This window comes from Lepidochelys kempii, chromosome 14 (assembly GCF_965140285.1).
Source record: "Lepidochelys kempii isolate rLepKem1 chromosome 14, rLepKem1.hap1, whole genome shotgun sequence".
NCBI lineage: Eukaryota > Metazoa > Chordata > Testudines > Cheloniidae > Lepidochelys > Lepidochelys kempii.
The window spans coordinates 46885604-46954619 of record NC_136393.1 but is presented as its reverse complement, the minus strand read 5'-3'; the positions used below and the strand labels follow the sequence as shown (position 1 = coordinate 46954619).

The 69016-nt window shown below is 52.8% G+C and overlaps 2 protein-coding genes, 5 long non-coding RNA genes and 1 pseudogene across 10 annotated transcripts in view; 3 read left to right on the top strand and 5 right to left on the bottom strand.

Annotated features, from left to right (window-relative positions):
- The window catches only part of LOC140897916 (uncharacterized), an 11827-nt gene extending 11270 nt beyond the window's left edge, over positions 1 to 557 (top strand). For 2 of the 3 annotated variants that reach the window (XM_073311198.2, XM_073311201.2), the window contains exon 3: positions 106 to 557. In XM_073311198.2, the coding sequence (XP_073167299.1) occupies positions 106 to 545 (440 nt within the window). In that variant the 3' untranslated portion in view covers positions 546 to 557. The remainder of the gene's footprint in view (positions 1 to 105) is intronic. The other variant, XM_073311202.2, reaches the window with a different exon arrangement.
- Positions 558 to 4420: 3863 nt separating this feature from the next.
- LOC144929245 (uncharacterized) lies at positions 4421 to 7291 on the bottom strand. The gene is made up of 4 exons (XR_013634530.1): positions 7107 to 7291; positions 6294 to 6966; positions 5373 to 5561; positions 4421 to 5267 (listed from the first exon to the last, which is right to left on the bottom strand). It is a non-coding gene; the product is annotated as an uncharacterized LOC144929245 (long non-coding RNA).
- Positions 7292 to 13727: 6436 nt separating this feature from the next.
- On the bottom strand, positions 13728 to 14759 carry LOC144929248 (uncharacterized). The gene is made up of 3 exons (XR_013634533.1): positions 14705 to 14759; positions 14150 to 14247; positions 13728 to 13789 (listed from the first exon to the last, which is right to left on the bottom strand). It is a non-coding gene; the product is annotated as an uncharacterized LOC144929248 (long non-coding RNA).
- Positions 14760 to 15183: 424 nt separating this feature from the next.
- Positions 15184 to 22690, bottom strand: LOC140897945 (uncharacterized). Its single transcript, XR_012154892.2, has 3 exons — positions 22495 to 22690; positions 15919 to 16084; positions 15184 to 15213 (listed from the first exon to the last, which is right to left on the bottom strand). It is a non-coding gene; the product is annotated as an uncharacterized LOC140897945 (long non-coding RNA).
- A 10656-nt stretch (positions 22691 to 33346) lies between these two features.
- LOC144929246 (uncharacterized) lies at positions 33347 to 38365 on the top strand. Its single transcript, XR_013634531.1, has 2 exons — positions 33347 to 34031; positions 34721 to 38365. It is a non-coding gene; the product is annotated as an uncharacterized LOC144929246 (long non-coding RNA).
- LOC140897921 (C-type lectin domain family 2 member B-like) lies at positions 33745 to 51413 on the bottom strand (annotated as a pseudogene). The gene is made up of 7 exons (XR_013634587.1): positions 44448 to 51413; positions 43452 to 43597; positions 43253 to 43266; positions 42242 to 42343; positions 40930 to 41117; positions 40084 to 40187; positions 33745 to 36486 (listed from the first exon to the last, which is right to left on the bottom strand). The product of XR_013634587.1 is annotated as a C-type lectin domain family 2 member B-like (transcript).
- Positions 49059 to 58156, top strand: LOC140897912 (C-type lectin domain family 2 member D). The gene is made up of 5 exons (XM_073311189.2): positions 49059 to 49435; positions 50543 to 50653; positions 51780 to 51967; positions 52710 to 52813; positions 56362 to 58156. The coding sequence occupies exons 1-5, from the start codon at positions 49342 to 49344 to the stop codon at positions 56510 to 56512; spliced, it is 648 nt and encodes a 215-aa protein (XP_073167290.1). The 5' UTR covers positions 49059 to 49341; the 3' UTR covers positions 56513 to 58156.
- Positions 58157 to 62450: 4294 nt separating this feature from the next.
- LOC140897537 (uncharacterized) lies at positions 62451 to 66053 on the bottom strand. Its single transcript, XR_013634529.1, has 5 exons — positions 66011 to 66053; positions 65432 to 65622; positions 64626 to 65291; positions 63705 to 63893; positions 62451 to 63599 (listed from the first exon to the last, which is right to left on the bottom strand). It is a non-coding gene; the product is annotated as an uncharacterized LOC140897537 (long non-coding RNA).
- Between the last annotated feature and the right edge of the window lie 2963 nt (positions 66054 to 69016).

Below are 69016 nucleotides of genomic sequence, written 5' to 3'. Positions count from 1 at the left end.
ACTGTATCCCAGGAACGTCTTCATCTTCTGGGATCCTCATGGCAGCTGTGGGATGATTTAATTAAGTCCCTTAGTCATGGGGCCTTTCTCTCGCTTTTGTTTCAGAGCCAGCGTCCTGGAGTCGTCTCCTGGTGCTTGGAGTGATGGCAGTGGTGGGGGTGGTGGGGGTGGTGGGGGTGCTAGTCTCACTATACCTATGTGGGTTTTGGAAAGGTAGGGGGAAAGCGTTTGCCTACTCGCAACTCGTCTTCTGGAAGGTGCTGACTCATCCCTCCCCGCAGCCTGGAAGTCCGCAGGATTCACAGGAATCTGAGCTCCCCGCAGTGTGTGACAGGGACGGGGACCAGGCCCAGGGAACCAGAAACAGGAATCGAGACCCAGCCCTGGAGAATGGGGAAGGAGACCTGCTCATGGAGGACAGACGCTTCACCCTGGAACCCAGAGAAAGGGGTCCATTAGGTGGGGACACGGGTGTGGCCCAGGAAACTGGAGTAGCATTGCCAGTCCTCCAGGATGACCGGGAGTCTGCAGGAATTAAAGATTAATTTTTAATTAAAGATTTTGTCATGTGATAAAATATTCAGGAATCCGGCCAATTAAAATTGGCAACCATAAACCGGAGAGGGGGGAGGGACCCAGTAAAGGGAGACAGACTTGGGCTGGGGAACTAGAAGAGCTGATCCCTCTTACAATGCCCCTCAATGGTGGGGACTAGACTGGGCAAAACTTTTCATCTAAACCTATTTTAGATTCAGCAGTTTGCAAATTCCTATCCGGTCTGCTGAATTGTTCACGTCCAGACCCTCCCCCCAGTTCTTAAAAAGTCAAAGCATTTCGTTTAGATGCTTTCCAAACAAACCATTTTGATTTTTCAGTTTGAAACCATTTTTTGTTTAAAAACATCCTTTAGTTTTATTTTAAAAATTCAAAAAGTTACAACCCTTGAAATGTTCCTGGGTTTTTGTTTTCGTTTTTTAAAGCTTTTTGGTTCATCAAAAATTTGGAAAAAATTTAGTTTTGTTCAACCTGAAACCAGTTTTTTTCCATCTCTTTTTTGGAGTTGTCAGCAACCAAAAAATTCTGTTTGCCCAGCTGTAGGGGCGGGTGAGGATTTTAGCGGTTATATTGTGGGTCTCTGAGTCTCCTTGTTGCTCAAAGTTTTCTTACCGTAAAAAATTTATTTGAGATGAGGGCAGGATGGGCAAAAGCTTCCTAAAAGTGTGTGTGGGGGTCTGCTGGCACCCAAACTGTTGCCCAGCCCCTGTGCCACCCCTTCTCCTCGAGGTCCAGCCCCCTCAAACCGCCCCTTTCCGAGGCGCTCCCCCGTGCTGCCTTTCTCCCTGAGCTCCCACTTCACGCCCCCCCTTCCCCCAAAAACACTGCACCCCCGCCGCTCCCTTCTCTCCCCCCTCATCCAGTTGCTCACACTTATGGCCAGTAAAAAGTGGTGGGCCCTGGTCTCCCCTGTTCCGGCACCCCTGGCTGAGAGTGGGAGAGGATGAAGAACTCCTTTCAAATATAACTCCCCCCCACCTCACAAAAGCACAATTTCCCAGCAACAGCAAAACATGCACCTAACCAACCCGGGCCAGTCACGCTGTGTTGTGTGTGACATTCCCGTCCTGGGGCGGTTTATGTCTTTGAGAATGTGAACCCTGCAGGCCTGGGTGTTTCTCTACGTAATGTGACCTCAGTGCTCCTGAGGAGAGCCGTTGTTTGTAAATGTTTCAGTAGCAGACATATTTATCATTCATGGACAGACAGACATTTATTCATAATTAGAACTGGTCAAAAATAGTAGGGGGGGAGAGGGTCATGAAAATTGAAGAAGAAACCACTCTCCCCCCCCTCAATATTCTTCAAACTTATTTGCAAATGTTTTTAATGATCAAATTTTTGTTTAGTTTTGGTGGGAAAAATGCCACGTTCTCTCTCAAGTGGGCAGAGAAATCCAAAATGTTTTTTTTTAAACAGGAACTTTTTTTAAATGATCACTGTAATCCCAAGTGGCATTTTTAGTTAAAAGGTTGTATTGTGAGTGTAAAACCATTTTGAACCAGCTCTATTACTGTATAACAAGATGAGTTTATTTTTCATGCTGCATTGTTTGGGCCAAGTTCCAAGTGGTATTTCAGTTTTTGCCCAGCTCTTCTCTTCTTGTGTCTGCCCCTCTCATAAGCTGTGGCCTTAATCTTGGCCCTGGAAACATTTACGTGCATGTTTAACTTTAATGACTGCTGTGAATAATTCCATTTCAATGGGACAACTCTGAGGTCGGGTTTAGGCTACGGCCCTATATCAGTGTAACTATGTCATTTATTTAATTTTCTTTCTTTTATATGTGAAAGTTCTTGAGAGGTTAAAGCAGGTAAAATACATGAACAAATTCGGACAGTCCAAGTTTGTCAGTGCAAAGTGACAGCAGAGATGTGGTATCTGCTAGTTTTCCATAAGTCTCTCAGGGTTACCCAGGATAACTTTGGGGATCTCTGTCTTGCATCTGCAATGTTCCCTGAAAGTGTCCAAACAGCTCAGAGATACAGAACCATTCCCTGGATCGATTCTTATAGCTGTCTTCCGCGGAAAGCAGTCTGGCAAGTGTTCCTGTCAGCTCTTTGCTAAGTTATCTGCCAAAACGCTAGAGTTTTCAGGTGTGTAAGTAGCCCCTGGAATCATGGTGAAATTATCCTCTCCGCCACCACCAAAATTTGAAATGATGCCCCTGAGTGCACGGTACCCTACCGTGCTCCCCCAGAGGAGCTGCATTAACAGGCAACTCTGCAAGTTCTCTGCATGCCTCTGCAAGTGACCCCCATGCCTCTCCATTTCCTTGGCCACATGTATCCTGTCCCCATGCTGGCGGCTAATCCAGAAAAAGAGGGAAAGAGCTCACCACTGCGACCACCTGAGGGATGTGTTGGGGTGAGATCAGCTGGTCAAAGCAGGCAATAGGGACAGAATTGGAGACTTGAAGCTCCTCGAGTGACCTCTGACCTTTTCAGACCTGCCCTTCAATCAGACACAGCGATTGTAAAGTTGAATGTGATAGTAACTAGACCCATTTTAAACCCTTCACCACACAAGACAAAGCCCTTAGGATTCATCATTAATGATTTATTTCTCCTCCCCTGGATTCCTGCAGCCACCAGCCACCTTGGAGCTTTCCCTCGTCTCTCCCAGGCTGGGCTCACTTGATGGCAGGAGCTCAGCGGAGGGTCCAGCTTTGCTCTTTCGCTTCCATTCTTCACGGCTTTGGGTGGCTGCATTTGCAGCTGAGCAGCCTGATGGAAACACTGAGTCCTCTGTCTCGGCAGGCAGGCCCAGCCGCCAAAGCCAAAGACTCCCTGAGAACAGGGGCAGGTTCGCCTCAACTCTCAGGAGTGGAGGCTGGGCCCATAGGGTAGGGTTACCATATTTGAAATTTCAAAAAAGGGGACACTCTCGGGGGGGGGAGTGGTAGCCCTGCCCCCTATCTACTCTCTCCCACTTCCTGCCCCCTGACTGCCCCCCACAGAACTGCCAACCCATCCAACCCGCCCTGCTCCTAGTCCCCTGATCGCCCCCTCCTAGGACCCCGCCCTCTGTCTAAGCCTTCCTTCTCCCTGTCTCCAACTGCCCCCTCCTTAGACCCCCCCAACCTAACTACCCCCCTAGAACTTCCCCCCCTACCTGTCCCCTGACTGCCCCGCCCCCTATCCGCACCCCTGCCCCCTGACAGACCCCCGGGTCTCCCACACCTATCCAACCACTCCCTGTCCTCTGACTGCCCCCGCAGAATCCCCGACCCATCTAACCCCCCCTGCTCCCTGCCCCTGACTTTGCCCCCAAACCTCCGCCCCATCCAACCCCCCCTGCTCCCTGTCCCTTGTCTCCCCCAACCCCTCTCCATATGCCCACCCCCTGTCAGGCTCCCCCCAGAACCCCTGACCCATTCAACCCCTCCTGCTCCCTGTCCCCTGACTGCCCCTTGGGACCCCATGCCCCTTCTCCAGCCCCCTGGCCCCCTTACCCTGCTGCTCAGAGCAGTGTGTCTGGGGTGCGGAGCCAGACACAGTGCTGTGCTCCCCCGCAGAGCGCACAGCTCCCCCCCCACTCCCAGAGTGCTGCATTGGGAGGGAAATCCCGGACCTTTGGAGAGTTTTACAAATTCCTCCCGGAGGGCGATTTAAAACCCAAAAAGCCGGACATGTCCGGGAAAATCCGGACGCATGGTAACCCGACCACAGGGACTCCAGGATCTGCAGCTGCTGCCACCTCTATGGTGATTCCTCCGACTCATCACCAACCAGCTCTTCCCCATTCTGCCAGCCGGCCCCACGGTCTGACCGTGCAGGAGAACAGAAACCCTTTGGGACAGCAGGAGAGTCTCCTCAATGCCGCACGCTTTGCATGGCTTCCCGCGGTCACTGGGAAACACGACTGCCCTGCCCCCAGGAGTCTCTCAAGGAGCTGCCGGCGCAGTCACTGGGCACCCACTCCTAATGGTCTCGGGCAGTGGCATTGCAGAGGGAGCTGAGCAGACCGTCCCTTCCGTGACTTCCTGAATTGCTGCCAGGACGGATTCTCCTCTGCGCTAGGGAGAGTCCCAGAGGAAAAGCAGCTGTGGTGGGGGAGCGGGCAAGACAAGCTCTCCCCCTGAGCCCTTGACTAGCAGGCAAGCAGGACTCTGGGAGCCAGGGATCGGTGTGTCTTGCTGGGAGAGAAGAGCTGGAGAGCAGAAAAGGGCACTGGAGGAACTGTAGAAAAGTCAGTGTGATGGCCAGGTCATGGGCAACCAGACCTAGTGGTCAGAGGCAGAGTCCACACTCACAAGACAGGAGTTGAGAGTCAGCTGGGTCAGGACACGGGAAGAGCAGAAGCAAAAGACCAAATTGTGTTCAGCACCTCAAGTCAGATGAGTCACCCCGAGTCCGCATGCCAGGAAATCAAGCCTGGGGACCGGGAGCAGGAACAGCCAACACGGTCCAGAGGGGGCGGGTGGGAGCTCGGGTGTTCAGACAGCTTCTTGTTCCTGCTGCTGGTTTAAGGAGGTCCTGGGGGCCGATTAGCTGCTCTGGGACTCCGCCAACAGAGCCTCAAACTGGGTCTGGACTTCATCAGTCCTAGGTAAGCAGTTTTTCGTAGGCTTCCAGGTGGCGTGCTGGAGGGTGGCTGCTCCCAGGAACCCTGCAGACCCGGGTTAATGACCCATGGGTCATGACAGTGACTGATCTCTCCCCGCCCAAACCTCCTGCACGAAACAGTCTGCAGGGTCCCGGACGCATCCTCTGAGAATAAAAAAACCACAGTCATGAGGACAAATAGGCTATGGAACAGGAGCCCCCTCTTTGTTGCAACAGCCCCAAGTGCCCAGAAGAGTGGATGGTTCTTACCTCCAGGAGATGCCTGGGATCTTCCATCTAAGCCTCATTGGGACCCCTGTTTCTTGGTCTGACAGGATGAGACCGTCTGTCCCCCCTGCTCCCTGCGCTGGGCTGGCTGCAGCACGCATCTGTGTAAGAGGCTGGGCCAGAGAGATGTTACAGTCAGGGTCCAGGCAGCCCAGAAGGAGAACAGAGGGTCTGAAACCAGAAGACGAAGCAATCAAATCAGCGGATTCGACAGAGAAGTTTTGTACCCTACAGGGACATCAAAGAAGGTCTGTTAGGAAAGCTGAGATGTTAGTCTGGAAACTGCTAAGGCAAAGATTGTGACTTGTTAACGTTCAGTTTTAGTCACTACAAAATGTGTTTTGTTTTGTTTCTCTGTTTGAAATTTGTCTTTTTCTCTTGCTTAGTTTCACTTAAATCTCTTCTTTGTTACTGTGCTTCCCAAAGCACCTCAGTGTTGTGTGTTCGAGTGAAGTATGAGTCTCCAGCCTACCCAACAGGCTGAGCTGTGCCCTGTCTCTCTGAAGGTAGCGAATAATTTCTGAGCGGTGCTGGGCCCAGAGTCCAAGGGCAGTTCACAAGACATCTCCTATGAAGCCCAAAGGGACCAAAGGAGCAGGAGCGATTCAGGCCCCATTGACCCATGGGAACTTCTCACAGAAGAGGCCACACTGGGCTCCAGACACAGCCAGCAGGATCCCTCCCACAAGCTGGGCCATGTCCTTCCCCTCCCAGCCCCACAGCTTCCTCCCCACCCCAGCCTCAGGAACCCCTCCCACCTCCCTGCTCTCCGCACCCACTCTCCAATACCAGGCTGTTTCCAGAATGGAAGCAGGTGCGTACCAGAGTTCACTCACCGCTAGATGCTGGCCAGGCCTCGTGTCACCGCTTTCTCGCTGGGCTAGCAACCCCGCTGATACTCACGCTTGCAGTTTGTTGTCTGGGAACTCAGCCCTCCAACCAGGTGACTGGCCTTTAGTCTACTCCTTCCTGGAGTCGTAGACTAAACGACTTCCAAACAAAGTCCAAAAATGTCTTGAACAGAAACAAGGCCTTCCACCCTCGTGGGGAGTTCTTCCTCAGCCTGATTTTGGCTCGGCCTGCCCTTCTTGGGTTTCTATGGTCTTCTGTGTCCCCTTCCTTAGGGACGGTGAGAGAACCCAGTCCTACCCTGGACTCCAGGTTTTGGCCCAAGGCCGTCAACTGAACAGTTCCCTCTGCTTCTGTACTTTTGCTGCTGTTTCCCCTTGTTTCCTCTCAGGTGGGGCTCACTTGGTCATTAATTTGGCCTAGCCCCAGGCTAGGCAGCCATAGGCCAAGCCACCCTGTTAGATATCCTCCTCCTTCAAATCCGGTCCAGCCCGGCTGACAGGTTTGCTGAGGGGATGGTGAAACCCGATTGCTGATCAGAAGGAGGTCAGAGTCTTTTCTCTAGGAGCTGAAGGTCCGTTTGTCCTGCTGCGGGAAGTGGAACTGGAGAGCGGAGATGTTAGGTGAAAGAGACTGCATGATGGAGTTGGAGACTGAGGGACTGGAGCCTCCTCCCAGAAACGCTCCCAGGAGAACAGGTTTGAGGAGTTCTCTGGGGAGCCTCTTGCTAGGAAAAAAACAAGGGTGGCACATTGCTGGAGATGTCTCTGTCCCAGGGATGGGGGAAGCTCCCAGCCAGGCTATGCAGCAGGGATCCCATTTCTCCCCCAAGAAACCCATATGCCCAAAGAAGTCAATGGCTCTTACCTCCATGAGGGAGCAGGGTCTTCCCTCTCAGCCTCTTTGAGAACTACCACTGCTTGGTTTCCTCGGACAAGGGACCTGCCCCCACTGCTCCCTGAGGTGGTTCAGCTTCTGACTACACCCATCTGGGAGGCTGTCAGACGCTCCAGGGCCTAGAAGACATGGGCGGAGGAGGCTCCTCTTCATGTCAGACTCTGAGAGCCCATAGAGGGGCCAAAGGAAGAATAAAGGGCAGGAGATGAAGCTAGCCCTGAGCCTCTGTCCCATCCTCACCTCCTCAAATGTGGAGCTTCCTGAGCTTCAGTTGGGCAGACAGTCTGTAGCCCTGACCCAAAGGTCCTTCTGCGCCATATGGGGCAGGAAGATCTCTGCCTGGGAGCACGGGGAATGGGATGGGGGTGAGATTAAGGAAAGAGGGGAGGGGTATGGGTGTGAGGGAAAGATGAAGGAATTTGGGGGGCCAAGGGAAGGACTCGGCTCCACAGAGAGGGCAGAGAATTTCTGTGAGTGCCAGGGGCCTCCATTTCTGCTTCCACTAGCCCCGCATTTACAGTGAGACAGAGCAGTACCTGCAGCAGGGAGCAGGACTTGCTGAACAGGGAGGGGAACCTTTCAGAGCATCAGATGAGCCACAGCCCTTGCAGCGCCTCGGGCATCTGGTGCAAGTGCCGGATGATTTGAAGCTGGCCCATGACCTTGGCTGTGACATCCTCGTGCTGCAGGGGAACGAGAACCTGTCAGAGACTGAGACACTCCCCAGGAATCAGGGAGGATGAAGGGCACCTGGAACCAGCACCATCATTTCCACCCAGCAGCTGCTCATGTCTGAGTGGTGGATTCACCCTCCCGACCCCCAGGATGGAGGCTTGCTGTCCTTTCTAGTGACCTCCGGTGCCAACCCCCCTCCTTGTACGGTGAGCTCCTTCCACCTCCCCATCCGTGCCCCTGACAGCTGTTCCACCTCCAACCCACCTGGGGACACCGCTCAAGTTCGTAGAACCCTCTCCTCCACCCCTACCTCCATCCCCACCCAGGTAGGGCAGGGAGGGGGCTGTAGCAGGGTGGCGGGGGGCAGGAGGGATTCTGGCAGCAGTGAAGTGGGATGGGGAGAGGCTGAGACCTTTCCCCAAGTCACCCCAGTGACAAAAGCTGAAGCCACAGGATGGCAGCCCTGGTGAATGAGGCAGGTCAGCAGCCCCTGCTGACTGAATCCTCCCAATCTCTCGAGAGCGGGTCCAACCCTACCAGCAGCAACACCAGCTTCCCACGCCCATGTGCCTCAGCCCTTGCTGGTCAGTCGCCATCTCCAGTCAGTCCTTGGCCTCCCAGGCTGCCGGGAAAGGGAGCAACTCTCGATGGTGGCTCAGGTGACATGGACACTAGGCTATGGGGAAATGGGTGCAGCTCTGTGGGGCAGGAAAGGTTCCCAGAGGGCTCTTAGGGGACTCTCCTGTCCTTTCCAGGAGTGATAGCAGAGCACCACATCCTAAGAAGAGAAGTCCATGAAGTCCAGAAGTCCCCACTAGGCTCCTTGCCACCAGGCCAGCGAATGGCAATAAGATGGGAATGAGGCCCTGGCCTCCACCCCAAGCTCCTGAGTCGATTGCAGCTGCTTACCGTGACCCCCATCAGTTGCTGGGCTTCCCCCAGGAGGGAGTAGACGAGCACCAGCCCAGCCTGGCTGACACGTAGCACGGGGTCGTGGATAGCCAGCACTGCTGTCTGAAGGAAGGATCTTTTCTGACCGATGGAGAAGAATTTTCCAAAGACCTAAAACCAAGAGGACACGAGGCTCAAGCAGATTGGCCAGAGCCAGCCTCCAAGTCCTGGCCGTACAATGGCATCACCGTCTAGTGCCCCAAAGGGCGGGGAAGAGAGCTGCTGTGGCCAAGGCAGTTCATTCCCCAGGAGGCTTTCAGGGTCCCAGGGCTCAGGGAAGCCCCTTTATTAAAAGGTCGTAGATGCTGAGGGACCAAAGCCTCCAGTGGCTCTTCCGGGAGGGCAATTTCTGGCAGGGGCCAGGATGGGCTGGAAATGGATCTCTAATGTGTGTGAGCAGGCCCACTCTGCTGTGCAGGGCACCGAGATGACAGGGGACCCTGTGTTGCTTCCAGCAGAGAGATCTCCTGCACCTCAGCGGCTAGAGGAGTGTGTGTGTGTTGTGGGAGGCAAGGGGGTTGGAGCTGACAGACCAAAGGTCTCTTCACCCCAGCTTAGTGATTTCTCTCATTGCTGGGAATGGCCTCTGCATCTCCTTGGTTTCTTCAAGGGGAATCCAACCTGCAGCCTGACAAGGACAAGGAGACTCATGGCCCAGTCCCCATCCCAGACGCTCCTCGGAGACTTTTCTTCCGCTGCAGCAATTCAGCTTGTGGGAGGCGGGACAACCTCACACAGTCTCTCTCACGGGGCGTCTGTGGAGCAGCGTTCTGTCGATGCCCTTGTCGATCCAGGAGCCGCTCCAGGGCCTCCTCTGTGATGTTGTGGCAATCACCCATTTCACCTTTTACTCCAGGCTGGGGGCACTGTGTTACGGTGTGTTCGAAGGTTTGGATATTCTCACCACAGTTGTGAGACGGGGGCGGGGGGGTGTCTTTGATTTTCTACTTCTGCAGCAAGTAGCCGCAACTTGGGTCAGTGACAATGTGCTTCTTTGGAACAGTGGCTGAGGACCAGATACTCTGCCATTCCCTGGCTGGGTCTGGAGATATGAGGGGGGCGCATGTGGTCCATATTGGCTCTGGAGCTCACTATGTCCCCTACCCAGTTCCCAGGTTGGGGCATTCTGCTTCCTAACCGGCAATGGAATTGGGCAAAGCCCACCTCCTTTCTCTGCTTCTACAGGATGCAGGGAATTAAACAAAGGTCTGATCAAGCAATCGTGACTGACTGACTCAGGGCTCTCCTCTCAGACACTTGGGGATCAGCCAGGGGGACAAGGAGCAGAGAGACACCCAGAGCCAAAATCCTATATTAACTCACCCACCCGGGGATCCTCCTTATGCCACGTAGCAATGCAGCCATGTAAGACACTCAAATCACGGCAACTAGCGAGGTTCCAATGTGGGACCTTTAGCACCAGCCTGTCCCACTGGTTGCTGGATGAGGAGCTCTGAGCTGGAAATAAGGAGCGGGCTCTTCTCCTGTCTCCAGGAGGCATCCACTGCAGGGAACCCAGCCAGCCCCACTCCCCGGGCTGTGTCATGCCCTGGCACAGTGCCCTTACCTCCCCCACTCTGGCTGTATTTTTGTAGCCCAAGAGCCTGCTGTCCTGGTGCCAGTCATAGCACCAGAGATCTTCTGCGTCATGTATGGTCAGGCCTGGAAGAGAGAGAGAGAGAGACTTTTCTCCTTCTGGTTGCAGTTTCTGTGTCCTTCCAACCCCATTGGTGGCTCCACAGTGGAGTGGAGAAGAACAGAGGCAGAGAGAGACTTGTCCTCCAGCTGGGGTCAGTCTGAGAGAAATGGTCTGGGGTCCCATTATCCACCTGTGGTCACTCTTAGTCCCCTATTGGGTTCCGTGTCCCAGCTGGGTTTCTTACCCCTCTGTTGGAGCAGCAGCTGGTAGAGCCGGTAAGTCCCCTCCCTGGCCTGCCGGCTGATGTCCTTGTCTGGATCGCTGACAAATAGAGCCAGCTGGGCCACATGGTGCCCCATCCTAGGAAACTCGGCTGAGATCTAATGGAAGGGAGAGGAGAGGGGACCCCATCAGCATTTTCCTGTCAGCTCCCCTGGGCCAGAGGGCTCCTTCCCCTTAGCTCCTCTGCAGGAGATGCTGGGGGAGAGGAGCTTGAGATCGACCCTTCATTTGCTCTGCTGCCAAGGGAGCCTGGAGCTGCTTTGGGATGCCAAGCAGGGGTGGAGCATGGGCTCCTTAAAGGCCCAGGGACAACACTGAACCAGGACAAGAAGAACTTGACTCAAGCCTAGCTCAGTCCCTGCTCTGCCTCTGCCTCCCCATGAAGAACCCTCCTAAGCCACAGCCCCGGCCGCAGCAGATCCTGCAGCCCGCTGGAGCCAGCCCGTCTCCGCCTGGAGCCAGCAAGCTGGGATCGGAGGTCACTTACGTCAAACTCAGGGAGGGTGACCGTGTATCTCAGCAGGGCTGTGCTGCTCCTGATGGCCCTGGCTCGCTCCTGTGACACCCTGGACACGACCCACAAGTTGATATCCTGTGGGGAAAGGAGGCAGGTCAGACTCAGTGGCCAGGTGCACCTGCTTTGCAAATGATCCCCCCATGCCCCCAGCCCCAGGGGCCTGAGACATTCTGCACAGGGGGGAATATCTGAGGCCTTGATGGCAGATGGTCCCATCCTCCCAGAACTCCTGATTCCTGAACAGTTCACCAGAAAGGAGACTGAACCCTCGGCCCTTCCCTGCTACGAAAATCCTTGGGGGGATGTAGGGACTGACTGAGAACACAATTCCCCCAGGAATTTCAGAGCAGATCAGAGGGAAGGGCTGATTCCCTGGGGTCCTCCTGTTTCTCTAGGAAGGAGCGTGTGCCTCTTCTCTGAGAACCATCTCTCGAATCTCATGGGGTGTGTGTGTTGGAGGGGTGGGGGAAGGGTGGGTTTTCAGACTCTCACTCCCCAAGACAGCCAGGAGCCCTGTGGTTAGTGCTCAGCAGAACCAGGCAGAGCTCTGGCTTGAAGTCCCAGCTCCTTCCTCTGTCCCTCAAGAAGGAAGGACCTGACACTGCATTGCACTGACCTCCCCAACCAAGGACAGCCCACTGGGGACCCAGCTAGGAGGACAGAGTGGAAAATGGATCTTCCAGTCTCTCCTTACCAGTCCCCCAAAGAGTTCAGGTGAAATGGGGCTCACCTCCAAGATGAAGTGGAGCCTGTCTGTGTCTGGGGACTCTGCCAGCAGGTTCCCCAGCATGGCATCCAGGACCTCTGGGATGACTTTATGCAGAGCCTGCAAAGCATGGGTCAGAGTTAGGGAACCTGGGCCTACACCTGCCACAGGATGGGAAGAGGGGTCTCTGGGAAGCACTGGGGAGACTCCAAACACATATCCTGGCCTCTCTCCTTCACATCCCACTGCAGGCAATTCGCAAGAATTGATGACCCCTGGACCTTTGATCCATGAGCTTAGGAGGTCTCTGCAGAGGGCCTTGTAGGCAGAAGAGTATGAAACAGCCAAGTTGCTATGGATGGAAGCTGGGATTCTGGGCAAAACACGGCTTATGGAAGAAAGAAAGAAAGAAAGAAAGAAAGAAAGAAAGAAAGAAAGAAAGAAAGAAAGAAAGAAAGAAAGAAAGAAAGAAAGAAATCCCCCAGAGAGGGGTAATCTCTTCCCTGCTGGAGGGAAGGATCCAACCCTGCAGCTTGTTCCATCTCCGCTACCCCACCCCGAAATCTGGAGCTCCAGCGAATCAAGGGAGCAGGACCGAGGACCACTCTGGAAGAGGAGGAGGATGGAGGAGGAGGAGGTACCTGGATGCCGGTGGTGTCCTTCTCCGTGCCCAGGGTGAAGACGGAGTGAAGGGCAGCTCGCAAGAGGTGGGTCTCTAGGGCTGGCTCCAGGGCAGGTTTCATGGTGCTGGCAAGAGAGAGGAGCTGGTGTTAGACTGTGCAGTATGGGGGTGGGACTGTCGCCAACACGGACACCAACCCACAGGGATAGAGGCACAGGCTGGCGAGAATGGAAACTGAGGCACTGAGCTCGGGAATGACAAGGCCAAGGCTTCCCAGACAGACAGTGGCAGGACAGGAATAGCTCCTGTTCCCTGGAGCCTGCGGCCGCTCCTGTATCTGAGCCCAGGAGTGAGCCCCTCCCCAAGGCTCCTGTCATGTTATGGGAGTGAAAAGAAGAGCCCCGCCAGGAGGGAGTGACCCTTCCCTCCCCACCATCTCTGCCAGAGGCGCCACTCTTGGGAGGTGACCTGGGCGGGACAGTGACGGTGACTCCCAGCCTTGGGCCTGAGCAGCACTGGGGTGAGGGGAGCCAGCGGGGTGGGGGGGTGGGGCTGTCTCAGTACCAGAGGTTGCCCACTGCAGCCAGGGAGTGGGCGAGGACGGCGCTGGGTGACGAGTCGTCGGGAAGCTCCTCGATGAGCTCCTGTGAGATGCGAAGGAGACAAAGGAGCGTGTGAGATTAAGGCCCGACTGACACCTCCCAGTGAGGAGATGACACAGCCAGTGCCCCACATGGCCAGCAGGATCCCCCACCACCTCCCGCTCCCCCGATTCCTTCCTGCCCATCCGACTTGTCCCCCTTCCCAGATTCCTGCCCAGCTCACTCCCAATCCCCTTCTCTCCTCCTCCCTGTCAAAACTGCCCCCATTCAGCCCCATCCCGATGACCGATCTGGGCCCATGGGATTCCTTGTCCCCCACTCTCAGCTGCCCTCAGCCCCACAATTCCCCCCCTGCCCACTACCCACCAATCTCAGAATTTCTCCCTTCTCTTCTCCCAAGTCTTCAGCCCCAGCAATCCCTGCCCTCTGCTGCCCCCTCCAACACCACCCAGCCCCCACCCATTAGCCTGGCCCTACCCCTGCCAATCCCATGTCTCTCTCCTCCCGCCAGCTGCCGTATGGCGTGTCTCACTCACCACGATCCTCTTCACCACAGCCGTCTTGCAGCAGCGCGGCTCCAGCGTGTCCTCCCCTCTCTCCCGTGCAGCCAGACATGCGGGGTAGATGGCCTGAAGGAACAGGAGCTGCTGCCCCTCATCCTGGACCCACCAGGAGTGGGGTATAGCGAGAGAGAACCTGTTAGCGAGGGACCTTCCTGCCCCACCCACACCATCTCCAGGGCTCAGGCCTCAATGGGGGATTGTGGGGACCCGCCTATTCTCCAAATCCCCCCGCACTCCTACACAAGCAGGATCAGGAACGGGGACAGTGCCTGTGGGGGGAGACGACCTCGGCTGTTGTGGGATCAAACACCCCCATCTGGGGGTCCCACATCATGGATGTAAAAGGGCCCCATTAGGGGTGGTGGATCAGGAGGGACAGGACCCTCGGCAGGGGGTGGGGATGCTGGGAAGGGACAGGGCCATCTTGGTTCCAGCCCAGGTGGGGAACATTTGTACCTTATCTCTGCACTGGAGCTGCTCTCGGATGACCTTGAGAGCAGCTTCATCTTTGGCCACGTCCACCCCTTCCTCCTGCTCCGAATCCAGGGGGGTCCCTGCACCCAGGAGAGAAGGGAACAGGGTGATGCCTGCTGCCACTTGGGGGATGGACGGGGCGTGGTGGGCAGAGCAGGATTCAAGACCCCCCTTCCCACCTCAGGCCCCCAGGGCAGATGGGGCCCCAGACCTCCCTCTCAGGGATGCCGTCAGCCCCCAACAGCTGCCGAAGCCCAGAGCAGAGCCCCCCTCCCCTGCCCAGGACCCCAGGGGAGGGGCCTGTTCCCCCCGCCCGGAGCAGCAAGGACCAAGGTGGCAGCAGCTCTTCACGCCCCCACCCCCAGGGCCCCGTGCGAAGGGGCAGCTGTGTGACGGCTGCTGCTGTCCGTGGGGTTCGCGGGGCTCAGGCCAGACACCTGGGCTGGGGACCCCCCCCCGGATCCCTGGGAGAGCGTCTGGGCCCAGGGGGTTCACATCCCGTCCTCAGCCCTCCCGGAGCCCAGCCCGGCTCCTCACCTGGCACAAAGCAGTGGCGCCCGTCGGCCTGGCTGCTGCCAGAGGCCCAGGTGCTGCCGCGGTCCCAGGCTGAGCTGCCGGTGCTGGGACAGGGACCTTCCACCTCCTGGCCGGCGGGGGCTGGAAGGTCCTCAGAGACCGGGCAGGGCGAGGCCTCCTGATGGGAAGGAGGGCTGGGCTCCTGGGGCCGCTGCTGCCCACACAACCAGCCGCAGAGCCACCCTGCCCGGCGCCCCTCCTGGGCTGGGTCCTGTCTGCCAAACCGCAGCCTGGGCCAGCTCCACCGGGGCCTGGTCGGGGCCGCTCCCAGCTCGGCGCCTGCGCGGGGAGCCGGGGTCCTTTTCCAGAAGGCCGGGCACTTCCGCCGTCTGGGCTGGACGGGAGCTGCTTCCCCGCCAGCGGGGACGCAGGGCTTGCTCTGCCCCTCGGGAAGGCGGCAGCTGCTTCCCTCAGGCTCTGGGGTCACCTGCAGAGCCTTCCTCCGCAACATCCGCAGGAGCCTGGCCATCCTGGAACCGAGCGGGGAGCAGGGGTGAGTCTGGGCTCAAGGCAGCCTTTCACTCCTGGCCCTTTTCCGTCCCTACTCCTCCCTGCTCCAACCACAGCCGCCCCCTCTGCCCCCACAGGAGTGCAGGGAGAGCCATCTACTCACACGGGCAGGAGTTCGTTGCACGATCTGCTCCCAACCTTCCCCCTCGTAAACCCTGCTGCTGCAATAGCCAGGAAGTCTCATCCTTTTCCAGCAATGGGGTCAGTCCCAAAGACCATCGGTTACTCTGGACAAGCAGCCCCCTCCTGTCGTCCCAGGCCACTCTCCCACCCAGGCTAGAGAAGAAACAGAACCCAGGAGCCCGGACTTCTCCTGCGAAACCATTCTCCACGTCAAAGTCACAAAGACCCCAGGCACCGGAAGACCAGGGCCCTCCTCGTTCCCCATTGATTTCCAGGCTCAGCAGCTCACAGGGTCTGGCCCAGCTCAGAGACTCTCAGCCTGGGGATCAGTGTCCCACAAGGGAAGGGCTGGGAGCCCCATTGCTGGAACCTTTCCAAACACACTGGAGACCCCTCTGGAGAAGCCCCTGCCTGGCCTAAGAGTGAGGGGCTCTTGGGGGCTGTTTGCAAATGAAATCCCCCTTTGGAGATAGTCTCTCCCCCTGTTTCTCCTCTCCTCAGACAGACAGGGGAAGACACCGAGGAACACGAATGCCACTCACGTGCTCTCAGTGATGGTACGATGGATGGCGGATGTTCAGGGTCAGCAGACGTCCCTCGCCCTCCTCCTCACTCTCCAAGCCCAAGGCAGGCTGGAGAGGGTGATGACCTCAGGAGTTACCCTGCCCAGCCAGCAGGCAGGGTGATGACACGAGGGCGATCGACCGGCTGTGAAAACAAGAGTCTGTCTTATTGCCAAGGGACAGAGAAACTCAGCCAGCAGCAGGGGGGTGCAGAACACGGCCCTAGGGCAGAGGTGACACAGCGCCTCCAGGATCCTGACATCCCCGCACTTTACACACCTTCCTGGAGCCTCCCAACCCCGCTGGGCTGGAGCGATGGGACCCCAACCCTACTGATGGCAAACGGGCCTCAGCTACCAGCTCAGGGTCACACCGAGTGTCAGAGCCATGGATGGACCCCTTCACTAACCACTGCCGCACACTCCCTCCCACAGCTGGCAATTGCAACCAGGCCCTAATGTCTGGTCCCCCTGCCTTTGAGAGGGAGGGTCACTCCTGCTTCCATTGCTGCCTCGTCATCTGTGGGACTTTGGGCAAGTTGCTCCCCCTCTCTATGGCTCTCTGGGACTCACATCCCTGAATGGGCTTTAAAAAAGACAATGGTTAAAGTTTGGCCCCAACTAGTTCTTCTTTCTCGAGACTAGCCATTTTAGCAAAGTTTAGAGTTCTTGACATTCAGCACCTGGAAACATCCCTTTCTCCTTCGCAGACGGCCTTAACATCCCTTATCTCACCCAGGCTCCCTGCTGCCTGGAGTTAGAGAATTGACCCTGTTCCCATTGGACCTACCCAAGGTGTCACACAGCAAAGCGGTGACGGAGCCAGAAAGAGAAGACAACAGTCCTGACTCCTGTTCTAACAGACAACAACCCCCCCGGAGGCAGTGATAAAGTCCAGGAAATAAGGTGTGAACATTTGCATGGAAACCGTTTTCTGTCAGAAAATCCATTCAGACGAAACCACTTTGTTTCTTGAAATCGTAACAAGTAGGATGAAAATTCTTTGCAAAAATATTTGTTTGCAAAACAAGAGCATCTCCTGTCCGTCGCAGCGCATTAAACTGTCTCGTCATACACAAAGGGGAGACACGACGCTCTGGAAAATTAGACGAGATGCTTCAGTCTGAGCTAAGCAGTTGCTGCTTTTCACAATTTCAAAACAATAAAATACAAATGAAATCGAATATTAGGTCATAATCTGCTATGGCTCAGTGTGATAGGACAGCCCCTAGTCTGCACTGCTCCGAGTGACACTCTTCAGGGGATCCCCAGCATTCACCCATGGCGAGGTAGGTGGGAGAGGATTGTTAGTCGTACTTGACAGAAGGAGAAACGAAGGCTGAGAAAGGAGCAGGGACTTGTCTTAGCTGATGCAGCCAGTCAGTAGCAGAGTTGCTCTCAAATGAGCTACAGACCAACAATTGTTCATAGTAATTATTCAGCAATTATTTCAGAAGAACTGGAATATTTGAGAGGATCATGAACTGCTCCGAGACAATGAATGGAGAGCAGCATCCACATTGGTCAAACATCTAACTGGTTGTGACTTATTTGCTTGGTCAGAGAAGAGAACAACAAAGACCAGAGTTTCCTCCCTGTCAATAGCCCCCTCCTCAGCCAATCAAGGTTGGGACTTTGAGGGGTGGGAGGCTAAGGGTTCTCATCAAATAGCCCAAAGAATGGCCCTGGTCACCACCGAGGGGATCACTCTTGGAGCACTAGCCCAGCCTCACCCCTCTGTGAGGGCCTCCCACAACCCCCCCCCCCCCCCGCTCCCGCTCCACCCACAGAGCTCCTGGTGGTGGGAGGAGAGCAGAGGAAAAGGACAAAGGAAGCAAGAAGAGAAAGGTAGGAGGGACAGAGGAAAAGGGAAAACAAAAAGGAGAAACCCCAATGTCCCCAGTAATTCTAAGGGACAAAGTCCTCGGTCGGAAATAAAATGCTGCCCCCACAATCTAGTGTTTTCCTTTCCTAAAAATCAGCCGGCACCTCATGGATCAGACTGAACAGGTTCCAAACCTCTCCGAGGCTCTTACCTTCTATACAGGGACGTCTCTTTTTGAGCAAAACCACTAAAAGAGAAGGAGAAAACTCCGAAGAGGGTCCTCCTTGCGCTCACGTACGTGCAAGTGAATGCTCTCTCAGTCCTCCAGGAGAGACCTCGAGAAGGAGACGTGCTGAAGCAAAGCCACAGGGATCTCCGAGGTTGCCCCTGTCCTGCACCCCTGTCCTGCCTGGCTGATGTCAAGATCTCTCTGTGAGGTCATCGCCTCCCCACCGCCTTTGTCCAATAGGCTGAGGTCCTGCCAAAGGCCCTTGTGATGTCACTGCCACACCCACCCCTCCCCTGCAGTGCTGATGTCCTGCCCCTGTCCAGCCACATTGGATGTTTGAGACGCTTCTCCTGGATCACCCCACTCAATGACACTTCCTTGTGGGTTGACCCTGACTACATAGTAGAACACAGAGGTTCTTCCCCAGGCCGCAATTAGGTTTTCACAAGTTAGTCGACTTTATGGCCAGAAGGAACCGTTTCAGCATTTAATCTGATCCCCTGCGTATCCTAAGGCCTCCTGTATGTCAGAAGAGCTGGACTTTTCTTTTACTCAAACATTTTCCAGAAAGGCATCTAGTCTTTATTCAAAGAGATCAAGAGATGGAGAAGCCATAATTTCTCTTGGTACTTTGTGCTAATGATGAACCACCCTCTTACAAATCTGGGTCTTATTGTCATTATACTTTTTCTGATTTCTGCTTCCATCCATGGGGTCTTGTCATGCCTTTCTCTGCGACATAAAAGAGGCTTTTATACTCAACATTTTCTCTCCATGAAGTCAAGCAACTCACTTCTCATTCTTCTCTTGTATATACTAAACAGATTGAGCTTTTTCAATGTCTCATTATAGGGCATCATCCCCATCACTCAGTTATGACTCTTTTCTGCACCCTCTCCAATTGTTTTAACATAATATTCAAAATGTGGACACAAGAACTGGATTCAACATTCCAACATCAGTCTCACCAATGCTGTTTCACTTCCCTTTCCATCCTCACTACTCTATCCAGCCAAGAATGGCTTGAACCTTTTTAACACAGTTTCACATTGACAGCTCATGTTGAGCAGCTCGCCCACTATGGCCCCAAAATCCTTTTCAGGGTCACTGCTTTCCAGCGGATTGTCCCCAATTCTGTAGGGTGCCGCCTGACTCCTTTGTTACTGGAGGTATGGGGTTGCATTTGGCTTTATTAAAACCTACTTATTTAGAAAGTATTTTAGAAGAACTAGCCCATTAGAGAGAGAATCGTGAATTACTCAAAGACAATGAATGGAGAAAAGCGGCAAGAGCAATCAAATACATGTTTGGTTACGGCCTATTTCCTTGGTCTTAAAAGAGGGTAACAAGGACCTGAGCCTCCTCCCTCACAATAGCCCCAAGCTCCCCCAATCAGCATTGAGACTCTGAGAAGCAGAAAGCTGAGAGTTCTCACCAGATGACCCGGGTCACCACTGGAGGGAGTCACTCTTAGAGCACCATTCCAGCCACATGTCTTTGGGAGGGCCTCCCGCAATGAGAGTTGGAGTGCAATCCCCCATCCCCGCCCTCCCTCCATCCCCAACCCCACACGCACAGACAGGTCCTGGTGGTGAAAGGAAAGCAGGGGAAAAGGACAAAGATGCAAGAGAAGACAAGAAAGGAGGGAGAGACAGGAAAAGGGAAAACAAAAAGGAGAAACCCCAATGTCCCCAGTAATTCTAAGGGACAAAGTCCTAGGTTGGAAATAAAATGCTGCCCCCACAATCTAGTGTTTTCCATTCCTAAAAATCAGCCGGCACCTGATGGATCAGACTGAACAGGTTCCAAACCTCTCCAAGGCTCTTACCTTCTATACAGGGACGTCTGTTTTTGAGCAAAACCACTAAAAGAGAAGGAGAAAACTCCGAAGAGGGTCCTCCTTGCGCTCACGTACGTGAAAGTGAATGCTCTCTCAGTCCTCCAGGAGAGACCTCGAGAAGGAGACGTGCTGAAGCAAAGCCACAGGGATCTCCGAGGTTGCCCCTGTCCTGCCCCCCTGTCCTGCCTGGCTGATGTCAAGATCTCTCTGTGAGGTCATCGCCTCCCCACCACCTTTGTCCAATAGGCTGAGGTCCTGCCAAAGGCCCTTGTGATGTCACTGCCACACCTACCCCTCCCCTGCAGTGCTGATGTTCTGCCCCTGTCCAGCCACATTGGATGTTTTAGCCGCTTCCCCTGGATCACCCCTCTCAATGAGCGTTCATTGTGGGCTCAAGCCGAACATAGTAAAACATCAGAGGCTTCTCCCCATGCTATGCTCAGTTTTTCATAAATTAGCAGACTTTATGGACAGAAGAGACAATTAGAGCATGTCATCTGACCCCCTGCATATCACATGCTTTCTGTAGAGAATAGGAGCTAGTTTTTGACTGCACACCTTCCAGAAAGGCATCTAGTCTTCATTAGAAGACATCAAGAGGTGGGGAATTCCCACCACTTCCCTTTCTAGTTTGTTCCTTTGGTGATTCATCCTCATGGTTGAATATGTGTGCCCTCTTTCGAATACGAATTGGTCTCTTTTGAGTTTCCAGCCACTGGGTCTTGTTATGCTTTTCTCTGCTAGATTAATGAGCCCTTTAATACCCGATATTTTCTCTCCATGAAGTCACTTCAACACTTCAATGACGTCACCTCCAGATCTTTTTTATCATCTAAACAGGCTGAGGTCTTTCAATGGCTCACGAGCAGGCATTTTTCTCCAGCCCTCAAAACGTTTCATTGCTTTTTGCTGCCCCATCTCCAATATTTCAAAATCTTTTTTCAAAGGTGGACGGCAAAACTGGATGCAGTATTCCATGATCAGTCTTCCGCATGGTGTGTCACCTCCCTCTGCTCCTCACTGCTCTTTTCATACATCTAATGATGGCTTTAGCCCCGTTCACCACAGCATCACCCTGGGTGCTCATGTTGAATGGCTTGCCCAGCATGGCCCCGAAATCCTCTTCACAGTCAGTGCTTTCCTGGATACACTTCCCCATTCTGTAGATGTGGCCTGCATGCTTTGTTGCTAGCTATAGGACCCTTCCTTTGGTTCTTTTCAAACTTGTTTTCTTTGAATGGGTCCAGCTTATCAAGGGATCCGATTGCTCTGTGTCACTGCCCTCTCCTCATCATTAATTACCACTTTGCTACTATTTTATCACCCACCAATGTTAGCAGCAGTGATTTTTTATTTGGGTTGCAGTTCATTGATATTTATTTTCAAGAATTAGTCCCTGAGAGCCTCTTCATATCCCTAGTGCCCAGAACCTGCTCCACACAGCACAGCGAGAAAAGGCCGTCCAGCCCAGCTGTGCCATAGGGGCTAAGCACAGAACAACCTTAGGACCTTGTGTCATCCATAGCTTCTGAACAACATGTGGGGGGTCATCAGCTTACAAATACACTCTAGTCCGGTAGCGTAGACAGGCCCCAAATGCATCTAAGTGTCCCGCCTTGAAAAAGAGGAGAGAAAAAAACATAACCTTGATTAGCTTCATTTTATAGTCGTGGAAACTGAGGCACAGAGAAGCAAAGAGATTCGCTCATGGTCAAAGAGCCAGGAATAGAAAATGGCATATCTGCTGATAGTCAATCCTGGGCCCTAGCCCTGTTTGTCCTGGCCTCTCTGCTTCAGCTCCAGCGACAACCCGAGTCGAGGTTTTCTTCGTCTCCATGTCCTTTAACTTCACGTCACTGCAGAAGAAAGATTGTTTCTGACCAGCTGGCTCTAATACATGGAGATGTCTTTCCAGAAGACGTGCTCTGGCTCAGTCCCATGTCGTGGGTTTTCTGGAGGAAGTGCTCGGTGACGTTCTAGGGCCTGTGTTACACAGCAGATGGACAGAATGGTCCTTTCTGACCTTCATTTTTTTCTTTCGCTAGGAGGGTAACACTGGACATTTTCTCTCATTTACTTTCCTTTGGAATAATTTCAATCCAGTCCAAAGGATTTCCTCTTCCATTGTGTCTTCAGCACCTTTCCTAGCAAACAGTTACTGTTCGAGCCCAGGTTTCCAGTTTCAGGCTGTCCCAGGGTGACATGGCCATGAAAGGGGTAGTAGCTCAACTGAACCTATCCCAAGGTGAAGGGAATAAGTGCAGGGGCAGAAGGAGAGGCCCCGAGACAGGACAGATTCTTCTGCTGGGCTAAGAGTATAGTTGGACAGATTAACAATATTGCTGGGTGGGTTAAGGGAACCATTGCTGTGGCCTTTTGTGGCATGTAGTAGTTTAGATCGTTTAGTGTCCTTTTTCTTTTGTAGAGAAGCAAAGTGTGTGTTGTAAATGGCTTGTCTCGTTTTTGTAAAGTCCAGCCACAAGGAGGTTTGTGTGGAAGGTTGTTTTTTTATGAGAGGATCCAGTTCTGAGAGCTCATTCTTAATCTTTCCCTGTTTGCTGTAGAGGATGTTGATCAGGTGATTCCGCAGTTTCTTTGAGAGCGTGTGGCACAAGCTGTCAGCACAGTCTGTGTGGTATGTCGATTGTAATGGATTTTTTACCTTCAGTCCTTTTGGTACGATGTCCATCTGTTTGCATTTGCAGAGGAAGATGATGTCTGTCTGTATCTGTACGAGTTTTTTCATGAAGTTGATAGATTTCCACTCCATACGGCTAAATGCAGTGCCTTGCATAATGACAGGTTTCCGAGTAGCAGCCGTGTTAGTCTGTATCCGCAAAAAAGAAAAGGAGGACTTGTGGCACCTTAGAGACTAACCAATTTAGTTGAGTATAAGCTTTTGTGAGCGACAGCTCACTTCATCGGCTGCATTCAGTGGAAAATACAGTGAGGAGATTTATATACGCACAGGACGTGAAAAAATGGGTGTGACCATACACACTCACTTCCGATGAGCTATTACCAGCAGGAGAGGGGAGGGGGGGAAAAGAAAACCTTTTGTTGTGATAATCAAGGTGGGCCATTTCACTCTCACAGATCTTGGGAGACAGGCCAGTCCTTGCCTACAGACAGCCCCCCAACCTGAAGCAAATACTCACCAGCAACCACAAACCACACAACAGAACCACTAACCCAGGAACCTAGCCTTGCAACAAAGCCCGTTGCCAACTGTGTCCACATATCTATTCAGGGGACACCATCATAGGGCCTAATCACATCAGCCACACTATCAGAGGTTCGTTCACCTGCACATCTACCAATGTGATATATGCCATCATGTGCCAGGAATGCCCCCTGCCATGTACATTGGCCAAACCGGACAGTCTCTACATAAAAGAATAAATGGACACAAATCAGGTGTCAAGAATTATAACGTTCATAAACCAGTTGGAGAACACTTCAATCTCTCTGGTCACTCGATCTCTGACCTAAAAGTTGCTATATTACAACAAAAAGACTTCAAAAACCAGTCTGTGCCCGGGGCAGAGAGGCCCTTCTTTGCCCCTTCTCCCCCCGTCCCACCAGTCTCTGCCCCTGCTCGCCCAAGGATTGCAGTGGCTCTCAACTTTTCCATACGACTGTACCCCTTTCAGGAGTCTGATTTCCAGACCCCAAGTTACACCTCACTTAAAAACCATTCGCTTCCAAAGCCGGACATAAAAATACAAAAGTGTCACACAGCCACTATTACTGACGTCACTGTCAGGAATCAGAGTAACAGCCGTGTTAGTCTGTATTCGCAAAAAGAAAAGGAGGACTTGTGGCACCTTAGAGACTAACCAATTTATTAGAGCATAAGCTTTCGTGAGCTACAGCTCACTTCTTCAGATGCATATCGTGGAAACTGCAGCAGGCTTTATATATACACAGAGAATATGAAACAATACCTATTCCCACCCCACTGTCCTGCTGGTAATAGCTTATCTAAAGTGATTTCCAGCACAAATCCAGGTTTTCTCACCCTCCACCCCCCCACACAAAATCACTCTCCTGCTGGTGATAGCCCATCCAAAGTGATAACTCTTTACACAATGTGCATGACAATTAAGCTGGGCTATTTCCTGCATAAATCCAGGTTCTCACATCCCCCCCACCCCCATACACACACAAACTCACTCTCCTGCTGGTAATAGCTCATCCAAACTGACCACTCTTCAAGTTAAAATCCAAGTTAAACCAGAACATCTGGGGGGGGGGGGGGGTAGGAAAAAACAAGAGGAAACAGGCTACCTTGCATAATGACTTAGCCACTCCAAGTCTCTATTTAAGCCTAAATTAATAGTATCCAATTTGCAAATGAATTCCAATTCAGCAGTTTCTCGCTGGAGTCTGGATTTGAAGTTTTTTTGTTTTAAGATAGCGACCTTCATGTCTGTGATCGCGTGACCAGAGAGATTGAAGTGTTCTCCGACTGGTTTATGAATGTTATAATTCTTGACATCTGATTTGTGTCCATTTATTCTTTTACGTAGAGACTGTCCAGTTTGACCAATGTACATGGCAGAGGGGCATTGCTGGCACATGATGGCATATATCACATTGGTGGATGTGCAGGTGAACGAGCCTCTGATAGTGTGGCTGATGTTATTAGGCCCTGTGATGGTGTCCCCTGAATAGATATGTGGGCACAGTTGGCAACGGGCTTTGTTGCAAGGATAAGTTCCTGGGTTAGTGGTTCTGTTGTGTGGTATGTGGTTGTTGGTGAGTATTTGCTTCAGGTTGCGGGGCTGTCTGTAGGCAAGGACTGGCCTGTCTCCCAAGATTTGTGAGAGTGTTGGGTCATCCTTTAGGATAGGTTGTAGATCCTTAATAATGCGTTGGAGGGGTTTTAGTTGGGGGCTGAAGGTGACGGCTAGTGGCGTTCTGTTATTTTCTTTGTTAGGCCTGTCCTGTAGTAGGTAACTTCTGGGAACTCTTCTGGCTCTATCAATCTGTTTCTTTACTTCTGCAGGTGGGTATTGTAGTTGTAAGAAAGCTTGACAGAGATCTTGTAGGTGTTTGTCTCTGTCTGAGGGGTTGGAGCAAATGCGGTTGTATCGCAGAGCTTGGCTGTAGACGATGGATCGTGTGGTGTGGTCAGGGTGAAAGCTGGAGGCATGCAGGTAGGAATAGCGGTCAGTAGGTTTCCGGTATAGGGTGGTGTTTATGTGACCATTGTTTATTAGCACTGTAGTGTCCAGGAAGTGGATCTCTTGTGTGGACTGGACCAGGCTGAGGTTGGTGGTGGGATGGAAATTGTTGAAATCATGGTGGAATTCCTCAAGGGCTTCTTTTCCATGGGTCCAGATGATGAAGATGTCATCAATATAGCGCAAGTAGAGTAGGGGCTTTAGGGGACGAGAGCTGAGGAAGCGTTGTTCCAAATCAGCCATAAAAATGTTGGCATACTGTGGGGCCATGCGGGTACCCATAGCAGTGCCGCTGATCTGAAGGTATACATTGTCCCCAAATGTGAAGTAGTTATGGGTAAGGACAAAGTCACAAAGTTCAGCCACCAGGTTAGCCGTGACATTATCGGGGATAGTGTTCTTGACGGCTTGTAGTCCATCTTTGTGTGGAATGTTGGTGTAGAGGGCTTCTACATCCATAGTGGCCAGGATGGTGTTATCAGGAAGATCACCGATGGATTGTAGTTTCCTCAGGAAGTCAGTGGTGTCTCGAAGGTAGCTGGGAGTGCTGGTAGCGTAGGGCCTGAGGAGGGAGTCTACATAGCCAGACAATCCTGCTGTCAGGGTGCCAATGCCTGAGATGATGGGGCGCCCAGGATTTCCAGGTTTATGGATCTTGGGTAGTAGATAGAATATCCCAGGTCGGGGTTCCAGGGGTGTGTCTGTGCGGATTTGATCTTGTGCTTTTTCAGGAAGTTTCTTGAGCAAATGCTGTAGTTGCTTTTGGTAACTCTCAGTGGGATCAGAGGGTAATGGCTTGTAGAAACTCGTGTTGGAGAGCTGCCGAGCAGCCTCTTGTTCATATTCCGACCTATTCATGACGACAACAGCACCTCCTTTGTCAGCCTTTTTGATTATGATGTCAGAGTTGTTTCTGAGGCTGTGGATGGCATTGCGTTCCGCATGGCTGAGGTTATGGGGCAAGTGATGCTGCTTTCCCACAATTTCAGCCTGTGCACGTCGGCGGAAGCACTCTATGTAGAAGTCCAGTCTGCTGTTTCGACCTTCAGGAGGAGTCCACCTAGAATCCCTCTTTCTGTAGTGTTGGTTGGGAGACCTCTGTGGATTAGTATGCTGTTCAGAGGTATTTTGGAAATATTCCTTGAGTCGGAGACGTCGAAAATAGGATTCTAGGTCACCACAGAACTGTATCATGTTCGTGGGGGTGGAGGGGCAGAAGGAGAGGCCCCGAGATAGAACAGCTCCTTCTGCTGGGCTGAGAGTATAGTTGGATAGGTTAACAATATTGCTAGGTGGGTTGAGGGAACCATTGCTGTGGCGCTTTCTTACAACTACAATACCCACCTGCAGAAGTAAAGAAACAGATTGATAGAGCCAGAAGAGTTCCCAGAAGTTACCTACTACAGGACAGGCCTAACAAAGAAAATAACAGAACGCCACTAGCCGTCACCTTCAGCCCCCAACTAAAACCCCTCCAACGCATTATTAAGGATCTACAACCTATCCTAAAGGATGACCCAACACTCTCACAAATCTTGGGAGACAGGCCAGTCCTTGCCTACAGACAGCCCCGCAACCTGAAGCAAATACTCACCAACAACCACATACCACACAACAGAACCACTAACCCAGGAACTTATCCTTGCAACAAAGCCCGTTGCCAACTGTGTCCACATATCTATTCAGGGGACACCATCATAGGGCCTAATCACATCAGCCACACTATCAGAGGTTCGTTCACCTGCACATCTACCAATGTGATATATGCCATCATGTGCCAGGAATGCCCCCTGCCATGTACATTGGCCAAACCGGACAGTCTCTACATAAAAGAATAAATGGACACAAATCAGGTGTCAAGAATTATAACGTTCATAAACCAGTTGGAGAACACTTCAATCTCTCTGGTCACTCGATCTCTGACCTAAAAGTTGCTATATTACAACAAAAAGACTTCAAAAACCAGTCTGTGCCCGGGGCAGAGAGGCCCTTCTTTGCCCCTTCTCCCCCCGTCCCACCAGTCTCTGCCCCTGCTCGCCCAAGGATTGCAGTGGCTCTCAACTTTTCCATACGACTGTACCCCTTTCAGGAGTCTGATTTCCAGACCCCAAGTTACACCTCACTTAAAAACCATTCGCTTCCAAAGCCGGACATAAAAATACAAAAGTGTCACACAGCCACTATTACTGACGTCACTGTCAGGAATCAGAGTAACAGCCGTGTTAGTCTGTATTCGCAAAAAGAAAAGGAGGACTTGTGGCACCTTAGAGACTAACCAATTTATTAGAGCATAAGCTTTCGTGAGCTACAGCTCACTTCTTCAGATGCATATCGTGGAAACTGCAGCAGGCTTTATATATACACAGAGAATATGAAACAATACCTATTCCCACCCCACTGTCCTGCTGGTAATAGCTTATCTAAAGTGATTTCCAGCACAAATCCAGGTTTTCTCACCCTCCACCCCCCCACACAAAATCACTCTCCTGCTGGTGATAGCCCATCCAAAGTGATAACTCTTTACACAATGTGCATGACAATTAAGCTGGGCTATTTCCTGCATAAATCCAGGTTCTCACATCCCCCCCACCCCCATACACACACAAACTCACTCTCCTGCTGGTAATAGCTCATCCAAACTGACCACTCTTCAAGTTAAAATCCAAGTTAAACCAGAACATCTGGGGGGGGGGGGGGGTAGGAAAAAACAAGAGGAAACAGGCTACCTTGCATAATGACTTAGCCACTCCAAGTCTCTATTTAAGCCTAAATTAATAGTATCCAATTTGCAAATGAATTCCAATTCAGCAGTTTCTCGCTGGAGTCTGGATTTGAAGTTTTTTTGTTTTAAGATAGCGACCTTCATGTCTGTGATCGCGTGACCAGAGAGATTGAAGTGTTCTCCGACTGGTTTATGAATGTTATAATTCTTGACATCTGATTTGTGTCCATTTATTCTTTTACGTAGAGACTGTCCAGTTTGACCAATGTACATGGCAGAGGGGCATTGCTGGCACATGATGGCATATATCACATTGGTGGATGTGCAGGTGAACGAGCCTCTGATAGTGTGGCTGATGTTATTAGGCCCTGTGATGGTGTCCCCTGAATAGATATGTGGGCACAGTTGGCAACGGGCTTTGTTGCAAGGATAAGTTCCTGGGTTAGTGGTTCTGTTGTGTGGTATGTGGTTGTTGGTGAGTATTTGCTTCAGGTTGCGGGGCTGTCTGTAGGCAAGGACTGGCCTGTCTCCCAAGATTTGTGAGAGTGTTGGGTCATCCTTTAGGATAGGTTGTAGATCCTTAATAATGCGTTGGAGGGGTTTTAGTTGGGGGCTGAAGGTGACGGCTAGTGGCGTTCTGTTATTTTCTTTGTTAGGCCTGTCCTGTAGTAGGTAACTTCTGGGAACTCTTCTGGCTCTATCAATCTGTTTCTTTACTTCTGCAGGTGGGTATTGTAGTTGTAAGAAAGCTTGACAGAGATCTTGTAGGTGTTTGTCTCTGTCTGAGGGGTTGGAGCAAATGCGGTTGTATCGCAGAGCTTGGCTGTAGACGATGGATCGTGTGGTGTGGTCAGGGTGAAAGCTGGAGGCATGCAGGTAGGAATAGCGGTCAGTAGGTTTCCGGTATAGGGTGGTGTTTATGTGACCATTGTTTATTAGCACTGTAGTGTCCAGGAAGTGGATCTCTTGTGTGGACTGGACCAGGCTGAGGTTGGTGGTGGGATGGAAATTGTTGAAATCATGGTGGAATTCCTCAAGGGCTTCTTTTCCATGGGTCCAGATGATGAAGATGTCATCAATATAGCGCAAGTAGAGTAGGGGCTTTAGGGGACGAGAGCTGAGGAAGCGTTGTTCCAAATCAGCCATAAAAATGTTGGCATACTGTGGGGCCATGCGGGTACCCATAGCAGTGCCGCTGATCTGAAGGTATACATTGTCCCCAAATGTGAAGTAGTTATGGGTAAGGACAAAGTCACAAAGTTCAGCCACCAGGTTAGCCGTGACATTATCGGGGATAGTGTTCTTGACGGCTTGTAGTCCATCTTTGTGTGGAATGTTGGTGTAGAGGGCTTCTACATCCATAGTGGCCAGGATGGTGTTATCAGGAAGATCACCGATGGATTGTAGTTTCCTCAGGAAGTCAGTGGTGTCTCGAAGGTAGCTGGGAGTGCTGGTAGCGTAGGGCCTGAGGAGGGAGTCTACATAGCCAGACAATCCTGCTGTCAGGGTGCCAATGCCTGAGATGATGGGGCGCCCAGGATTTCCAGGTTTATGGATCTTGGGTAGTAGATAGAATATCCCAGGTCGGGGTTCCAGGGGTGTGTCTGTGCGGATTTGATCTTGTGCTTTTTCAGGAAGTTTCTTGAGCAAATGCTGTAGTTGCTTTTGGTAACTCTCAGTGGGATCAGAGGGTAATGGCTTGTAGAAACTCGTGTTGGAGAGCTGCCGAGCAGCCTCTTGTTCATATTCCGACCTATTCATGACGACAACAGCACCTCCTTTGTCAGCCTTTTTGATTATGATGTCAGAGTTGTTTCTGAGGCTGTGGATGGCATTGCGTTCCGCATGGCTGAGGTTATGGGGCAAGTGATGCTGCTTTCCCACAATTTCAGCCTGTGCACGTCGGCGGAAGCACTCTATGTAGAAGTCCAGTCTGCTGTTTCGACCTTCAGGAGGAGTCCACCTAGAATCCCTCTTTCTGTAGTGTTGGTTGGGAGACCTCTGTGGATTAGTATGCTGTTCAGAGGTATTTTGGAAATATTCCTTGAGTCGGAGACGTCGAAAATAGGATTCTAGGTCACCACAGAACTGTATCATGTTCGTGGGGGTGGAGGGGCAGAAGGAGAGGCCCCGAGATAGAACAGCTCCTTCTGCTGGGCTGAGAGTATAGTTGGATAGGTTAACAATATTGCTAGGTGGGTTGAGGGAACCATTGCTGTGGCGCTTTCTTACAACTACAATACCCACCTGCAGAAGTAAAGAAACAGATTGATAGAGCCAGAAGAGTTCCCAGAAGTTACCTACTACAGGACAGGCCTAACAAAGAAAATAACAGAACGCCACTAGCCGTCACCTTCAGCCCCCAACTAAAACCCCTCCAACGCATTATTAAGGATCTACAACCTATCCTAAAGGATGACCCAACACTCTCACAAATCTTGGGAGACAGGCCAGTCCTTGCCTACAGACAGCCCCGCAACCTGAAGCAAATACTCACCAACAACCACATACCACACAACAGAACCACTAACCCAGGAACTTATCCTTGCAACAAAGCCCGTTGCCAACTGTGCCCACATATCTATTCAGGGGACACCATCACAGGGCCTAATAACATCAGCCACACTATCAGAGGCTCGTTCACCTGCACATCCACCAATGTGATATATGCCATCATGTGCCAGCAATGCCCCTCTGCCATGTACATTGGTCAAACTGGACAGTCTCTACGTAAAAGAATAAATGGACACAAATCAGATGTCAAGAATTATAACATTCATAAACCAGTCGGAGAACACTTCAATCTCTCTGGTCACGCGATCACAGACATGAAGGTCGCTATCTTAAAACAAAAAAACTTCAAATCCAGACTCCAGCGAGAAACTGCTGAATTGGAATTCATTTGCAAATTGGATACTATTAATTTAGGCTTAAATAGAGACTTGGAGTGGCTAAGTCATTATGCAAGGTAGCCTGTTTCCTCTTGTTTTTTCCTACCCCCCCCCCCCCCCGGATGTTCTGGTTTAACTTGGATTTTAACTTGAAGAGTGGTCAGTTTGGATGAGCTATTACCAGCAGGAGAGTGAGTTTGTGTGTGTATGGGGGTGGGGGGGATGTGAGAACCTGGATTTATGCAGGAAATAGCCCAGCTTAATTGTCATGCACATTGTGTAAAGAGTTATCACTTTGGATGGGCTATCACCAGCAGGAGAGTGAATTTGTGTGGGGGGGTGGAGGGTGAGAAAACCTGGATTTGTGCTGGAAATCACTTTAGATAAGCTATTACCAGCAGGACAGTGGGGTGGGAATAGGTATTGTTTCATATTCTCTGTGTATATATAAAGCCTGCTGCAGTTTCCACGATATGCATCTGAAGAAGTGAGCTGTAGCTCACGAAAGCTTATGCTCTAATAAATTGGTTAGTCTCTAAGGTGCCACAAGTACTCCTTTTCTTTTTGCGAATACAGACTAACACGGCTGTTACTCTGAAACCTGTCACCTATTGGAATTTCACAGGGCTTTTGAGGGAGGCAAATTGTATTCCCCCGAACTGTCATTTGAACCGACTCAGGTCTCCCCTGTTAAAGAAGAGCCATAGGATTTGTAATGACCATAATGGGACCTTGCTTTTAACTCCCAGCTGAATCCTGACACCAGCAGAGGTAACAGCGCCCCCAGCTGCCAGGTTGAGTCTCTGGGTTCAGTTCTGCCTTAGTCGGGGGTGTCATCCGTCTTAGTTGTTTCAACACTGAGTTTCCCTTGACGTTTCCCATTGGGAAACAGCCTGGGTCTGTCTCTGTTCAGCTTTTATAAGCTCACTCGGGCAAACCTCAAGGAATTACATTTGAATGCACCAAGCCAGAGATTCCTCCCAGCCAGTGATTCCTACATCGAGCCCAGAACTTGTGACAGAGTTAGAGCAGACCATTCGTAAGAGAGCAATCCGTGTAAAGACTTGGAGTGAATTCTCTCCTCTCTGGCCTGCCAGCACCTTGCTTTCCTGACCTACAGAGTGCCCGGCTGTTTGAGTGCTGACCCTGAGAAAAGCCCTCACTCGTACATTGAGCCTGAAGGCTTTTTACTAGGGCTGGCAAGCGATTAAAAAAAATAATCACGCTTAATCGCACTGTTAAACCATAAGAGACTATTATTTAGTTAAATATTTTTGGATGTTTTCTACATTTTCAAATATATTGATTTCAATTAGAACAGAATACAAAGAGTATGGTGCTCACTTTATATTTTTGGTTACAAATATTTGCACTCTAAAAATCAAAAGAAAAAGAATATTTCAATTCACCTAATACAAGTACTGGAGTGCAATCTCTTTATCATGAAAGTTGAACTTACAAATGTAGCATTATGTACAAAAAATAACTGCATTCAAAAATAAAACAATGTAAAACTTTCAAGCCTACAAGTCCACTCAGTCCGACTTCAGCCAATCGCTGAGACAAACAAGTTTGGTTACAATTTGCAGGAGATAATGTTGCCCACTTCTTATTTACAATATGACCTGAAAGTGGGAACAGACGTTCGCATGGCACTGCACAGGATATTTATGTGCCAGATGTGCTAAAGATTCATATATCCCTCCATGCTTAAACCACCATTCCAGAGGCCATGCGTCCATGCTGATGATGGGTTCTGCTCGATAACGATCCATGGCAGAGCGGACTGAGGCATGTTCATTTTCATCATCTGAGTCAGATGCCACCAGCAAAGGGTTGATTTTCTTTTTTGGTGGTTTGGGTTCTGTAGTTTCCGTATCAGAGTGCTGCTCTTTTAAGGCATCTGACAGCATGCTCCACGCTCCGTCCCGATCAGATTTTGGAAGGTACTTCAGATTCTTAAACCTTGGGTTGAGTGCTGAATCTATCCTTAGAAATCTCACACTGGTGCCTTCTTTGCATTTTGTCAAATCTGCTGTGAAAGTGTTCTTAAAATGAACATGTGTTGCGTCATCATCCGAGACTGCTATAGCATGAAATATAGGGCAGAATGTGGGTAAAACAGAACAGGAGACATACAATTCTACGCCAAGGAGTTCAATCACAAATTTAATTAACGCATTTATTTTTTTTAACAAGCATTATCAGCATGGAAGCATGTCCTCTGGAATGGTGGCCGAAGCATGAAGGGGCAGATGAATGTTGAGCATATCTGGCACATAAATACCTTGCAATGCCGGCTACAAAAGTGCCATGCAAATGCCTGTTCTCACTTTCAGGTGACATTGTAAAAAAGAAGGGGGCAGCAGTATCTCCTGTCAATGTAAACAGAACTTGTTTGTCTTAGCAATTGGCTGAACAAGAAGTAGGACTGAGTGGACTTGTAGGCTCTAAAGTTTTACATTGTTTCATTTTTGAGTGCAGTTATGTAAGCAAAAAATCCACATCTGTAAGTTACACTTCACAATAAAGAGATTGCACTACAGGACTTGTATGAGGTGAATTGAAAAATACTATTTCTTTTATCATTTTTACAGTGCTAATATTTGTAATCAAAAATAATCATGTAAAGTGAGCACTGTGCCCTTTGTGTTCTGTGTTGTAATAGCAATCAATATATTTGCAAATGTAGAAAAACATCCAAAAATATTTAATCAATTTCAATTGGTATTCTATTGTTTAACAGTGTGATTAATCACGATTAATTTTTGTAATCACAGTTAATTTTTTCAGTTCATCACGTGAGTTAACGGCGATTAATTTGCAGCCCTGCTTTTTACACAACTGTAGGGGAAACGTCAGCAATGTCTAGAACTAGAGCTGATAGAGTGTACGCCTAGGTCATGAAAAACGTGAAAAGAAATGACAGTCTGATGTCCTTTGAAGGAAGTAGAAAAGTGAAAGTCCTCCGCCACTTTTCAAATGGAGGGAACTGTTAAGAGTAAATGTTTCTTTCCCCTCCAAAACTGAATGAAATCCTCCCTCCCACCCTCAAAGCCAGTATTTCCATTTTAAGTCCACTCCCCCCATCAAAAAATGAAAAATGGCAATCAAAATAAAACCTTTCATTTGGGTCAAAATGGCATTTTCCATTAAAAAACAACTTTGAACAAGAGTTTTCATCCAGCTGTAGTTTGAAGGTTCAGGATTAATGACACCTCGGTTCCCATCTCTCCCTCCAGAGGGATCCGGGTGCAAACTCTGCCCCAGGGACTGGCTGCTGCACGGGGACAAGTGCTACTGGCTGTCTAAGGAGTGTAAAGACTGGACTGGGAGCCGTGACGACTGCTCGGGGAAGAGCTCTCGCATGCTCGTGATCCAGAACCGGGAGGAGATGGTAACAGAAAATACAGGCTCATCCAACTCCAGCTGGAGAAAGACGTGTGTCACTAGTTACAAACCCAGTGTAGCCTGACTCTTTCCCCCCGCCCCCGAATCAAACTCCACACTGGGGTGTTTTCTCCCCTTCTGGGGGTCTGGCTTATTAACATACAGTTCAGAGCAAGAACCCCACAGCTTTCCCACCCCAGACTGCCCAGCTGGCTCCTGCAGGCGTTTCACTCCCAGGCCCTCTGTCTGAGAGCTCAGCAGAGCCCTTCTGCATAGAGCTACTCACACAAACCTCCTACCTCATCAAATCTCTCCCTGCCCAGACTGGCTGCCCTTGTAGCCCCACCAGACCTGGCTCCTGGTCACCTGCTTCCATCACCTTTGCCTCTGAGTCCAGGGGCACCTAGTCACAGGTGAGGCTCAACCCAGGACTTCCTTAAAGGGCCAGCTCACCCTGTGCCACCAAGGACGGGTACTGGCGTTACCATGTCTGCATAGAGAGAGCCACGTTTACCTGCACTGGGACCCTGCCCGCCCAGGGGAGAGGGTGAACTAACTCAGGGGCTGGTGGGGTCTCCTGCTGGCATTATGGGCAGAGCTACTGAAGGAGAGAGCAGGCACTTCATGGGATCACTAAGGGAATTCTAGCATGTTACAGGATACTCATCCCCACCCCCTCTGCTTTGCACATCACAGGATTTCATGCAAGATGTTGTACAAGATGCAAACGACATCTGGATTGGCCTTAAAGTGACACCCCCGGGGGGAAATAGACCTGGGTGGACGGTTCCCCATTAGATCCAGTGGATAATGTACTTAATTTTTTTAGGTTTTGCATCTTTAGGAAGCTGCTTCTCAAACTCTTCCTTGGCCTGCCTCCTTATACTTTACAATTTACTTGCTGGAGTTTTGCTCCGTCCTAGTTTCCTCATTAGGTTTAGACTTCCAGTTTTTCAAGGATGCTTTTTGCCTCTAATTGCCTCCATTATTCTGCTGTTTAGCCAGGATAGCATTTTTTTGGTCCTCCTCCTGTCTTTTTTTATTTGGGGTACACCCTTAGCCCTGGTCTACACTGGGTGTGTGTGTGTGGGGGGGATCTAACCTAAGATATGCAACTTCAGCTATGAGACTAGCATAGCTGAAGTGGACTTCCAGGTCGACTTCCCTTGGCATCTTCCCGGGGCTCCCCCCTCCACTCCGCCTGCACCTCTCGCAGTGCTGGAGTACCGGAGTCGACGGGAGAGCGCTCGGGGTTCAATTTATCGCGTCTAGACTAGACGCGATAAATTGACCCCCAATAGATAGATCGCTACCTGCGCTTCCGGCGGGTAGTAGAGACCTGCCCTTAGACTCTGTCTACATTACAGACTTATGACAGTGTAACGATGTTTCTCAAGGGTGTGAAAAATCCACCCCACAAGCGATGCCGGTATCCTGACCTCACCCCCAGTGCAGACAGCACCACGTTGAGGGGAGCCCTTCTCCTGTCCCCATAGCTACCGCCCTTGGGGAGGGGGATTGGCTCCGCTGATGGGAGAAGCTCTCTGCTCAGCGTAGGTAGCGTCTTCCCTGCAGCGCTGTGAGTGGAGACAAGCCCCTCGTCCGAGCCTCATGCTGTTTTTAAGGAGTGTCCGTGCTGCTAGGAGACATTTGACCCTGGTGACAGCTCTGTGCAATTTCCATCCAACAAGTATCCGCATGGTTTTGTGGTTCCCCTTTTAGAAGTGAAATATTACTGCTGTGGGCTGGTCTGGTATTCCGTCCCCTCCAGGGATACTAAATGTCATGACACTGTGGGCACTATTGCTGGGCAGTTCAGCTCCCTGCACCTCTTGGAGCAGATCCTGTGCTCCACTGAGGACTAAATCAGGAATTGCCTCTCCCCTTGCGGGGGCCAGGGCCCACTTCTCCAAGCAGCAGTCACTGATGGGGGCTAGAAATCATCTCTCTGCATGATGCCCCGAGGTGACAGTTAGTCTGTCTGCTCCAATCACTCTTTATCCCGAGTCTGGAACAGGGTTAACAGGAGAGAATAAGGGACCCCCACCCGACCACCACCTCAGACTGTCCCCTAGCTCAGTGGCGAGAGGCTCCTCCTAAGAGGTGGATTTCAGCTGTTCCATTGGCGGAAAAAGAGACGGCACGGGTGGGGGGGCCAAGATGTGCAAATAGCATCTCTGGTTTTCACCTGAGTCCACAGTGCTCTGCCCAGTGATGCGCAGAGCATTCCCCAATATTCCGGAATTGCTCAGATGTGATTTTGTAAAGAGATCAGTCCGGCTTTTCCGGGACTAATTCCACAGTACTCTCCTTACGAGCCCCCTACCACGGCAGCCTCCTGTGCCTGTGTAAATGCATCGGGTTTGGTGCAGATCCAGTGTCTCTCACTGGTGCATCGCAAGCTGCTGACCCCATTCTCATCATTCAGATATGCGCACTCTCCTCCTCCTCTTATCACAAACCTGCAAGACAGAAGCCAGGGAGCTGGTGTCAGGTAGGAGTTGGGTGTTTCCTGTCAGTCACAGGCAGGGAGAGATGCTCTCACACAGTGCAGGGAGCTGCTGCACTCACAGCCCCTCATGACTCCCCTTCCTGCTCCTGCCACAGGCCCCAGCTAGAAAGGGGGCAGTGGGGCAGCAAGGCCAGGAAAGGTTCGAAGATCAACAGACCTCCATGGAGCATTTATGCCGGGTGGGTACTAACCCAGTTCTACTCTCTCCCCCGCACCCCCCACACACCCAGCTGGGTCTGGATGGGCCCCTGCAGGCCCAACCCACCCAAACGGCCCTGGGCGCAGGTTCCAGGTGACTCTCAGCGTAGCGAGGAGCAGCAGTAACGCTGCACAGAAGAGCTGGGTCCAGGGCTCCCTGGACAGTTTCCATCAGCTCTCAGGCCAGAGGCCTGTCAGGACAGGCTGTATTGCAGGGGACGGCTGGGGTGAAATGCCAGCAGCGCAAACCCAGCGGCCATGGGGTGACCCCAGCCACTCACACAGAGCTTCCCGTGAGAGCTGGAGGCCAGCGCTTCCCACCTGGGAACAGGGTGGGATCCAGGCCCACAGGCAAATCCTCCCCCATGGTCCCATCCTGGCTACTCACAGTAGGCATGTGCTGGGCTGGCAGGAGGCCCAGCACTACTCTTTGGGCAGGCCGGGATCTCCCTGCCCTCAGGCTACCAGCCTCTGGCTCGGGGTGAGGTCTGTCCCAGAGAAGGGAGAACCCAGCTCACAGCCACCTGAGCAGATGGTTGTGGGTGGCTCTCCCACCAGCATCACCCCAGACGAGCTCTGAGGGGATGGCAATGATTCACCCAGAGCCTTCTGCTAGGGTGGGCGCCCGCAGGGTGGCAGATTTCAGGGTTAACACCCCACTGAGATGCCTGTTTACCCAGTTTGGGTAAATTGGCGTCACATTAGCTATCCTCTAGTCATCGGGTACAGAAGCTGATTGAAATGATAGGTTACAGACTACAGTTCGTAGTCCTGCCATTTCACATTTGAGTTCCTGGTCCTGGTGACTTGTTACTGTTTAGTTTCTCAATTTGTTCCAAAACCTCCTCGAATGACACCTCAATCTGGGACAGTTCCTCAGATTTGTCACCTAAAAAGGACGGCTCAGGTTTGGGAATCTCCCTCACATGCTCGGCCACGAAGACTGCTGCAAAGAATTCATTTAGTTTCTCTGCAATGGCATGGTGCCCGCTGCCGTGTAGACAGACCCCAAACAGGCCTGCTAACAGATGGGCTCAGGATGCAATCACAGAGACAGACTGCTGCCGACATCAGGGCATCCTTGCTGGAATATGTGAAAATATCTGACCCGGATCAAACAACAGGTCATCAACTGACTTGTTTTCTAAGCCTCCTCTGGGCACATTTTCCAGCTTCCCATCAATCGCAAAGGGCTTTTTTAAAAATGCCATTCAGCTGTAAGTACCTAAGACTGGGCACATGGGTCAGACCAATGGTCCATCTAGCCCAGTGTCCTTTCCTCCGATACTGGCCAGCGGTAGGTGCTTCCGAGGGAATGAACAGAACAGGGTCAGTTTCGAGTGATCCATCCCATTCACACCCAGCTTCTGGCAGTCAGATGTTTATGGACACTCAGAGCATGGGGCTGCATCCCTGACCTTCCTGGCTGATAGGAACTGGTCGAGCTATCCTCTGTGAACTGATCTACTTCTTGTCTGAACAGAGTTATACTATTGGCCTTCACAACATCCCCTGGCAACAAGCTCCACAGGTTGACTGTGTGTTGTGTGAAGAAATACTTCCTTGGTTAGTGTCAGACCTGCTGCCTATTTATTTAATTGTGACAGGTTTCAGAATAGCAGCCGTGTTAGTCTGTATTCGCAAAAAGAAAAGGAGGACTTGTGGCCCCTTAGAGACTAACCAATTTAGTTGAGCATGAGCTTTCGTGAGCTACAGCTCACTTCATCGGATGCATTCAGTGGAAAATAACAGTGAGTAAATTTATATATACACAGAACATGAAAAAATGGGTGTTTAAAACTATTTCCCCTTGTTTATTTCTCCCCCCCGCTCCCCCACTGTTCCTCAGACGCTCATGTTAACTCCTGGAAATGTACTGGAAATGGCCCACCTTGATTATCACTTCAAAAGGTTTTCTCTCTCTCCCCCCACCCCACTCCCCTGCTGGTAATAGCTCATCTTAAGTGATCACTCTCCTTATAGTATGTATGTTGAACACCCATTTTTTCACGTCCTGTGCGTATATAAATCTCCTCACTGTATTTTCCACTGAATGCATCCGATGAAGTGAGCTGTAGCTCACAGAAGCTTATGCTCAAATAAATTGGTTAGTCTCTAAGGTGCCACAAGTCCTCCTTTTCTTTTTTCATTTAATTGTGTGACTGCCAGTTCTTGCATTATGTGAAGGAGTAAATAACACTTCCCTCTTCACTTTCTCGACCCCACTCATGATTTTATAGACCTCTTATATCCCCCCCTTAGTCGTCTCCCCTCATACGGAAGCTGTTCCACATCTCTAATCATTTTCGTTGCCTGCCTCTGTACCATTTCCAATTCTAATAGATCCTTTTTGAGATGGGGCAACCAGATCTGCACACAGTGTTCCAGGTGTGGGGGTACCATGGATTTATACAGTGGCATGATGATATTTTATGCCTTTTTCTCTATCCCTTTCCTAACGTTTTTTAAAGGATGCTCGTTTTTTGCCTCTAACCACCTGGCATTTCCCCCCCACACAAGGATGTTAAATTTAATTACATTATGGTCACTATTACCGAGCAGTTCAGCTACATTCCCCTCTTGGACCGGACCCTGTGCTCCGCTTAGGCCTAAATCAAGAATTGCCCCTTCCTTGTGGGTGCCAGGATTAGCTGCTCCAACAAGCCGTCACTGATGGTGTCTAAAAATCACTTCTCTGCATCCCATCCAGAGGGGACATGTTCCCAGACAATATGGGGATAGTTGAAAACCCCCATTGTTATTCAGTTTTCTACTTTTGTAGCCTCTCTAATCTCTGTAAATTTCACAGTCACCATCCTGGTCAGTAGTATACTCCTGCTGCTAGATTCTTATTCTTCAAGCATGGAATTTCTATTCTGAGACATGCTAGCATACAGTTGGATTCGTTTAAGATTTTTACTCTAATTTCCTCTATGCTCTCCTGGACATATAGTGCCACTCCCCGGCCACCGTGACCTACTCTGCCGTTCTTTCAGTGCTGATGGTCCAGGGTCAAACCCTGCTATCGGCTCAGCTGGGGTTTGGTTATTTGATCACACCCAGATCCCACTGAAATCCCTCTTGGGATGTCGTCTGGGCCATCTCTACTGTACCCCAGTTCTCATGGCAGCCCCAGGCACTCAGCATTTGTGACTATCAGGCATCTTTAACGCACATGGCCCCACTAAAGCCAGACAGATCTGAAAGCTTTGGCCAGTCTCCCAGCAGACAACCCTTGCTTCTACCCATCACTAATACACAGAGTACATAGCACTGACTGGTGAGTCGGTTGAACTCGGTATCTCAGACACCAGGGACCCAAAGCCCAGGCAATTCACAGAGGACTTACAGGTTGTTGAATTTGGAGCCATCGGCCCATTTCCAGAGCTGCCCAGGGTCCCTCCGGAGGCCAATCCAGTGGTCAAATTTGCCTTTATAGCGTAGCAGGAAAGCCTAAAAACAGCAGAGGGAGAGGTGGGGTCAGAGCACAGGCTCTGTGCACCAGAGAATCACAGGGATACACTGAAGGGCTCTGTTTTCCTGGAACAGCTGGGGATTTTCGCCTCCCTCTTGCCCAGCTCTGGGTAATTCAGTATTAACTTTCCCATCCCAAACCCAGCTCCCCCTCACACCAAACTGCCCTGGGCTGGAGCAGCTCTTGGGTGCTGCCGGGTCTAAGCTGCCCCCGAAACTCTCCATAGAAGGCCACATTCTGTGTCAAAGCCTCGCCTTACAGAACAGCCGAGCTCCCCTCCCCATCACAGGGGAAGGGGAAGGAAAGAGCCCAGCTGAGCTCAATAAGGGATGCTGGGAAGGGCCAGGGATGAGAGTAGAGCCACCAAATCCTCAGCCAGAAGGGGACAGGGCTAAGAAGAGCCCCCCCATCCTCATCTGGCTGCCCAAGAGCACTGGCTCTTCAAGTCAGTCTGGGATCTCAGTACCCCTTTGGCCCCATGCCACCCAGAAGACACTCAAGCCAGCCTAGCCCGAGAGAGGGGCGGTCTCCTTTTGAGAGGGCTGACAGTGAGTGATCCCCGCAGCCAGACACGGACACTAGAGGTGCCCCGGGCCAGCCAGCCAGGCCTGGCATTCAGCAACTGGAAGCTCATTTACTCAGAGCTGCTCCTCGAGCCCAGGTTCTCCTGCAGCAGCTGCTGAGCCAAGACCAGAAGGTTGCAATTGGAGCATCTCTCACCATTTCCTGCTCACTGTTGATCTCAGCCAGGGAGGCACTGAGCACAGAGCAGTAGGTCAGGCTGTAGGTCCAGCTCCTTTCGGCCTCAGAGAAATAGTAGCATTTCCCTCGGTATCCGATCCAGCCATCTGGTCACGCGGGGCCAGCAAGGAGGCCCAGATCAGCTGACGGAAGCTGAGGTCTCCACACTGAGAATGAGACAGGGACACATGGTGTGAGCGAGACCCGCCAACGAGGAGAACCTGGGGAGATCAGCCCCTGCGCCCCAGGCTTCTGAGACACCTCGAACCAGGGTGGGTACTGAAAGGCCGTGAGGGAGCCAGGAGGACGCTGGGAATCCAGCCCCAGAGGGGGGTTATCTGACTCTGGTCTCCCTCTCTTGGGTTCACATTCAACAGGGATGCAGCTGATAAACCGCTCATGCCATGAAGCCCAGGACAGAGAGCTGGGCCCAAGCTCAGTGTTACAACACGGGGTGGGCAGAGAGCTGCAGAGGGAGGGGACAGTTACCAGGGGGCCAGCAGGGGGGCAATAATTAATGGGTAGGAGATTAACTTCAACATGATTTGCCAGGTCTAGTACCCCAAGGAGTTCTGCTAGCCTGGACTGCTGCCCCCTCCCCCTGCTCTGCGCTTTGCTTCCCTGGAGAGGCAGGTTGAGATGAAGATGGGAACAAACTCCCTTCCCTTCAGGAGACCGAACTCCCGCTGCCCGGCCTGTCCAGCGCAGCCAGCCAGCTTCACGGTCACCACAAACAGCTGCCATCTGCGCTCGCACATGCTGTCTGTGCAGGCGGGGACGTCAACAGCGCGACGAGACCCTGCCCTGCCGAGGTCACCAGTGGGTGGGTTTCACACTGCGTTAACGGGGCTGTCGGTACTGCGTTCCACGGCTCCTTTCAGTGACACGCCAGCACCTGCCCAGCACTGGGCACGACCCGGCGATGCAGGAAGGCCAGGCTGGCACCTCAGGGCGACACGCTGCAGGCAGAGGGCCCAGCTCATTGCTGCCCTGCACCGTCAGTCACCCCCACTCTGCACAGGTATCCGTGACCGTGCCTGGGGCCCGGCAACAGTGACTTGGACCCAGATGCTCAGAGATGGGCTGGGGGGAGCTAATTTCACTCCTGACACAGAGAGTGCCCAGGTGCAAGGGTCTGGGAGGGAGCAGGAGGGGGGTCTTGGAGGAACATCCCCCAGGAATCCTCTGTCCCAGGGGCACAAGCCAGAGAGGCCAGGAGGAGAGACTGACTGTGGTGGCTCCAGGGGGAATGGGATGTGCAGAGAGGGGGAAGGGAAGGGTGAGAACTCACCTGCCAGGACAGTGATGAGAACTAAGAACATGGTTGCGAGGGCGACTGCGAGCACAATTGTACATTTCTTGGAGTTACATCTCCTGCAGTTGCGACGAGGGTCTGAAACAGAAAGACCCGTCAGGCAGGGCCGCGAGGACACGTCTCCCTGGCGGCACCAGGGCTGGAGCTGCCTTAGAACAGTGGTTCTCACCCACCGGTTCGTGTACCCCTGGGGGTAAGCAGAGGTCTTCCACGGGGCACATCAACTCATCAAGAGATTTGCCTCGTGTTACGACAGGCTACATAAAAAGCACTAAGTCAGTACAAGCTAAAATTTCCTACAGACAATGACTCGTTTATACTGCTCGATAGACTATACACGGAAAGGTACAGCGTTGATAGTCCAATCGATCTATTTCATAATTAAATACGCAACAATCAGAGAGAGTCAGCAATTTTTCAGGAATAGTGGCTGTGAAACTTTTGTATTTTTATGTCGGATTTTGGAAACAAGTTGTTTTTAAGTGAGATGAAACTTAGGAGAGTGCAAGACAAATCAGCCTCCTGAGAGGGCGACAGTCCTCTGGAAAGGCTGAGAACCACTGGACTCGAACATGCACCGTTCTGCCGATTGGTCCTTCCGTCAGACGCTCTGGGAGAGGAGCCCGGAGGGTCAGGCCGGCTGGGGCTGGCAGAACAGCCCCTCCTTCCCCTCAGCCCAGTGCCCTCCCCTGGGCACTCCCAGCCAGGCTGCCAGGAGGCCTGGTGAGCTCAGGGGCGCAGAGATAAGGACCCGCATGTTCTGATGGCAGTTGCTCAAACTGGCCCCCCGCACCATCCCCACCCCCATTCTGCCCCCTGCCAAGCGCTGGCTGGGCCCACACTGCCGAGTGCCCCTGTCCCCGCACACTGGGGTCTCACACTGGCCATACGCAGCAGAAGGGGCGAGAACCAACCAGGCAGAGATGGGCCAGGGCTGTCACAGGGGGTCTGACACACCCAGCCCAGGAGGGCTCTGCACGGCCCCACGGCCACCGCTGTGTCTGCCAGACAGCAGCTGTGAGCCAGGGATTGGTGCCCTGAGAGCCCCTGGGGGTGATCCAGTCCCTGCTGCCCACAGACAGGGGGTGTTGCTGGGCACTGGCTGCTGCCACTGAGAGCCTGGCCCCATGTGGGGCAGCCTCAGGGTCTCTCTCCAGCTTGTTCCCTGGCAGTGACACCCCATTACCTGGCTCCACTGCCCTCAACAGGCCACTTCTGCAGCGGCTCTTCGCTCCCAGCAGGTCCAGCTGCTGGCCCCATCGTCTCTCTCAGCGACGCTCGGGCTGCACATGCTGCTGGAGACGCTGGGCTGGGGTCGGCTCCTCTCTGTGACTGGGTCCGATTCAGCAGCAGCCGCCGAGCATATAGGAGAGGGGCGGTTCAGAACAACTTTGAAATCCCCACCCCCTGCATAAAGCGTGTGTGAAAGGAAGGACTCCACCCTGACATCTGGAGCTTGTGGCTGCTGCAGTTTTAACTTCCGTTCACGCTCCTCTGTTGCCTCTGTCCCCTCTCCCTCTCCGGGCTTGGGGGGGCTCCATCCCCTTTCCCTCCCCCTCTCCGGGCTGGGTGAGGGCACCCTCTCCCTCCCACTCCCCCTCTCTGGGGTCAGGGGGGTCTCCGTCCCCTCTCGCTCCCCCTCCCCCTCTCCGGGCTGGGTGGGGGGCTCCATCCCCTCTCCCTCCCCCTCTCCGGGCTAGGGGGTGGAGGCCTCCGTCCCCTCTCCCTCTCCCTTTTCCTCTGCGGGCTGGCGGGGGAGGCCTCCGTCCCCTCGCCCTCTCCAGGCTAGGGGGGGAGGCCTCCGTCCCCTGTACCCCTCCCCCTCTCTGGGCTGCGGGGGCTCCATCCACTCTCCCTCTCCCTCTCCCTTCCCCTCTCCGGGCTGGGGGGGGCGGCCTCCATCCCTTCTCCCCCTCCCCATCTCCGGGCTGGGGGGGGCTCCGTCCCCTCTCCCTCCCCCTCTCCGGGCTGGGGGGGGGCTCTGTCCCCTCTCCCTCCCCCTCCCGCTCTCTGGGCTGGGGGGGGATCACCATCCCCTCTCCCTCCCTCTTCCCCTCTCTGGGTTGCGGGGGTGTCACGGAGTCCCTGGGTGATGCTCTGGAACTGCTCCCCATGAAGCCAGGCAGGACTCTGGGGCAGTCTCCTCTCTGGGAGCAGCCTGTCTGCAGGACACCCAGCTCACCCGGCTCCATCTTCCTGGGTCTGACCTCGGAGCATTCAGCCTCCTCTGCCCCTCCGTGCGCTTCCCACAGCGAGTCCGCCCAGGCGGGGTCCTGGAGGGGCCAGAGGGTCCTGCCCCGCAACTCCGCAGTCAGACGTGACTCTCAGCCAGACAGTAAAACAGAAGGTTTATTAGACGACAGGAACATGATCTAACACAGAGCTTGTCGGTGCAGAGAACGGGACCCCTCAGCTGGGTCCATTTTGGGGGGCAGTGAGCCAGACAACCACGTCTGCACTTCACTCCATGTCCCAGCCAGCCCCAAACTGAAACTCCTTCCAGCCCCCCCTCCTCTGGGCTTTGTCCCTTTCCCGGGCCAGGAGGTCACCTGATTCCTTTGTTCTCCCACCCTTTAGCTCTCATCTTGCAGGGGGGAAGGGCCCAGGCCATCAATGGCCAGGAAACAGGGTGTTGGCCATTATCTGGGTCCAGACCCCTGCACACACTGCCCTCTAGAGCTCTGCAATGATCATACACCCTTATCCCACCCCCTAGATACTTAAGAACTGCTTAGGGGAAACTGAGGCACCCCCACACTCTTCAGAGGAAACATTAAGAACAGTCCCACTTCATCACATCTCTCTTCCCTTCGAGATCGAACTGAGTGGGGTCACTTTAGCCGGTGACCTGGGGAAGTTCGAAGCCACCAATGTTCCTATGGATGCCCCAACATCTCTCCCATTCCTTGGTGGGAGTTACCCCAGAGCCTTCCAGTTTCACGCCCTCCCTTAGGTTGGGGGTGTCAATAGCACTCGCAGGCCGCATGTGGGAAGGTTTATGCGGCCTGTGCCCTTTGGCCACCCCAAAACTCCAGAGGGTCAAACTGGAATCGGGTCTTCTCCCAGCGCTCCAGTCTGGAGGCCTGCAATTCGGGCTCTCTTGGTTAAGAGCCCCCCTCTTGACCTGGGCCACATACTGTTCACTTACAGAACTAGCATGGAGACATTCCTTTCTCCACAACCTTGTCTCCCCAACAAGCTGGCTAAACACAGCCACTTGGTCAGAGGACTGTTTAACTTTCTTAACAGCTTTCACTCCATCTGAGACCTTCTCAAAGCTCTCCACCCTGGATCTTTCAACAGGAAAGTCAGTGGCTTCATTCACAACAGAAAATTTCTGGCTGTTAGGAACAGAGACTTTCTGCTTAAATCACTTTTACACCCTTCAGTTGCAGTAAACTGCTTGCAAAGACTCCATGAGGATTCCTTTCCCTAGGGCTTGTCTATGCAACAATTCACCCCTCACAGAAATTCGGCTCTTACCCTCTTCACCGAGGGCTTGCTCTAGAAACAAGCCCTAGGAACACTTTCCTGAGCAACAACAGACTCTTTCTGGGTCTCCCTTACATCCAGAATCACCTCTAGCCCATCAGGCGGATTCCTACCCAATCCCCCTTTCAGGCAAACTTACAGACTTCCTAGATAAAAGGTCAGAAGCCTTCTCCTTCTCTTTGCCACACACTAGGAACAGGCAAAACACAAGCAACGGAATTGTCTGGGCTCTGGGATTTTACATAGACACTGACTGGATGCGACCTAGTTACAGGGCCATTCTCCCGAGCAGACACAAACTTAGGACCCTTCCCTTCCTGGGCTTTAGCTGAATCCAGAACCAGCTCTGAGACAACTGCACGACCCTCAACCCTCACAGGCTGAAAGGCCCCTTCTGTCTGCTCCACAGACAAAGAAGAGCCGGACACACTTTCTCCTTTCCCAGACCCACAGCTTGGGATCTCATTCCCCTTGTCCCAGCACACAAGGCTGGTCACAGACAAGTGCTTGGAGATCAGGGTAGCTCCCTCCATAGGCAAGTCAACACCCTTGACAGACACGGGCACGTTTCCTTCACTGTCACAATTCTCCACCCAGCTAACAGGTAAGGGCCAGGGACACTCATCTTCCACTCTCCTCGCCTTCCCACCCTGCTGCCTAGACAAAGCCATCAGCTCACAAGACTGCCTAGGCTCATCCAGACTTTCCTTACCAAGCACCTTGCCACTCCCAACAGATCCCCTGCCCTGCCTATGTCTACCGCCACTCAGCTGGGGTCTCAGCTCCCACAGTGCTCAGCGCTGCCCTTGCTGTCCCAGTGGGGTAGGCAGCGAGCTTGCTGCTTTCCTCACTGCATCAGAGCCAGCGAGAGCCCCACTCTGGTGTGCAAGGGGTGGGGAGCATTCCTCTGTCCCACGCAGCCCCAGGGATCTGGTTACAGGCAGGCAGGTAGCCTGAGTCTAGCAGCTCCTCCCAGCTGCCAGCCAGGTCACCTGCATTTTTACAGACCATTTCCCTCTCCACCGATTGGTTCCCTGGATTCAAATTCAAACCCTTGGCAGTTACAGGAGCAGGGCCTGGATCCTGTCCCAAAGAGACACAGTCACCCCACAACAGGGTCTCGCAGCTGGTATCCTGGAGCACCCCAACGGCCAGCCAGCCCGACCCCTCCTGGGTCTGCACAGGGATCTGGGCCATAGGTAGGGCAAGGGGCTTCATCCCTGGGACCCTCACCCAGCTCACACAGCCCCTCAGTATCTGAGGCTGCACCACCCAGGGCCTGACAACAGTTCTCTCTGTCTCAGGATCTCGCCACCCCACGAATGTCTCCCCATTGACCATCACCTTCCACTTCCACTGGAGGTCCAAGGAGCCTGACCCCAGGAAACTCCACACAGACATATCGGTTGGGGTCAGGAGTGGGAGCCTGTCCACCTCCCCACCCATCTGGCTGACGGAGACTACGACCTTGGGACCCAGCAAGGGGGCTAGACACTGAGGCTTTTCCGCAGGGTCCCCCTGGTTCAAATCGCCAGCCTGCTCAAAGGCAGTGAGGTGGCATCCACATCCCCCCCTCCTTAACTAGGGGCAGCAATTTAGTCTCGAGGTTCCCTGCGGAACTGGCCCCCCGGGGTCTATCCCCACTCACCCCGGGGAGGTCCCCTGGGCCTCTCCGCTCCCCCCACCAGCCAGCTCATGCTGCTGCTGCAGCTCTTTCTCAGGCTCTCGCTGTCTCTCACAGTCCTCTTGCTCTCTCGGACTCAGCTCCAATCCCGTCTGTCTCCAATCCCCCGATGGGGAACCGGATCATGAAGACCCTTGTCTGGTCCTGGACAGGAGTCTTGGCAATGCCTGGCTCCTACTCCAGCTGCTCCCAGATCCTGCTATAGCCCCATTTGGGGTCAGGAATCTGTCCCTTAGAGCCGTCATCCTCCTCCAGCTGCATGATTAACTGTGCTTTGGTGAACTTTCCAATGCTCAACCCGCTCTTTTTGCACAGGGTTACAATGTCCTTCTTAAGGAGACGGTGACAGGCCATCACTCCGCTCTTCCCAAGTTGTTGTGGACTCACAGGCCTGTGTGTTCTCAGCTCCTCACAGTTTCCAGGGAGAACCCCTAGTGTGCCAGCCCTTCTCCAGGTCACCGCCTCTTTGCCAGGGTCGAGCTGCAGGCTCCTCCGCCCCTGAGACTGCTCGCTGCAATCCCCAGGGGGACCCCCATTACTGCACAGTCCTTCTCGCTCTGGTCACACACTCCCAGGGGTTAAGCGCCCCCCGAAACTGCTCCTCTGAGCCTTCAGCACACCTGGTCCTCATCAATCCCCCTCCGTTTTACTGCTCCCCAGTCACTTACTGCAGGAAGCGCCGTCCACGGGGTGCAGTAGATCCCACCCTGCCACCAGTTCTCACGGAGTCCCCGGGCGACGCTCTGGAGCTGCTCCCCATGAAGCCAGTCAGGACTCTGGGGCAGTCGCCTTCCTGTGAGCAGCCTGTCTTCAGGACACACAGCTCACCCAGCTTCCACCTTCCTGGGTCTGACCTCGGAGCATTCAGCATCCTCTGCCCCTCCGTGCACTTCCCACAGCAAGTCCGCTCAGGCGGGGTCCTGGGGAAGCCAGAGGATCCTGCCCCCCAACTTCGCAGTCAGACGTGACTCTCAGCCAGCCAGTAAAACAGAAGGTTTATTAGACGACAGGAACATGATCTAACACAGAGCTTGTAGGTGCAGAGAACGGGACCCCTCAGCTGGATCCATTTTGGGGGCAGTGAGCAAGACAACCACGTCTGCCCTTCACTCCATGTCCCAGCCAGCCCCAAACTGAAAAACCTCCAGCCCCCCCCTCCTCTGGGCTTTGTCCCTTTCCCGGGCCAGGAGGTCACCTGATTCCTTTGTTCTCCAACCCTTTAGCTCTCACTTTGCAGGGGGGAAGGGCCAGGCCACCAGTTGCCAGGAAGCAGGGTGTCGGCCATTGTCTGTGTCCAGACGCCTGCACACACCTGCCCTCTAGGGCTCTGTAATGATCATACACCCTTATCCCACCCCCTAGATACTTAAGAACTGCATAGGGGAAACTGAGGCACCCACCACACTATTCAGAGGAAACATTAAGAACAGTCCCACTTCGTCACACCCCCCAAGCCCAGAGAGGGGGAGGGGGAGGGAGAGGGTACGGAGCCCCCCCCCAGCCCGGGGTGGGGGAGGGAGAGGGTACGGAGCCCCCCCCAGCCTGGAGAGGGGAAGGGAGAGGCAGAGGGAGAGGGGACAGAGGCCTCCCCCCCTCAACCCGGAGAGGGGAAGGGAGAGGGAGAGGGGACAGAGCCCCCGCCAGCCCGGAGAGGGGGAGAGGGAGAGGGGACAGAGGCAACAGAGGAGCGTGAACGGAAGTTAAAACTGCCAGATGTCAGGGTGGAGTCCTTCCTTTCACACACGCTTTATGCAGGGGGTGGGGATTTCAAAGTTGTTCTGAACCGCCCCTCTCCTATATGCTCGGCGGCTGCTGCTGAATTGGACCCAGTCACAGAGAGGAGCCGACCCCAGCCCAGCGTCTCCAGCAGCGTGCAGCCCGAGTGTCGCTGAGAGAGACGATGGGGCCAGCAGCTGGACCTGCTGGGAGCGAAGAGCCGCTGCAGGAGTGGCCTGTTGAGGGCAAGGGACACCTGGAGACTGGAGGGGAGCCAGGTAATGGGGTGTCGCTGCCTGGGAACAGGCTGGAGAGAGACCCTGAGGCTGCCCCACATGGGGCCAGGCTCTCAGTGGCAGCAGCCAGTGCCCAGCAACACCCCCTGTCTGTGGGCAGCAGGGACTGGATCACCCCCAGGGGCTCTCAGGGCACCGATCCCCGGCTCACACCTGCTGTCTGGCAGACACAGCGGTGGCCGTGGGGCCGTGCAGGGCCCTCCTGGGCTGGGTGTGTCAGACCCCCTGTGACAGCCCTGGCCCATCTCTGCCTGGTTGGTTCTCGCCCCTTCTGCTGCGTATGGCCAGTGTGAGACCCCAGTGTGCGGGGACAGGGGCACTCGGCAGCGTGGGCCCAGCCAGCGCTTGGCAGGGGGCAGAATGGGGATGGGGATGGTGGGGGGACAGTTTGAGCAACTGCCACCAGGACATGCGGGTCCTTATCTCTGCGCCCCTGAGCTCACCAGGCCTCCTGGCAGCCTGGCTGGGAGTGCCCAGGGGAGGGCACTGGGCTGAGGGGGAAGGAGGGGCTGTTCTGCCAGCCCCAGCCGGCCTGACCCTCCGGGCTCCTCTCCCAGAGCGTCTGACGGAAGGACCAATCGGCAGAACGGTGCATGTTCGAGTCCAGTGGTTCTCAGCCTTTCCAGAGGACTGTCGCCCTCTCAGGAGGCTGATTTGTCTTGCACTCTCCTAAGTTTCATCTCACTTAAAAACAGCTTGCTTCCAAAATCGGACATAAAAATACAAAAGTTTCACAGCCACTATTCCTGAAAAATTGCTGACTCTCTCTGATTGTTGCGTATTTAATTATGAAATAGATCGATTGGACTATCAACGCTGTACCTTTCCGTGTATAGTCTATCGAGCAGTATAAACGAGTCATTGTCTGTAGGCAATTTTAGCTTGTACTGACTTAGTGCTTTTAATGTAGCCTGTCGTAACACGAGGCAAATCTCTCGATGAGTTGATGTGCCCCGTGGAAGACCTCTGCTTACCCCCAGGGGTACACAAACCGGTGGGTGAGAACCACTGTTCTAAGGCAGCTCCAGCCCTGGTGCCGTCGGGGAGACGTGTCCTCGCGGCCCTGCCTGACGGGTCTTTCTGTTTCAGACCCTCATCGCAACTGCAGGAAATGTAACTACAAGAAAGGTACAATTGTGCTCGCAGTCGCCCTCGCAGTTGTGTCCTTAAGTCTCATCATCACTCTTACTGTCCTGGCAGGTGAGTTCTCACCCTTCCCTTCCCCCTCTCTGCACATCCCATTCCCCCTGGAGCCACCACAGTCAGTCTCTCCTCCTGGCCTGTCTGGCTTGTGCCCCTGGGACAGAGGATTCCTGGGGGATGTTCCTCCAAGACCCCCCTCCTGCTCCCTCCCAGACCCCTGCACTTGGGCACTCTCTCTGTTGGGACTGAAATTAGCTCCCCCCAGCCCATCTCTGAGCACTCTGGGTCCAAGTCACTGTTGCCGGGCCCCAGGCACGGTCACGGATACCTGTGCAGAGTGGGGGTGACTGACGGTGCAGGGCAGCAATGAGCTGGGCCCTCTGCCTGCAGCGTGTCGCCCTGAGGTGCCAGCCTGGCCTTCCTGCATCGCCGGGTCGTGCCCAGTGCTGGGCAGGTGCTGGCGTGTCACTGAAAGGAGCCGTGGAACACAGTACCGACAGCCCCGTTAACGCAGAGTGAAACCCACCCACTGGTGACCTCGGCAGGGCAGGGTCTCGTCGCGCTTTTGACGTCCCCCCCTGCACAGACAGCGTGTGCGAGCGCAGATGGCAGCTGTTTGTGGTGACCGTGAAGCTGGCTGGCTGTGCTGGACAGGCCGGGCAGCGGGCGTCCGGTCTCCTGAAGGGAAGGGAGTTTGTTCCCCTCTTCATCTCAACCTGCCTCTCCAGGGAAGCAAAGCGCAGAGCAGGGGGAGGGGGCAGCAGTCCAGGCTAGCAGAACTCCTTGGGGTACTAGACCTGGTAAATCATGTTGAAGTTAATCTCCTACCCATTAATTATTGCCCCCCTGCTGGCCCCCTGGTAACTGTCCCCTCCCTCTGCAGCTCTCTGCCCACCCCGTGTTGTAACACTGAGCTTGGGCCCAACTCTCTGTCCTGGGCTTCATGGCATGAGCGGTTTGTCAGCTGCATCCCTGTTGAATGTGAACCCAAGAGAGGGAGACCAGAGTCAGATAACGCCCCCTCTGGGGCTGGATTCCCAGCATCCTCCTGGCTCCCTCACGGCCTTTCAGTACCCACCCTGGTTCGAGGTGTCTCAGAAGCCTGGGGCGCAGGGGCTGATCTCCCCAGGTTCTCCTCGTTGGTGGGTCTCGCTCACACCACGTGTCCCTGTCTCATTCTCAGTGTGGAGACCTAAGCTTCCGTCAGCTGATCTGGGCCCCCCTGCTGGCCCCGCGTGCCCAGACGGCTGGATCGGATACCGAGGGAAATGCTACTATTTCTCTGAGGCCAAAAGGAACTGGACCTACAGCCTGACCTACTGCTCTGCGCTCAACGCCTCCCTGGCTGAGATCAACAGTGAGCAGGAAATGGTGAGAGATGCTCCAATTGCAACCTTCTGGTCTTGGCTCAGCAGCTGCTGCAGGAGAACCTGGGCTCGAGGAGCAGCTCTGAGTAAATGAGCTTCCAGTTGCTGAATGCCAGGCCTGGCTGGCTGGCCTGGGGCACCTCTAATGTCCCTGTCTGACTGCAGGGATCACTCACTGTCAGCCCTCTCAAAAGGAGACCGCCCCTCTCTCGGGCTAGGCTGGCTTGAGTGTCTTCTGGGTGGCATGGGGCCAAAGGGGTACTGAGATCCCAGACTGACTTGAAGAGCCAGTGCTCTTGGGCAGCCAGATGAGGATGGGGGGGCTCTTCTTAGCCCTGGCCCCTTCTGGCTGAGGATTCGGTGGCTCTACTCTCATCCCTGGCCCTTCCCAGCATCCCTTATTGAGCTCAGCTGGGCTCTTTCCTTCCCCTTCCCCTGTGATGGGGAGGGGAGCTCAGTTGTTCTGTAAGGCGAGGCTTTGACACAGAATGTGGCCTTCTATGGAGAGTTTTGGGGGCAGCTTAGACCCGGCAGCACCCAAGAGCTGCTCCAGCCCAGGGCAGTTTGGTGTGAGGGGGAGCTGGGTTTGGGATGGGAAAGTTAATACTGAATTACCCAGAGCTGGGCAAGAGGGAGGCGAAAATCCCCAGCCGTTCCAGGAAAACAGAGCCCTTCAGTGTATCCCTGTGATTCTCTGGTGCACAGAGCCTGTGCTCTGACCCCACCTCCCCCTCTGCTGTTTTTAGGCTTTCCTGCGGCGCTATAAAGGCAAATTTGACCACTGGATTGGCCTCCGGAGGGACCCTGGGCAGCTCTGGAAATGGGCCGATGGCTCCAAATTCAACAACCTGTAAGTCCTCTGTGAATTGCCTGGGCTTTGGGTCCCTGGTGTCTGAGATACCGAGTTCAACCGACTCACCTGTCAGTGCTATGTTCTCTGTGTATTAGTGATGGGTAGAAGCAAGGGTTGTCTGCTGGGAGACTGGCCAAAGCTTTCAGATCTGTCTGGCTTTAGTGGGGCCATGTGCGTTAAAGATGCCTGATAGTCACAAATGCTGAGTGCCTGGGGCTGCCATGAGAACTGGGGTACAGTAGAGATGGCCCAGACGACATCCCAAGAGGGATTTCAGTGGGATCTGGGTGTGATCAAATAACCAAACCCCAGCTGAGCCGATAGCAGGGTTTGACCCTGGACCATCAGCACTGAAAGAACGGCAGAGTAGGTCACGGTGGCCGGGGAGTGGCACTATATGTCCAGGAGAGCATAGAGGAAATTAGAGTAAAAATCTTAAATGAATCCAACTGTATGCTAGCATGTCTCAGAATAGAAATTCCATGCTTGAAGAATAAGAATCTAGCAGCAGGAGTATACTACTGACCAGGATGGTGACTGTGAAATTTACAGAGATTAGAGAGGCTACAAAAGTAGAAAACTGAATAACAATGGGGGTTTTCAACTATCCCCATATTGTCTGGGAACATGTCCCCTCTGGATGGGATGCAGAGAAGTGATTTTTAGACACCATCAGTGACGGCTTGTTGGAGCAGCTAATCCTGGCACCCACAAGGGAAGGGGCAATTCTTGATTTAGGCCTAAGCGGAGCACAGGGTCCGGTCCAAGAGGGGAATGTAGCTGAACTGCTCGGTAATAGTGACCATAATGTAATTAAATTTAACATCCTTGTGTGGGGGGGAAATGCCAGGTGGTTAGAGGCAAAAAACGAGCATCCTTTAAAAAACATCAGGAAAGGGTTAAGAGAAAAAGGCATAAAATATCATCATGCCACTGTATAAATCCATGGTACCCCCACACCTGGAACACTGTGTGCAGATCTGGTTGCCCCATCTCAAAAAGGATCTATTAGAATTGGAAATGGTACAGAGGCAGGCAACGAAAATGATTAGATATGTGGAACAGCTTCCATATGAGGGGAGACGACTAAGGGGGGGATATAAGAGGTCTATAAAATCATGAGTGGGGTCGAGAAAGTGAAGAGGGAAGTGTTATTTACTCCTTCACATAATGCAAGAACTGGCAGTCACACAATTAAATGAAAAAAGAAGAGGAGGACTTGTGGCACCTTAGAGACTAACACATTTATTTGAGCATAAGCTTTCGTGAGCTACAGCTCACTTCATCGGATGCATTCAGTGGAAAACAACAGTGGGTAAATTTATATACACACAGAACATGAAAAAATGGGTGTTCAACATACATACTGTAAGGAGAGTGATCACTTAAGATGAGCTATTACCAGCAGGGGAGTGGGGTGGGGGGAGAGAGAGAAAACCTTTTGAAGTGATAATCAAGGTGGGCCATTTCCAGTACATTTCCAGGAGTTAACATGAGTGTCTGAGGAACAGTGGGGGAGCGGGGGGGAGAAATAAACAAGGGGAAATAGTTTTAAACACCCATTTTTTCATGTTCTGTGTATATATAAATTTACTCACTGTTATTTTGCACTGAATGCATCCGATGAAGTGAGCTGTAGCTCACAAAAGCTCATGCTCAACTAAATTGGTTAGTCTCTAAGGTGCCACAAGTCCTCCTTTTCTTTTTGCGAATACAGACTAACAGGGCTGCTATTCTGAAACCTGTCACAATTAAATAAATAGGCAGCAGGTCTGACACAAACCAAAGGAAGTATTTCTTCACACAACACACAGTCAACCTGTGGAGCTTGTTGCCAGGGGATGTTGTGAAGGCCAATAGTATAACTCTGTTCAAACAAGAAGTAGATCAGTTCACAGAGGATAGCTCAACCAGTTCCTGTCAGCCAGGAAGGTCAGGGATGCAGCCCCATGCTCTGAGTGTCCATAAACATCTGACTGCCAGAAGCTGGGTGTGAATGGGATGGATCACTCGATACTGACCCTGTTCTGTTCATTCCCTCGGAAGCACCTACCGCTGGCCAGTATCGGAGGAAAGGACACTGGGCTAGATGGACCATTGGTCTGACCCATGTGCCCAGTCTTATGTACTTACAGCTGAATGGCATTTTTAAAAAAGCCCTTTGCGATTGATGGGAAGCTGGAAAATGTGCCCAGAGGAGGCTTAGAAAACAAGTCAGTTGATGACCTGTTGTTTGATCCGGGTCAGATATTTTCACATATTCCAGCAAGGATGCCCTGATGTCGGCAGCAGTCTGTCTCTGTGATTGCATCCTGAGCCCATCTGTTAGCAGGCCTGTTTGGGGTCTGTCTACACGGCAGCGGGCACCATGCCATTGCAGAGAAACTAAATGAATTCTTTGCAGCAGTCTTCGTGGCCGAGCATGTGAGGGAGATTCCCAAACCTGAGCCATCCTTTTTAGGTGACAAATCTGAGGAACTGTCCCAGATGGAGGTGTCATTCGAGGAGGTTTTGGAACAAATTGAGATACTAAACAGTAACAAGTCACCAGGACCAGGAACTCAAATGTGAAATGGCAGGACTACGAACTGTAGTCTGTAACCTACCATTTAAATCCGCTTCTGTTCCAGATGACTGGAGGATAGCTAATGTGATGCCAATTTACCCGAACTGGGTAAACAGGCATCTCAGTGGGGTGTTAACCCTGAAATCTGCCACCCTGCGGGCGCCCACCTCAGCAGAAGGCTCTGGGTGCATCATTGCCATCCCCTCAGAGCTCGTCTGGGGTGATGCTGGTGGGGGAGCCACCCACAACCATCTGCTCAGGTGGCTGTGAGCTGGGTTCTCAGCTGATGGCCTGAGGGCAGGGAGATCCCGGCCTGCCCAAAGAGTAATGCTGGGCCTCCTCCCAGCCCTGTGAGTAGCCAGGATGGGACCATGGGGGAGAATTTGCCTGTGGGCCTGGATCGCACCCTGTTCCCAGGTGGGAAGCGCTGGCCTCCAGCTCTCACGGGAAGCTCTGTGTGAGTGGCTGGGGTCACCCCATGGCCGCTGGGTTTGCGCTGCTGGCATTTCACCCCAGCCGTCCCCTGCAATACAGCCTGTCCTGACAGGCCTCTGGCCTGAGAGCTGATGGAAACTGTCCAGGGAGCCCTGGACCCAGCTCTTCTGTGCGGCGTTACTGCTGCTCCTCGCCACGCTGAGAGTCACCTGAAACCTGCGCCCGGGGCAGTTTGGGTGGGTTGGGCCTGCAGGGGCCCATCCAGACCCAGCTGGGTGTGCGGGGGGGGAGAGTAGGAACTGGGTTAGTACCCACCCGGCATAAATGCTCCATGGAGGTCAGTTGATCTTCGAACCTTTCCTGGCCTTGCTGCCCCACTGCCCCCTTTCTAGCTGGGGCCTGTGGCAGGTGCAGGAAGGGGAGTCATGAGGGGCTGTGAGTGCAGCAGCTCCCTGCACTGTGCGAGAGCGTCTCTCCCTGCCTGTGACTGACCGGAAACACCCAACTCCTACCTGACACCAGCTCCCTGGCTTCTGTCTTGCAGGTTTCCGATTGGAGGAGGAGGAGACTGCGCGTATCTGAATGGTCTGAGTGCGGTCAGCAGCTTGCGATGCACCAGTGAGAGACCCTGGATCTGCACCAAACCCGATGCATTTACACAGGCACAGGAGGCTGCCGTGGAAGGGGGCTGGTAACAAGAGTATTCTAGAATCTAGCCCTGGAAAAGCCTGACTGTGATTTCTTGTGACCATCACATCTGAGCAATTCCGGAATATCGGGGAATGCTCTGCGCATCACTGGGCAGAGCACTGTGGGCTCAGGTGAAAACCAGAGATGCTATTTGCACATCTGGTCCCCGCACCCGTGCCGTCTCTTTTTCCGCCAGTGGAACGGCTCAAATCCAGCCTTTCCAACCTCCCTCAGCTGGACCAGGAGCTCTGCCTAACTGAGCCAAGGCACCAGCCTCAGCTTTCGCTGCCCTGACGTTCCCCCACAGAAGCTTTTTACTCTAGAAAATTATCTATGGAATCTTTGAAAAATATTCATCATTCCCATTCGGTGGTCTGGAATAGAGCTGAGGGGGGATGTTCTACATTCCCGCGTGCCCCCCCGTACCTCCCCAGGAACTTTTTAACAAAGTTTTTTATGGGTCAGTTTTTGGGGTCTTTTTTGGAAACCCAATTGATTTTGAAGTTTACAGGTTTACACCTCCAGTTCCTTTTTTTTGTTGTTGTTGTTGCCAGATATTGCTTTGGATAAAAGCATGAACGTTTTAAACTGGTTTTAATTTTCCATTTTTAGTTTTAAGAGCGCTGCACCTGCCAAGGGAGTAGACCCCCTGTTACACTCCTCGTGGGACACTTAGGGCCTGGAACGTAGGAGTAAGAGGAGAAATGTCTGTTCTCTCCCTTCCTGGAGCCCAGTGGGTTTGAAAAGGGCAGGGAGGGGATTGGTGTGACACAGACAGACCAGGTGCCAGGTCATGCCAAAGTCCCCATGTCTCAAGGGGACCCTGAGAAATACACAGCTGGGATCAGGCTGGCTCATCTGTGTGTTAAGATAGGTATTAGCATTATAAGAATGTGTTCAGCCTTTATTGAATGCTTGTGAGCTGCTGCCGCATTAATCTCATTTCTTCTGACCTCTGTATCCCACACTGTAAGGTAATATTGGAGCGTTTGTTTTGGCAGCCTCTGTGACTGTGTAAATCACCAGACAGAGTGAATTAAGGCATTCAGGAGTGTGAAGTGCTGATCTCCAGCAGCTCAGAGCACAGGGGAGGAGGTGGGATACAAGAAGGAACTGAATATAGCCTGTTGATGCTGGGGGCAGGGTTTTCTAGGCATAAGCAAGAGATCCCCAGCTGCTTAGCCTGGGTTAGCCCTAAAGGACACAGAGTTTATAATGGACCAGTGATACACAGACTGCGGCTCACGAGCTGCAAGTGACTCTTTAATGTGTCTCCTGCTGCTCTTTGTAGCACATGATATTAAAACACTGTGATTTAATTGTTAACCAGTCAGGATGCTTTTACTATGTTATTAGCCACTAAGTTATTTGCTGCGAGCATTTATATAAAAACCTAAATATTTCCCCTGCCCTTCTGTTTAAATAGGAGTAATACTATAGTAAATGAAACAATGAATTCCCGCTACTGTGGCTCTTTTGGGTACGGCTGATCACTAATTTTGCTCCTGAACCACTGAGCTTGGAGCATCACTGCAATAGATGCTTCTGTTACCTTTTGAAACTTTGTAGCTTAGTTGTGTGTGTATGTTCACCCGCTTTAGCCTTGTAAATAAATCTTATTTCCTTTTTAATAAATTGTCCTATAATCAGACTGGCTACGTGCGCGGTCTTTGGTGTGACGTCTAAGGTGCAGTTCACCTGGGGTGCCTGGACCTGTGGGACTGGGAGTAACCTGAATACTGTTGTGATTCTGAGTGTGAGAGACCATCTGTCTCTCAGAGGCAGGCTCACCTGGGTTGCGAGACAGATCGGTACAGTACCCAAGGGGACTGCATGGCTAGGCTGTTAGGATGCCGGAGGAGGTTACCCTGCATGTTTGGTTGGTGAAATCTAGGTCTAGAATTCTCAGCCAGTTTGGATTTGTGCCCTGGTTCCCAGCAGTCTGCCCTGAGGTTGGCGCCACTCTCTCAGGACACTGCAGACAGTGCTATTGCACGGCCTTGGCTCCAGTTCCCTCCTTGCAGGAGAGAGGAGCTGAGCCTGCCCAGAGATGGAGTTTGGGGGACAGATGTATGTGACCCAGGGACCCCTTGGTGCCAGTGGCAGGCAGCGCAGAAGGTTTTCCAGGAATCCCCTGGGTCTGATTGTTACATCAGTCGTTTTAAACCTTTCCAGATGACTGTACCGCTTTCAGGAGTCTGATTTGCCACCTCACTTAAAAAGTGCGACTCCGGTTTCACCTCACTTAAAAACTACTCGCTTACAAAATCAGACATAAAAAATACAGAATCGTCACAGCCACTATCACTGAAACGGCTGACTTTCTCATTGTTAGTATATAATAAAATAAATCAATGGAAATATAAATCTTGTACTTCCATTTCAGTGTAGAGGGGATAGAGCAGTGTAAACAAGTCACGATCTGAAATTTTAGTTTGTACTGACTTCGCTAGTGCTTTTTATGCAGCCTGTTTTAAAACGAGGTAAATATCTGGATGAGTTGATATATCCCCGGGAAGACCTCTGCGTATGGCCAGGAGTACATGTTCCCCTGGTGGAGAACCAGTGGTCTACAGAATAGTTCACCAAAGGGGGCATGCGAGGTCTGTATCAAGGGCCAGTTTTAGGTGAAAAATGCCTTTTTTAGGTGAAAAATGCCAATTCAGCAGTTTGCGAATTCATGTCTGGTCTGCTGAATTGTTCACGTCCAGCCCTTCCCCCCAGTTCTTAAAAAGTCGAAGCATTTCGTTTAGACACTTTCCAAACAAACCATTTTGATTTTTCAGCTTGAAACAATTTTTTGTTTAAAAAAGTCCTTCAGTTTTATTTTAAAAATTCAAAAAGTTACAACCCTTGAAATGTTCCTGGGTCTTTTTTTTTTTTTTTTTTTTAAAGCTTTTCGGTTCATCAAAAACTTGGAAAAATTTTAGTTTTATTCAACCTGCTCTAGGGGCAGGTGAGGATTTTAGTGGTTTATATTTTGGGTCTCTGAGTCTCCTTGTTGCTCAAAGTTTTCTTACCGTAACAAATGTATTTGGGATGAGGGCAGGATGGGCAAAAGCTTCCTAAAAGTGGGGGGGCTGCTGGCACCCAAACTGTGGCCCAGCCCCTGTGCCAGCCCTTCTCCTCGAGGTCCTGCCCCCTCAAACTGCCCCTTTCCCTGAAGCCTCCCCCTCACGCCGCCTTTCTCCCTGAGCTCCCACTTCACGCTGCCCCTTGCCCCCAAAACACCCCCCCCCCCGCTCCTTTCTCTCCCCCCTCATCCAGTCGCTCACACTTATGGCCAGTAAAAAGTGGTGGGCCCTGGTCTCCCATGCATGAGAGTGGGAGAGGATGAAATATTTCAAATATAACTCCCCCCACCTCACAAAAGCACAATTCGCCAGCAACAGCAAAACACGCACCTAACCAACCCGGGCCAGTCACGCTGTGTTGTGTGTGACATTCCCGTCCTGGGGCGGTTTCTGTCTTTGAGAATGTGAACCCTGCAGGCCTGGGTGTTTCTCTCTGTAATGTGACCTCAGCGCTCCTGATGAGAGCCATTGTTTGTAAATGTTTCAGTAGCAGACATATTTATCATTCATGGACAGACAGACATTTATTCATAATTAGAACTGGTCAAAAATAGCGGGGGTGGGGAGGGTCATGAAAATTGAAGAAGAAACCACTCTTCCCCCCCCCACGATATTCTTCAAACTTATTTGCAAATGTTTTTAATGATCAAAGTTTTGGTTGGAAAAACTCCACATTCTCTCTCAAGTGGGCAGAGAAATCCAAAATGTTTTTTTTAAAAAGGGAACTCTTTTCAAATGATCAATGTAATCCAAAGTGGCATTTCTAGTTAAAAGGTTGCATTGTGAGTGTAAAACCATTTTGAACCAGCTCTATTACTGTATAACAAGATGAGTTTATTTTTCATGCTGCATTGTTTGGGCCAAGTTCCAAGTGGTATTTCAGTTTTTGCACCGCTCTTCTCTTCTTGCGTCTGCACCTCTCATAAGCTGTGGCCTTAATCTTGGCCCTGGAAACATTTACGTGCATGTTTAACTTTAATGACTGCTGTGAATAATTCCATTTCAATGGGACAACTCTGAGGTTGGGTTTAGGCTACAGCCCTATATCGGTGTAACTACGTCATTTATTTAATTTTCTTTCTTTTATATGTGAACGTTCTTGAGAGGTTAAAGCAGGTAAAATACATGAACAGGTTCAGACAGTCCAAGTTTGTCAGTGCAAAGTGACAGCAGAGATGTGGTATCTGCTAGTTTTCCATAAGTCTCTCAGGGTTACCCAGGATAACTTTGGGGATCTCTGTCTTGCATCTGCAATGTTCCCTGAAAGTGTCCAAACAGCTCAGAGATACAGAACCATTCCCTGGATCCATTCTTATAGCTGTCTTCCCCGGAAAGCAGTCTGGCAAGTGTTCCTGTCAGCTCTTTGCTAAGTTATCTGCCAAAACGCTAGAGTTTTCAGGTGTGTAAGTAGCCCCTGGAATCATGGTGAAATTATCCTCCCCGCCACCACCAAAATTTGAAATGATGCCCCTGAGTACACGGGACCCTACCGTGCTCCCCCAGAGGAGCTGCATTAACAGGCAACTCTGCAAGTTCTCTGCATGCCTCTGCAAGTGACCCCCATGCCTCTCCATTTCCTTGGCCACATGTATCCTGTCCCCATGCTGGCGGCTAATCCAGAAAAAGAGGGAAAGAGCTCACCACTGCGACCACCTGAGGGATGTGTTGGGGTGAGATCAGCTGGTCAAAGCAGGCAATAGGGACAGAATCGGAGACTTGAAGCTCCTCGAGTGACCTCTGACCTTTCCAGACCTGCCCTTCAATCAGACACAGCGATTGTAAAGTTGAATGTGATAGTAACTAGACCCATTTTAAACCCTTCACCACACAAGACAAAGCCCTTAGGATTCATCATTAATGATTTATTTCTCCTCCCCTGGATTCCTGCAGCCACCAGCCACCTTGGAGCTTTCCCTCGTCTCTCCCAGGCTGGGCTCACTTGATGGCAGGAGCTCAGCGGAGGGTCCAGCTTTGCTCTTTCGCTTCCTTTCTTCACGTCTTTGGGTGGCTGCATTTGCAGCTGAGCAGCCTGATGGAAACACTGAGTCCTCTGTCTCGGCAGGCAGGCCCAGCCGCCAAAGCCAAAGACTCCCTGAGAACAGGGGCAGGTTCACCTCAACTCTCAGGAGTGGAGGCTGGGCCCATAGGGTAGGGTTACCATATTTGAAATTTCAAAAAAGGGGACACTCCGGGGAGGGGGGAGTGGTAGCCCTGCCCCCTATCTACTCTCTCCCACTTCCTGCCCCCTGACTGCCCCCCACAGAACTGCCAACCCATCCAACCGCCGCTGCTCCTAGTCCCCTGATCTCCCCCTCCCAGGACCCCACCCTCTATCTAAGCCTTCCTTCTCCCTGTCTCCAACTGCCCCCTCCTTAGACCCCCGCAACCTAACTACCCCCCTAGAACTTCCCCCCCTACCTGTCCCCTGACTGCCCCGCCCCCTATCCGCACCCCTGCCCCCTGACAGATCCCCGGGTCTCCCACACCTATCCAACCACTCCCTGTCCTCTGACTGCCCCCGCAGAACCCCCGACCCATCTAACCCCCCCTGCTCCCTGCCCCTGACTTTGCCCCCAAACCTCCGCCCCATCCAACCCCCCCTGCTCCCTGTCCCTTGTCTCCCCCAACCTCTCTCCATATGCCCACCCCCTGTCAGGCTCCCCCCAGAACCCCTGACCCATTCAACCCCTCCTGCTCCCTGTCCCCTGACTGCCCCTTGGGACCCCATGCCCCTTCTCCAGCCCCCCGACCCCCTTACCCTGCTGCTCAGAGCAGTGTGTCTGGGGTGCGGAGCCAGACACAGTGCCCTGCTCCCCCGCAGAGCGCACAGCTCCCCCCCCCACTCCCAGAGTGCTGCATTGGGAGGGAAATCCTGGACCTTTGGAGAGTTTTACAAATTCCTCCCGGAGGGCGATTTAAAACCCAAAAAGCCGGACATGTCTGGGAAAATCCGGACGCATGGTAACCCGACCACAGGGACTCCAGGATCTGCAGCTGCTGCCACCTCTATGGTGATTCCTCCGACTCATCACCAACCAGCTCTTCCCCATTCTGCCAGCCGGCCCCACGGTCTGACCGTGCAGGAGAACAGAAACCCTTTGGGACAGCAGGAGAGTCTCCTCAATGCCGCACGCTTTGCATGGCTTCCCGCGGTCACCGGGAAACACGACTGCCCTGCCCCAGGAGTCTTTCAAGGAGCTGCCGGCGCAGTCACTGGGCACCCACTCATAATGGTCTCGGGCAGTGGCATTGCAGAGGGAGCTGAGCAGACCGTCCCTTCCGTGACTTCCTGAATTTCTGCCAGGACGGATTCTCCTCTGCGCTAGGGAGAGTCCCAGAGGAAAAGCAGCTGTGGTGGGGGAGCGGGCAAGACAAGCTCTCCCCCTGAGCCCTTGACTAGCAGGCAAGCAGGACTCTGGGAGCCAGGGATCGGTGTGTCTTGCTGGGAGAGAAGAGCTGGAGAGCAGAAAAGGGCACTGGAGGAACTGTAGAAAAGTCAGTGTGATGGCCAGGTCATGGGCAACCAGACCTAGTGGTCAGAGGCAGAGTCCACACTCACAAGACAGGAGTCGAGAGTCAGCTGGGTCAGGACACGGGAAGAGCAGAAGCAAAAGACCAAATTGTGTTCAGCACCTCAAGTCAGATGAGTCACCCCGAGTCCGCATGCCAGGAAATCAAGCCTGGGGACCGGGAGCAGGAACAGCCAACACACGGTCCAGAGGGGGCGGTTGGGAGCTCGGGTGTTCAGACAGCTTCTTGTTCCTGCTGCTGGTTTAAGGAGGTCCTGGGGGCCGATTAGCTGCTCTGGGACTCCGCCAACAGAGCCTCAAACTGGGTCTGGACTTCATCAGTCCTAGGTAAGCAGTTTTTCGTAGGCTTCCAGGTGGCGTGCTGGAGGGTGGCTGCTCCCAGGAACCCTGCAGACCCGGGTTAATGACCCATGGGTCATGACAGTGACTGATCTCTCCCCGCCCAAACCTCCTGCACGAAACAGTCTGCAGGGTCCCGGACGCATCCTCTGAGAATAAAAAAACCACAGTCATGAGGACAAATAGGCTATGGAACAGGAGCCCCCTCTTTGTTGCAACAGCCCCAAGTGCCCAGAAGAGTGGACGGTTCTTACCTCCAGGAGATGCCTGGGATCTTCCATCTAAGCCTCATTGGGACCCCTGTTTCTTGGTCTGACAGGATGAGACCATCTGTCCCCCCTGCTCCCTGCGCTAGGCTGGCTGCAGCACGCATCTGTGTAAGAGGCTGGGCCAGAGAGATGTTACAGTCAGGGTCCAGGCAGCCCAGAAGGAGAACAGAGGGTCTGAAACCAGAAGACGAAGCAATCAAATCAGCGGATTCGACAGAGAAGTTTTGTACCCTACAGGGACATCAAAGAAGGTCTGTTAGGAAAGCTGAGATGTTAGTCTGGAAACTGCTAAGGCAAAGATTGTGACTTGTTAACGTTCAGTTTAAGTCACTACAAAGTGTGTTTTGTTTTGTTTCTCTGTTTGAAATTTGTCTTTTTCTCTTGCTTAGTTTCACTTAAATCTCTTCTTTGTTACTGTGCTTCCCAAAGCACCTCAGTGTCGTGTGTTCGAGTGAAGTGTGAGTCTCCAGCCTACCCAACAGGCTGAGCTGTGCCCTGTCTCTCTGAAGGTAGCGAATAATTTCTGAGCGGTGCTGGGCCCAGAGTCCAAGGGCAGTTCACCAGACATCTCCTGTGAAGCCCAAAGGGACCAAAGGAGCAGGAGCGATTCAGGCCCCATTGACCCATGGGAACTTCTCACAGAAGAGGCCACACTGGGCTCCAGACACAGCCAGCAGGATCCCTCCCACAAGCTGGGCCATGTCCTTCCCCTTCCAGCCCCACAGCTTCCTCCTCACCCCAGCCTCAGAAACCCCTCCCACCTCCCTGCTCTCCCCAACCACTCTCCAATACCAGGCTGTTTCCAGAATGGAAGCAGGTGCGTACCAGAGTTCACTCACCGCTAGATGCTGGCCAGGCCTCGTGTCACCGCTTTCTCGCTGGGCTAGCAACCCCGCTGATACTCACGCTTGCAGTTTGTTGTCTGGGAACTCAGCCCTCCAACCAGGTGACTGGCCTTTAGTCTACTCCTTCCTGGAGTCGTGCTCCTTCCAAACAAAGTCCAAAAATGTCTTGAACAGAAACAAGGCCTTCCACCCTCGTGGGGAGTTCTTCCTCAGCCTGATTTTGGCTCGGCCTGCCCTTCTTGGGTTTCTATGGTCTTCTGTGTCCCTTTCCTTAGGGACGGTGAGAGAACCCAGTCCTACCCTGGACTCCAGGTTTTGGCCCAAGGCCGTCAACTGAACAGTTCCCTCTGCTTCTGTACTTTTGCTGCTGTTTCCCCTTGTTTCCTCTCAGGTGGGGCTCACTTGGTCATCAATTTGGCCTAGCCCCAGGCTAGGCAGCCATAGGCCAAGCCACCCTGTTAGATATCCTCCTCCTTCAAATCCGGTCCAGCCCGGCTGACAGGTTTGCTGAGGGGATGGTGAAACCCGATTGCTGATCAGAAGGAGGTCAGAGTCTTTTCTCTAGGAGCTGAAGGTCCGTTTGTCCTGCTGCGGGAAGTGGAACTGGAGAGCGGAGATGTTAGGTGAAAGAGACTGCATGATGGAGTTGGAGACTGAGGGACGGGAGCCTCCTCCCAGAAACGCTCCCAGGAGAACAGGTTTGAGGAGTTCTCTGGGGAGCCTCTTGCTAGGAAAAAAACAAGGGTGGCACATTGCTGGAGATGTCTCTGTCCCAGGGATGGGGGAAGCTCCCAGCCAGGCTATGCAGCAGGGATCCCATTTCTCCCCCAAGAAACCCATATGCCCAAAGAAGTCAATGGCTCTTACCTCCATGAGGGAGCAGGGTCTTCCCTCTCAGCCTCTTTGAGAACTACCACTGCTTGGTTTCCTTGGACAAGGGACCTGCCCCCACTGCTCCCTGAGGTGGTTCAGCTTCTGACTACACCCATCTGGGAGGCTGTCAGACGCTCCAGGGCCTAGAAGACACGGGCGGAGGAGGCTCCTCTTCATGTCAGACTCTGAGAGCCCATAGAGGGGCCAAAGGAAGAATAAAGGGCAGGAGATGAAGCTAGCCCTGAGCCTCTGTCCCATCCTCACCTCCTCAAATGTGGAGCTTCCTGAGCTTCAGTTGGGCAGACAGTCTGTAGCCCTGACCCAAAGGTCCTTCTGCGCCATATGGGGCAGGAAGATCTCTGCCTGGGAGCATGGAGAATGGGATGGGGGTGAGATCAAGGAAAGAGGGGAGGGGTATGGGTGGGAGGGAAAGAGCTCCTGCCCCAGATGAAGGAATTTGGGGGGCCAAGGGAAGGACTCGGCTCCACAGAGAGGGCAGAGAATTTCTGTGAGTGCAGGGGCCTCCATTTCCGCTTCCACTAGCCCCGCATTTACAGTGAGACAGAGCAGTACCTGCAGCAGGGAGCGGGACTTGCTGAACAGGGAGGGGAACCTTTCAGAGCATCAGAGGAGCCACAGCCCTTGCAGCGCCTCGGGCATCTGGTGCAAGTGCCTGATGATGTGAAGCTGGCCCATGACCTTGGCTGTGACATCCTCGTGCTGCAGGGGAACGAGAACATGTCAGAGACGGAGACACTCCCCAGGAATCAGGGAGGATTAAGGGCACCTGGAACCAGCACCATCATTTCCACCCAGCAGCTGCTCATGTCTGAGTGGTGGATTCACCCTCCCGACCCCCAGGATGGAGGCTTGCTGTCCTCTCTAGTGACCTCCAGTGCCAACCCCCCTCCTTGTCGGGTGAGCTCCTGCCACCTCCCCATCAGTGCCCCTGACAGCTGTTCCACCTCCAACCCACCTGGGGACACCGCTCAAGTTCGTAGAACCCTCTCCTCCACCCCCACCTCCATCCCCACCCAGGTAGGGCAGGGAGGGGGCTCTAGCAGGGTGGCGGGGGGCAGGAGGGATTCTGGCAGCAGTAAAGTGGGATGGGGAGAGGTTGAGACCTTTCCCCAAGTCACCCTAGTGACAAAAGCTGAAGCCACAGGATGGCAGCCCTGGTGAACGAGGCAGGTCAGCAGCCCCTGCTGACTGAATCCTCCCAATCTCTCGAGAGCGGGTCCAGCCCTACCAGCAGCAAGACCAGCTTCCCACGCCCATGTGCCTCAGCCCTTCCTGGTCAGTCGCCATCACCAGTCAGTCCTTGGCCTCCCAGGCTGCCGGGAAAGGGAGCAACTCTCGATGGTGGCTCAGGTGACATGGACACTAGGCTATGGGGAAATGGGTGCAGCTCTGTGGGGCAGGAAAGGTTCCCAGAGGGCTCTTAGGGGACTCTCCTGTCCTTTCCAGGAGTGATAGCAGAGCACCACATCCTAAGAAGAGAAGTCCATGAAGTCCAGAAGTCCCCACTAGGCTCCTTGCCACCAGGCCAGCGAATGGCGATAAGATGGGAATGAGGCCCTGGCCTCCACCCCAAGCTCCTGAGTCGATTGCAGCTGCTTACCGTGACCCCCATCAGTTGCTGGGCTTCCCCCAGGAGGGAGTAGACGAGCACCAGCCCAGCCTGGCTGACACGTAGCACGGGGTCGTGGATAGCCAGCACTGCTGTCTGAAGGAAGGATCTTTTCTGACCGATGGAGAAGAATTTTCCAAAGACCTAAAACCAAGAGGACACGAGGCTCAAGCAGATTGGCCAGAGCCAGCCTCCAAGTCCTGGCCGTACAATGGCATCACCGTCTAGTGCCCCAAAGGGCGGGGAAGAGAGCTGCTGTGGCCAAGGCAGTTCATTCCCCAGGAGGCTTTCAGGGTCCCAGGGCTCAGGGAAGCCCCTTTATTAAAAGGTCGTAGATGCTGAGGGACCAAAGCCTCCAGTGGCTCTTCCGGGAGGGCAATTTCTGGCAGGGGCCAGGGTGGGCTGGAAATGGATCTCTAATGTGTGTGAGCAGGCCCACTCTGCTGTGCAGGGCACCAAGATGACAGGGGACCCTGTGTTGCTTCCAGCAGAGAGATCTCCTGCACCTCAGCGGCTAGAGGAGTGTGTGTGTGTTGTGGGGGGCGAGGGGGTTGGAGCTGACAGACCAAAGGTCTCTTCACCCCAGCTTAGTGATTTCTCTCATTGCTGGGAATGGCCTCTGCATCTCCTTGGTTTCTTCAAGGGGAATCCAACCTGCAGCCTGACAAGGACAAGGAGACTCATGGCCCAGTCCCCATCCCAGACGCTCCTCAGAGACTTTTCTTCCACTGCAGCAATTCAGCTTGTGGGAGGCGGGACAACCTCACACAGTCTCTCTCACGGGGCGTCTGTGGAGCAGCGTTCTGTCGATGCCCTTGTCGATCCAGGAGCCGCTCCAGGGCCTCCTCTGTGATGTTGTGGCAATCACCCATTTCACCTTTGACTCCAGGCTGGGGGCACTGTGTTACGGTGTGTTCGAAGGTTTGGATATTCTCACCACAGTTGTGAGACGGGGGCGGGGGGGTGTCTTTGATTTTCTACTTCTGCAGCAAGTAGCCGCAACTTGGGTCAGTGACAATGTGCTTCTTTGGAACAGTGGCTGAGGTCCAGATACTCTGCCATTCCCTGGCTGGGTCTGGAGATATGAGGGGGGCGCATGTGGTCCATATTGGCTCTGGAGCTCACTATGTCCCCTACCCAGTTCCCAGGTTGGGGCATTCTGCTTCCTAATCGGCAATGGAATTGGGCAAAGCCCACCTCCTTTCTCTGCTTCTACAGGATGCAGGGAATTAAACAAGGGTCTGATCAAGCAATCGTGACTGACTGACTCAGGGCTCTCCTCTCAGACACTTGGGGATCAGCCAGGGGGACAAGGAGCAGAGAGACACCCAGAGCCAAAATCCTATATTAACTCACCCACCCGGGGATCCTCCTTATGCCACGTAGCAATGCAGCCATGTAAGACACTCAAATCACGGCAACTAGCGAGGTTCCAATGTGGGACCTTTAGCACCAGCCTGTCCCACTGGTTGCTGGATGAGGAGCTCTGAGCTGGAAATAAGGAGCGGGCTCTTCTCCTGTCTCCAGGAGGCATCCACTGCAGGGAACCCAGCCAGCCCCACTCCCCGGGCTGTGTCATGCCCTGGCACAGTGCCCTTACCTCCCCCACTCTGGCTGTATTTTTGTAGCCCAAGAGCCTGCTGTCCTGGTGCCAATCATAGCACCAGAGATCTTCTGCGTCATGTATGGTCAGGCCTGGAAGAGAGAGAGAGAGAGAGAGACTTTTCTCCTTCTGGTTGCAGTTTCTGTGTCCTTCCAACCCCATTGGTGGCTCCACAGTGGAGTGGAGAAGAACAGAGGCAGAGAGAGACTTGTCCTCCAGCTGGGGTCAGTCTGAGAGAAATGGTCTGGGGTCCCATTATCCACCTGTGGTCACTCTTAGTCCCCTATTGGGTTCCGTGTCCCAGCTGGGTTTCTTACCCCTCTGTTGGAGCAGCAGCTGGTAGAGC

Bases quoted from the DNA above. Each gene is read 5' to 3' on its own strand.
- LOC140897912 (XM_073311189.2), top strand. From the start codon at position 49,342: ATGGGGCCAGCAGCTGGACCTGCTGGGAGCGAAGAGCCGCTGCAGGAG. The intron at 50,654-51,779 runs GTGAGTTCTCAC...TCTCATTCTCAG, and splicing joins CACTCTTACTGTCCTGGCAG to TGTGGAGACCTAAGCTTCCG. The intron at 51,968-52,709 runs GTGAGAGATGCT...TGCTGTTTTTAG, and splicing joins TCAACAGTGAGCAGGAAATG to GCTTTCCTGCGGCGCTATAA.